The sequence below is a fragment of the Neltuma alba genome, unplaced genomic scaffold (assembly GCF_004799145.2).
Source record: "Neltuma alba isolate B1F8T4 unplaced genomic scaffold, ASM479914v2 tig00000458_pilon, whole genome shotgun sequence".
NCBI classification, from domain to species: domain Eukaryota; kingdom Viridiplantae; phylum Streptophyta; class Magnoliopsida; order Fabales; family Fabaceae; genus Neltuma; species Neltuma alba.
The window spans coordinates 1-54,104 of record NW_021632060.1 but is presented as its reverse complement, the minus strand read 5'-3'; the positions used below and the strand labels follow the sequence as shown (position 1 = coordinate 54,104).

Genomic DNA, 54,104 nt, shown 5'->3' with positions numbered 1-54,104 from the left:
ACACAAATGAAGAGAAGCATATCCACCAACCGCTACTGCAACTTGATTAACCCGTTGTTTCGTCATTTACGATACTTTTCGAAAATTTAATTTCATCAGCATCAGCCTTTTTTGTCTTGTCCTGTGTACATAGACATAAAATTTAGAAACCCGTGATATGAAATACTTAACATTTAACAAGAAATATAAGTTGTTTAATTCCTACGAGAAATTCAGTAGTCACATAATACAATAGTCTGGTTACATCATTCCTAAAAAATAGATACAAATTATCACAGTCATCTTCTAAGCAACACAATGAAGTCTCAATCCTTAGTTGCATGCTTCAAGAAGATCAGTAGTTTTTTCTCTTGTTCTTCAGAGCCACATACATCTCCCTTGCAGCTGGCTTGTCCATAAGGAGTGTTGTGCACTGGCCAAACAGATCAGGATCATCAACAATTTCATCAACTTCATTAAGGTGCTCCATGACTCCCGCAATTGACGTCTTATAAGCATGTGCTTCTTCTTCTAGCTTCCTAGCATGTGCTTCTGAAATCTCTTCATGTTCACGCTGAGAATCATTTTCATTTGCCTGAGCTATCCTGCTTAGTACATCCGCTATTTTCATAGTGGTAGTAGATTTCTTCTTCATGGATTCACCCTTTTTTCTAACCCCTAATGAGCTACTAGGTCGACTGCCACCTGTGCTTCTACCCCCACGAATGGTTTCCTGTCTCATTCCAGTGTTGCCTCCACTTCCTCTACTATTGTCATTGAATGTGACTGAATTAAACTCCCCACTTATGCCAGTTAGTGCCCTTAAAATTTCATCACTATCTCCAGATCCTTCTTCCATATCATTTTCAGGAACTCCTTTCGCTTGGAAGTGTCATGGAAGAAGGTGCTCATGACTGTGGTCCAGCCGTAGCTACATACCCAAAGAGTTGAGTCAATTCAGCCCGAAATTGAAGCCCTCTTTCTCTAAATTTCTCATAGCCTGGAACTTCCTGCGCATTCAACACCAAAAATATTATACATTATACAAAAAATGTTAACATGGGAGAAAATACAAGCTCAAATAAAGTTAAATGATTACTACTGTTTTCTTCTCCCACCAATCATCAGGGGCACTAACAGTATTCCTTTCGGCATCCCACCCTAAACCTATCTCACGGAGCAGCCTATCCCATAACTGCCACTCCTTTCGCAAGGTATCAAATTTGTTCTTTAATTGGATTCTCATATAAACTCTCCTAGTCTTTGTAGTAAAGTTCTCCTCAATACTTGTCCAAGCAGGCTTTGTCAAGCTAGTTCCTCTTCTTCCCCCTTTTTCAACTTCTTCAATAAACAGGTCAATAAAGACCTTTATGGCTCTTATATCCCACGAAGCTTTGCCATTTTTTTTATTCATTATGCTATAAACCAATTACAATAGTTCAGTCATCACAAGTTCAACCCAAAAAGCATACCATTCAATCCAGGAGATATGATATAACAGGATAGTATTTAACAAGTATAGCCGCGTGTTCTATAATCCAACGGTATACATACACATTAATAATGACTTTTTTTCCCAGCATCCAAGGGAATTCTTTTCAGTTAACTGACCCAATTTGGCTACAACCAACAATCAAAATCCCATACATATTTCGGTTAACCACTATAACACTGCAAAGCAACATCAAGCACAAAAGAGAAAAATTCGAGTGTCCTGTCTCTAAAATAAAATCCACCAAAGGGAAAATAAGATCAAAAAACCCAGATTTGATCAACACACACGAATGCTCTGTCTCTCATACACACATACAAGAAGCACAACCAGTCACAACCGAGATCTTTCCCATCGTATACACACACACACGATTACCATCAAAAAAAATGAAGCCACAACCAGTCACAGTCGGCATTGGCTAAGAAGATCGGGCTTAACTGAAACTCAACATTGTTTTTTGGTTTGTCAATAACATAATTTTCTGTCATATCTGATCGGTGTCAAGAAAGCAACCAACAAAATCAACCACTACAAGTGAACATAGCATAAGCAACCGGTGAAACCAACATCTGTCTCAGAAAAAAAATACAACACTGGACAACCTCTGTTTCAAGGAAAAAAATGACGCTGGACGACCTCTGATTTGGGGAAAAAAGACGATGCTAGACAGAATTTCATAATGCACCAGATCTTCCATCTCCAGCCACAACCAACAAGGAAAAAGACAGCTTACCTGAAACGTTGGATCTGATCGACGGAAGAAGACACGGCAACCAAAGCAGCCGATGACCGGATGAACTCAACACCGAAGATATCAAAATCTGTGAATGGATCTTCTTTTGGCAAGCCCATACCTCACCTCACCAGCACCGAAAGTCACGGGATCAACGACCTCCCTGATGGCAAGAAGACCCGTCGAGCTTCAGAAAGGGCGACGGAGAAAGAATGATATGCGCTTATGTTCTTAGTGAAAATCGTCCAAGCGTGGAGTGTGTTCTTGATTTTTTCTGAATGGGAGGAGGCGATCTCACCGGCGGCAAGGAATTTTTCATATAGCAAGTGGCGATCTCACCGGTGGCGACAAATTTTCAGATTAAAAGGAGGTGACGGCACTGGAAATAAGCAGAATGGGAGAAGAAAGACCATTTCAGCGAGCATATTTCAGAGCCACAGACAAGTTTTCTACCATTGAAAAAGCCTCTCTGATAGGAGTGATAATGATTTCAGTGAGCATTATTTCTTCAAAATCCACAATCTCCTAGCTTATACGAAAACCATGGTTTGGCTGGCCAAAACCATGGTTTTCACCGAAACCCAGGTTTTCCAAAATTTTAGGGTGTTTGGCAATCACCCTTCCTAAACCATGGTTTGGGAGCCAGAAGTGCTTTTAGGGTGATTCCCAAACACCCCTTGAATTTCATTACAGAAGCCCAAGCGGGCAAATGCTTACGAAAAGGCTATCAAGGATTCCTCATTTTCTTCTCGGTACAAGTAGAAGTTGAGGAAGGGATAGGAGAAATCCCAATGGTTAGGGAATTTTCGAAAGTGTTTCCGATAGAGATCACAGGATTACCCCCAGACAGAGAAGTAGAATTCATAATTGACATAGTACCTAGAGCAGGACCAATTTCTAAGGCCCCTTATAGAATGGCTCCTAATAAAATGACAGAACTTAAGAAGCAGATAGAGGAGTTACTTTAAAAAGGTTTTATTAGACCAAGTATGTGTCATGGGGTGCTCTAGTGTTGTTCGTCAAGAAAAAGGATGGTAGTCTAAGGCTATGCATAGACTACAGGGAGTTGAACAAAGTCACAGTTAAGAACAAGTATCCGCTCCCTAGGATAGATGATCTGTTAGACCAGTTGGTTGAAGCCAATGTATTCTCTAAGATTGATCTAAGATCTGGCTACCACTAACTCAAGATTAAGTCTGAAGATGTCCCTAAAACTGCGTTTAGAACCCGATATGGGAACTATGAATTCTTAGTGATGTCGTTTGGATTGACGAACGCACCTGTGATATTCATGGACTACATGAATAGGATTTTTCATCCTTACTTAGATCAATTTGTGGTCGTATTCATTGATGACATCTTAGTGTACTCCAAGTCTCCAGAAGAGCATAAGGAGCATTTGAGGATTGTCCTAAATACCCTGAAAGAGAAACAACTAGTGGCTAAACTTAGTAAGTGTGAGTTTTGGCTTCAGGAAGTCCGATTTCTCAGCCATGTGATTTCTTGAAAGGGAGTGACTGTCGACCCCAGTAAGATTGAGGCAGTACTCAACTGAGAGAGACCCAAGACGGTGACTGAGATCAGAAGTTTCCTCGGACTAGCAGGGTATTACAGAAGATTCATCCAGGACTTTTCTCGAATTGCTCTCCCGCTGACCAAGTTAACCAGGAAGAACCAACCGTTCTTGTGGGATGAGAAGAGTGAGGTTAGTTTTCAGAAGCTGAAGAGGAAGCTCACTTCTACTCCCGTACTTATACTTCCCGATCATTCACAACCGTATGTGGTTTATACAGATGCTAGCAAGCAAGGACTAGGATGTGTACTTATGCAGCAAGGACGAGTAGTAGCCTACGCCTCACGCCAGTTGAAATCTCACGAGGAGAATTACCCGACCCACCTGGAATTGGCAGCGATAGTTTATGCACTGAAGATATGGAGACACTATCTGTATGGAGCAACCGTAGAATTGTTTTGTGACCACAAAAGCCTCAAGTACCTTCATGACCAGAAAGAGCTGAATATGAGACAACGAAGGTGGATAGACTTACTCAAAGATTATGATTTTCAAATTAAGTACCATCCAGGCAAAGCGAATGTAGTCGCGGATGCCTTAAGCAGAAAGACAGTACAGGTAGCATCGCTGATGATCAGAGAGCAGAAGCTGGTAGAGGATTTCAAAGATTGGGGTTCTCTATATCAGATGCAGTTAGTAGAAGGAAATAGAGGTAAAACCCAGTTTACGGCCCTGCTCAAAGATCAAATTAGAGAAGCACAGTCACAGGACTAGCTAGCGAAAATTCTCAAGGAGAAGCTGTCTAGAGGTGAGAGTAAGAATTTTGAAATTTCTGAGGGGATACTGAAGTTTAAAGGAAGAACCTACATTCTCCAAGTATCGAAACTCAGAAAAGAGATACTGGCAGAAGCCCATAAGAGCAAATATACTCTTCATCCAGGAATGACCAAGATGTACCATGATGTTAAAGAACTCTTCTGGTGGCCTGGAATGAAGAAGGATATCACGGAATATGTAACAAAGTGTCTTACTTGCCAGAAGGTGAAGGTAGAACACCAGAAACCTGCAGGAGAGTTGCAACCCCTGGATATCCCTGAGTGGAAATGGGACAGTATATCCATGGACTTTATAGTGGGGTTACCGATGACAGGGTCGAAACATGATGCAATATGGGTAATAATAGACCATCTGACTAAGTCCGCACATTTTCTCAGTATGAATGTAAAGGATTCTCCAGAGAGGTTAGCGAGACTTTACATCAAGGAGATTGTTAGGCTGCATGGTGTTCCAAGCAGTATTGTTTCAGACCGAGATCCAAGATTTACTTCGAAGTTTTGGAGGTCCTTACAGAAAGAGATGGACACCACTCTCAGATTTAGTACAGCCTACCACCCTCAGACAGATGGACAGACAGAAAGAACCATTCAGACATTATAGGATATGTTACATGCCTGTGTATTAGATTTTGGCAGCAATTGGGATACGTCTCTACTATTAATTGAATTTGCCTACAATAACAGTTTCCATTCAAGTATTCGAATGGCACCTTATGAGGCATTGTATGGGAGGAAGTGCAGATCTCCTTATGCTGGACAGAGCTTAGTGAGAGGAGTTCTCTTGGTCCTGACATTGTGGATCAGACTTCCCGACAGATAAAGGCTATTCAGCAAAGGCTTCTAACAGCTCAGAGTAGACAAAAGAGTTATGCAGATACGAGAAGGAGACCGTTAGAATTTGATGTTGGTGATCACGTTTTCCTCAAAGTGTCACCAACAACGGGAGTCGGTCGATCTTTAAAGACTAAGAAGCTCAGTCCAAAGTATGTTGGACCATTTCAGATCCTATCTAAAGCTGGACCAGTGGCCTACAAGTTGGCTCTTGCCCCCTAAGTTAAGTCTGATTCATGATGTTTTCCATATCTCCCAACTAAAGAAGTACCATCCAGATCCCACGCATGTCATAAGCTATGATGACATTGCGCTTCGGGATAATCTATCTTTTGGGGTTAGACCAAAACGAATCGTTGATCAGAAGACCAAGCAACTGAGGAACAAGCAGATTCCCCTAGTCAAAGTGGTCTGGAAGGGTCTTTCCTCTGAAGAAGCCACATGGGAGATGGAAGCTGAGATGAAGGAAAAGTACCCTGAGCTTTTCCACTAAGGTATGTTTTAAATTTCGAGGACGAAATTTATTTAGGGGGGAGAAATGTCACATCCAGCATTATGGTAATTAGAGATAAGAAATATTCTCAAATTATTGAGGATTAAAAATGATAAGGAAAAGTCAAAGGATTTTGGTGGAAAATAATTACAGTAATTTTCCAAGCCAATTATAGGAAATTGACTAATTAAGGAAAATTGGTCAAATGTAAATAAGGAAAAATATTTCTGAGCCTTGGAAAATTAAGGAAAAATAGGGATAATATCCTTTGAGGGTTATATGAAATTATAAAGTTGGTTTTATGGCCAAATTACCCTTAGAGAAATTATAAGAGAATTTAAGGGTGATTTAGGCTAATTAAGGGATTTTATTTGGAAAATTCCAAATAAATATTTTAAGAGGAATAAAATTCCAAGAAAATTCTTATGAGATACCAATGAATTATAAGGAATTATAGAATTAAATGAAGACCCTCAAGTGCCCAAGATTTTTCCAAATAAATGTGAAAAGTGAAAAAATCCCTAAAGAGAAGGAAACTAATTTTCCTTTATATTTAAATATTAGGAAATTAATTTTGAGACAAAGAGGGCAATTTGGAAGATAATAATGAGGAGAATAAATTAAGGATCTGAAAAAAAATAATTACAGAGACTAAGTTACTGTAATTATAGAAAAGAAGTAAAACTCAGAGTCTAAAGTATACCGATAAAGCAAGATTGGTGTCTTGCAAATCCAAGGGATCCTATTGAGCCATGTGTCAAGCTCTTGAAGGAGAAGATTTGAATTAGCCAAGTGTCATTCCATAAATGGAGAGGATTTTGACTTTAGTAAATAATTTCATTTGGAATTATGTTAATTAGGAAAGAGGAATCAAGACTTAGTAAGGTAATGACACTTGGATTATCATTAAAAAGGGTGGTTGAAATATTTTGAGCCATTAATCAACTCTTCTCTCCCCATTTTTAGACCTACATTTCGTCCAAGGGAGAAAAATAGAGAAAAAGAGAGAGTTTGAGAGGAAACAAGAAGAAAGCAAGCACCTTTGATCATCCAAGCAAGGTTTCAAGGTTAGATCTTGGTTCTAGAGGTGCTCTTACTTTGTTTTCTTTCATTTTTATGGTTTAAAATCTGACTCTTCCCTCTCTTAATGTGGACCAAACTGGTTGTTAAAAAAGGGGAAAGGAGTTTTGGTTTTTACACTTGCTAAGACACAACTATACAAGCTAGGTTCTAGTGTTTGCAAGTGAGTTTAAGTGGTTTTAAAGCATTTTTCGTGGTTGTTGTTGTGAGAGTTCTTTTTGGCCAAGAGGTGAAATGGACCCTAGGATGAGTTTTTCATTGTTTTAAGGCTTCCATGAAGCTTAAAATGAGAAATGGTGTAGGGTAGACTAGAAGAAACAAGTGTTGGAAGCTTAAAAGCAAAGCTGAAAATTTTGGGTCAAAACCTCTAGTGGTTCGGTCAGTTTGTTGCTGGAAGAAACAGTTTTATTTTCATAAATCTAAGCCCATTTTTGGAATCTACATGAAAAACCATTTAGGGTTAGGTCAAGGTGTGATTTTTAGGGTTAAAGAGAAGCAAGTCTAAAAGTAGTGAACAAAGGAGGGAGCTTTATGGTTCAAAAATCATTTTGATGTATGTTCTTGCTTTTTCATGGTTGGATAATGATTATGGTTGCCTTTGTTGATGGATTATATGGTTAGGGTTTGATATTTGTCAAGGGAAAGAGGAGAAGGAAGGAAAGCTAAGACTTTTGGAGCAAGGTAGTAAGTTAAACCTAACTACTACCACTAACTAGCATTGTTGATTATTGTATGGTTAATTACTATTATTGTGGTTGAGCTTTCTTGATTGTTATGTGGCTGCTCTTTATAGTATCTTGCTTTGGCCTTTGCATGTTTGAGTTTGCCAAATGATAAGCATGTTAGTTCACCAATAGTAGCTAATATGATCATGCATAATAATGATGCTTGCTTGGTGTTATAGTTGGTTAATTTGCTACTGGGATTTTCAAAAATCTCATCCCCCAAAAATAATGTAACATTTTAGGGCCTAAATCCTCCAAGGGAAAGCTACAGATTGAAGGCTAATTTGTGGGGTTTAGCCACAAAATTCGTGAGCTCATTTTGGTTATGTAAATATTAAACTAACAGTGCTGGAAGCACACTGACACTGACTGGTTCACATGACTTTTTGATTATACTCTCGAATACGTTTAATCATGAAATTTGGCATGATGAAAGATAACATCCTGAGCTTCAATTTGATAGATAATACGTTAAAAATGGCCTAGTATACGATTTATAATGATTTTTCAAAGTTAATGGTCAGAATCTAGGAATCAGGGTTTTTGGCAAATGGACAGTGTTGCTTTTCTAAAAAATCTGACGCTTTCTCATAAGGATTTGGGCAATGAGATTATTTTTCCTTGAAAGAGGACTTAAAGAGCTTTAAGTATAATTTTGAATCACCCCAATTGGATTTTGTAGAATAAGTTATGAATTTTTGAAGTTGGACCAGAACGGGTAGCAAGAGGGAGTAATTGAGCAAATCGATTGCTGTACTGCGGCACCTGTCACACCCCAAGTTTTGGGCCTAAGAATACATGGGTTAGCCTAAGATAGGTAGGCTACTAAATCCCTATGAGCAGGAGTTCTAGAAATGTAAAAGGAATGTTGAAGGGTTTTAGGAACTAAACTGTAAATAGAGAAAGTTCTAGGGACTAAAATGTAAAGAAAGTTAGAGGCTCCAGTGAAGTCTCAAGGCCCAGAAATGAGAAAAGAGGTTAGTTCAGACCAAAGGTTATAATAGAGGCCATAATAGGGTGATTTATGAGGTTTACTTGACCAAGGGCAAAACTGTAATTTTGGAAAGTTTCGGGCCAGGAATGGGTAAAAATGGAAGTAATACCCAAAAAAATTCTAGAAAATTCCAGAAAATGGAAAATGACATTTTAAGGCCTGTATATGGGGAGAAAGGACAAAAATGCCCTTGAGTTGACTTAAAAGGAATTTATAAGTTTATGGCTCAGTTTGAAATGTAGAGGTAGATTTAATTGTTTGGGTCATAAGGAAACCTCAGAAAGTTATGACAAAATGGGGATGTATGATCTAAGAAGCTATAAAATTTATAAAACTAGTCTTAACCCTTGAAGGCCAGCAGAATGGCTTTAACATTTTTTAAGGCCAGAACTGCAGTTTATGGGTTTGTTATGGGAAATTTAAAAAGAAATACTTATGGTCTGAGTTATGATATAAGAAAATTCATAAATTTTCTATAGAATTAAACGAATTTTATGGTGTAAATAGATAAATTTTTGGATTTCAGGATGGGATAAAATGCTCCAGTCAAATGTTAAATAATTAATGTCCCTTAATTAGGAGACAAAGTTAGAAAATATCTCAGATATTTTGAGGAAGACAAGTTCAACTTGAATTCTCTTCTTCTTTCCCATGTGCTTCATTTATGAGGGTGATGAGTCATCGTATGAGTCACCAGAAGATATTTTATGGGCAGTAGAAAAATTAGAATGTAATACGGGTAAGTGTTAGACAGTTCCCTATCTACCCGGTAGGGCAAAATTTCTACTATGTGACTCAATAAGGTTGACTAATTTGTCAATAGTGTTAACTATTTTTTCCCCTCTACTCCTCTAAGGTGGTGTCACACCTTACTATAATATTGACTTAGGTTCCTTTTCAAAATCATTTTTGACCACATTGGATGGTCTTGGGCTCACTTTTTACCATAAAAACGCTAATTTTCGGATTTTCACTGTTCATCGGGTAAAAATCCAGTTTTTCTGGCCCAACTTCAAAAATTCATAACTTATTCTACAAAAATCCAATTGGGGTGATTCAAAATTCTACTTAAAGCTCTTTAAGTCCTCTTTCAAGGAAAAATAATCTCATTGTCCAATTCTTTATGAGAAAGCGTCAGGTTTTTAAGAAAACAACACTGTCCATTTGCCAAAAACCCTGATGTCCAGATTCTGACCATTAACTTTGAAAAATCATTATAAATTGTATACTGGGCCATTTTTAACGTATTAGCTATCAATTTGAAGCTCAGGATGTCATCTTTCATCATGCCAAATTTCACGATTTAACGCGTTTGGGAACATAATCAAAAAGTCACGTGAATCGGTCAGGGTCAGTGTGCTTCCAGCACTGTTAGTTTAATATTTACATAACCAAAATAAGCTCACGAATTTTGTGGCTAAACTCCACAAATCAACCTTCAATCTGCAGCTTCCCTTTTGAAGATTCAGGCCCTAAAATGTTACATGATTCTTGGGGGATGAGATTTTTGGAAATCCCAGTAGTAAATTAACCAACTATATCACCAAGCAAGCATCATTATTATGCATGATCACATTAGCTACTATGGATGAACTAACATGCTTATCATTTGGCAAACTCAATCATGCAAAGGCCAAAGCAAGATACTATAAAGAGCAGCCACATAACAATCAAGAGAGCTCAATCACAATAATAGCAATTAACCATACAATAATCAACAATGCTAGTTAGTGGTAGTAGCTAGGTTTAACTTACTACCTTGCTTCAAAAGTCTTAGCCTTTCTTCCTTCTCCTCTTTCCCTTGGCAAATATCAAACCCTAACCATGTGATTCAACAAAAATGGCAGCAAGAATCATTATCCAACCATGAAAAAGCAAGAACATACATCAAAATGATTCTTGAACCATAAAGTTCCCTCCTTTATTCACTAGTTTTAGATTTGGTTCTCTTTAACCCTAAAAATCACTCCTTGACTTGTTCCTACATGGATTTTCATGTAGATTCCAAAAATAGGCTTAGATTTGTGAAAATAAAACTGATTCTTCCAGCCACAAACCGACCAAACCACTAGAGGTTTTGACCCAAAATTTTCAGCTTTGCTTTTAGGCTTCCAACACTTGTTTCTTTTAGTCTACCCTACACCATTCCTCATTTTAAGCATCATGGAAGCCTTAAAACAATGAAAAGCTCATCCTAGGGTCCAGTTCTTCACTTGGCCGAAAATAACTCTCACAACAACAACCATGAAAAATGCTTTAAAATCACTTAAACTCACTTGCCAACACTAGGATCTAGCTTGTGTTGTTGTGTCTTAGCAAGTGTTATGATCAAAACTTCTTTCCCCTTTTTATTAATCAGTTTGGTCCACATTAAGAGAGGGAAGAGACAGATTTTAAACCATAAAAATGAAAGAAACCAAAGCAAGAACACTTCTAGGACCAAGATCTAACCTTGAAACCTTGCTAGGATGATCAAAAGTGCTCCCTTTCTCCTTGTTTCCTCTCAAACTCTCTCTTTTTCTCTATTTTTCTCCCTTGCACGAAATGAACATCTGAAAATGGGGAGAGAAGAGCTTGATTAAGGCTTCAAAATATCCCAACCACCTTCTTTAATGATAGTCCAAGTGTCATTACCCTACTAAGTCTTGATTCCTCTCTCTTAATTAACATAATTCCAAATGAAATTATTTACTAAAGTCAAAATCCTCTCCATTCATGGAATGACACTTGGCTAATTCAAATCTTCTCCTTCAAGAGCTTGACACATGGCTCAATAGGATCCCTTGGATTTGCAAGACACCAATCTTGCTTTATCGGTATACTTTAGGCTCTGAGTTTAACTTCTTTTTTATAATTACAGTAACTTAGTCTCTGTAATTATTTTCTATCAGATCCTTAATTTATTCTCCTCATTATTGTCTTCCCAAATTGTCCTCTTTGTCTCAAAATTAATTTCCTAATATTTAAATAAAAAGGAAAATTAATTTCCTTCTCTTTAGGGATTTTTCCACTTTTCACATTTATTTGGAAAAATCTTGGACACTTGAGGGTTTCCATTTAATTCCATAATTCCTTATAATTCCTTGGGATCTCATAGGAATTTTCTTGGAATTTTATTCCTCTTAAAATATTTATTTGGAATTTTCCAAATAAAATCCCTCAATTAGCCTAAATCACCCTTAAATTCTCTTATAATTTCTCTAAGGGTAATTTGGTCATAAAACCAACTTTATAATTTCATATAACTCTCAAAGGATATTATCCCTATTTTTCCTTAATTTTCCATGGCTCGAAAATATTTTTCCTTATTTACATTTGACCAATTTTCTTTAATTAGTCAATTTCCTATAATTGGCTTGGAAAATTACTGTAATTATTTTCCACCAAAATTCTTTGACTTTTCCTTATTACTTTTAATCCTCAATAATTTGAGAATATTTCTTGTCTCCAATTATCATAATACTGGATGTGACATTTCTCCCCCCTAAATAAATTTCGTCCTCGAAATTTAAAGCATACCTTAATGGAAAAGCTCTGGGTACTTTTCCTTCATCTCAGCTTCCATCTCCCATGTGGCTTCTTCGAGGAAAGACCCTTCCAAACCACTTTAACCAAGGGAATCTGCTTGTTCCTCAGCTGCTTGGTCTTCTGATCAATGATTCGTTCCGGTCTAACCTCAAAAGATAGATTATCCCGAAGCGCAATGTCATCATAACTTATGACATGTGTGGGATCTGGATGGTACTTCTTCAGTTGGGAGACATGGAAAACATCATGAATCTGGCTTAACTTTGGGGGAAGAGCCAACTTGTAGGCCACTGGTCCAGCTTTAGATAAAATCTGGAATGGTCCAACATACTTCGGACTGAGCTTCTTAGTCTTTAGCGATCGACCGACTCCCGTTGTTGGCGACACTTTGAGGAATACGTGATCACCAACGTCAAATTCTAACGGTCTCCTTCTTGTATCGGCATAACTCTTCTGTCTGCTTTGAGCCGTTAGAAGCCTTTGCTGAATAGCCTTTATCTGTCGGGAAGTCTGATCCACCATGTCGGGACCAAGAGAACTTCTTTCACTAAGCTCTGTCCAGCATAAGGGGGATCTGCACTTTCTCCCATAGAGTGCCTCGTAAGGTGCCATTCGAATACTCGAATGGAAACTGTTATTGTAGGCAAATTCAATTAATGGTAGAGACGTATCCCAATTACCGCCAAAATCCAATACACAGGCACGTAACATATCCTCCAAGGTCTGAATGGTTCTTTCCGTCTGCCCATCCGTCTGAGGGTGGTAGGCTGTGCTGAATCTGAGAGTGGTGTCCATTTCTTTCTGTAAGGACCTCCAAAACTTAGAAGTAAATCTTGGGTCTCGGTCCGAAACAATACTACTTGGCACACCATGCAGCCTAACAATCTCCTTGATGTAAAGTCTCGCTAACTTCTCTGGAGAATCCTTTACATTCATGGCGAGAAAATGCGCGGACTTAGTCAGACGGTCTACTATCACCCATATCGCATCATGTTTAGCCACTGTCATCGGTAACCCTACTATAAAGTCCATAGATATACTGTCCCATTTCCACTCAGGGATATCCAGGGGTTGTAACTCTCCTGCAGGTTTCTGGTGTTCTACCTTCACCTTCTGGCAGGTAAGACACTTCGTCACATATTCCGTGATATCCTTCTTCATTCCAGGCCACCAGAAGAGTTCTTTAACATCATGGTACATCTTTGTCATTCCTGGATGAAGAGTATATTTGCTCTTATGGGCTTCGGCTAGTATTTCTTTTCTGAGGTCAGACACTTGGGGAACATAGGTTCTTCCTTTAAACTTCAGTATCCCTTCCTCAGAAATTTCAAAGTTCTTATCTCACCTCTAGACAGCTTCTCCTTGAGAATTTTCGCTAGCCAGTCCTGTGACTGTGCTTCTCTGATTTGATCCTTGAGCAGGGCTGTAAACTGGGTTCTACCTCTATTTCCTTCTACTAATTGCATCTGATATAGAGGACCCCAATCTCTGAAATCCTCTACCAACTTCTGCTCTCTGATCATCAGCGATGCTACCTGTACTGTCTTTCTGCTTAAGGCATCCGCGACTACATTCGCTTTGCCTGGATGGTACTTAATTTGAAAATCATAGTCTTTGAGTAAGTCCATCCACCTTCGTTGTCTCATATTCAACTCTTTCTGATCATGAAGGTACTTAAGGCTTTTGTGGTCACAAAACAATTCTACGGTTGCTCCATATAGATAGTGTCTCCATATCTTCAGTGCATAAACTATCGCCGCCAATTCCAGGTCGTGGGTCGGGTAATTCTCCTCGTGAGATTTCAACTGGCGTGAGGCATAGGCTACTACCCGCCCTTGCTGCATAAGTACACATCCCAGTCCCTGCTTGCTAGCATCTGTATAAACCACATACGGTTGTGAAGGATCGGGAAGTGTAAGTACGGGAGTAGAAGTGAGCTTCCTCTTCAGCTCCTGAAAACTAGCCTCACTCTTCTCGTCCCACAAGAACGGCTGGTTCTTCCTGGTTAACTTGGTCAGCGGGAGAGCAATTCGAGAAAAGTCCTGGATGAATCTTCTGTAATACCCTGCTAGTCCGAGGAAACTTCTGATCTCGGTCACCGTCTTGGGTCTCTCCCAGTTGAGTACTGCCTCAATCTTACTGGGGTCGACAGCCACTCCCTCTCGGGAAATCACATGGCCGAGAAATCGGACTTCCTGGAGCCAAAACTCACACTTACTAAGTTTAGCCACCAGCTGTTTCTCTTTCAGGGTATTTAGGACAATCCTCAAATGCTCCTCATGCTCTTCTGGAGATTTGGAGTACACTAAGATGTCATCAATAAATACGACCACAAATTGATCCAAGTAAGGACGAAAAATCCTATTCATGTAGTCCATGAATATCGCAGGTGCATTCGTCAATCCAAACGGCATCACTAAAAATTCATAGTGTCCATATCGGGTTCTAAACGCAGTTTTTGGGACATCTTCAGACTTAATCTTGAGTTGGTGGTAGCCAGATCTTAGGTCAATCTTAGAGAATACACTGGCTCCAACTAGCTGGTCTAACAGATCATCTATCCTGGGAAGCGGATACTTGTTCTTAACTGTGACTTTGTTCAACTCCCTGTAGTCTATACACAGCCTTAGACTACCATCTTTTTCTTGACAAACAACACTGGAGCACCCCATGGCGACACACTTGGCCTAATAAAACCTTTTTCAAGTAGCTCCTCTATCTGTTTTTTAAGTTCTGTCATTTCATTAGGAGCCATTCTATAAGGGGCCTTAGAAATTGGTCCTGCTCCAGGTACTATGTCAATTGTGAATTCTACCTCTCTGTCTGGGGGTAATCCTGTGATCTCTATCGGAAACACTTCCGGAAATTCCCTAACCACTGGGATTCCTCTTATCCCTTCCTCAACTTCTACTTGCACCGAGAAGAAAACGAGGAATCCTTGACAGCCTTTTCGTAAGCATTTGCCCGCTTGGGCCTCCGTAATGAAGTTTAATCTAACTTCTGGATTCAACTCTAAATCCCTCGTGGGTAAGATTAGGGTTTTGTTCTTACAATCCATTAGGATATTGTGGGATGACAACCAATTGAGTCCAATCACCACATCCATCTCATGGAAAGGCATGCATATCAAATCTATAGCAGTGCAACAGTGCTCATAACAAACTATACAGTTCAGGCATACATCAGATGTAATTACCCTACTCTGCGTTGGGGTAGACACATATATATCATATGGCAATGTATTTATACTCAAGCCAAGTCTTTCCGCACAGGCATATGAAATAAAAGAATGACTAGCACCCGAATCAAACATTGCAATCACCGGAGAATTGTTAATCATGATCGTACCTTGGATCATCTCCGGAGACTTCCGGGCTTCTTCTCTTGTGATGGCAAACACTCGGCCCTGGGTGCGTGGTCTTGCCTGCTCAGTGTTCTGTGGGCACTCTCTTGAGAAATGTCCAGGTTTGCCACAAGTATAGCAAACATTCTGCCCAGCCATGCACGGCCTGTCACCGTGATTCTTGCCACACTTAGGACACTCCTTGCCCTTCGGTGCTTTACCGCCTTTCTTGTTCTTGCGGTTATTCCAGGGTTGCTTCCTCTTCTTATTCACATTGGATGAGGTAGCACCTTGACCTCCTTGACCTCCCTTCTCTGCTCGTGGAGTTGTCTTGACCATCAGATGATGGTTGAAGCTGCTTTCCGTGATTCGGCAAGCTTCCACTGCTTTATTGAACTGCTCAAATTGTCTGGGAGCAATCATCTCCCTCAATGATGGCCTCAGTCCTCGAACCATCTTCTCCGTCGTCCACCTCTCATCATCTCTATATCGGAGATAGCTTGAATAATGAGAGAGACGGATGAACTTAGCCAAGTACTCATCGAAAGGCTCGTCATCCTTTTGCTTCAAAGTCAGAAACTCTGCTTCTCTTTCGTCGCGGACAGATCTCGGAAAGTACTTCTCATAAAACTGCTCCAGAAACACTTCCCAAGTCACTGTCGTGTTTCGAGCATCGAGAAGAATCTCAGTATTCTTCCACCAGCGATCCGCATCTTTCTCTAGCTTATATATCGCCATCTGGGCTTTTCGCTCTGATGAGCAGTCCATCACCTTGAAGATCTTCTCTAGGCGATTAATCCACTCTTCCGCCGCTTGAACATCGAATGTTCCATCAAATGACGGCGGGTTGTGCTTACAGAATCGGGTCATCCACTGTTGAATGCTATCGGGTTCTGCTGCTGGCATTACCGGTCTTGGCAATTGTTCTGATGCTGGTGCTGCAGAGACCTCTTCCTCTGGTTGCCTCCTCTCGAGGTTTGCTAATGCTGCTGCTACTGCTGCAGCTATCGCTGCATCCCTTTCTTGTTCCTGACGAGCTTGAGCTGCTCTCATGTCCTCGATGGTCTTCTGTTGTTGCTCGAGGCGTTCCAGAATTAATTGTAATGGATCAGGAGGGACCCTTGCATCTTGCACTAGGGGTCTCTCTGGTGAAGGGTTTCGTCGGGTTCTAGCCATTGCTTAACTTAACCGAATAGCATAACAAGGAACAAGAAAAATAAATATCATGCTTGGATTTCATTATCAAAATAGGCATACAGCAATCAGCACTTAAACATCAACCAGCTAGAATACAATCAACATACAGCAGCCAAGCATTAAACAACCTAACCTACTAGGGTTAGTTGTACCAAAATACATCCTACGTTAGTGATAGGAACATCCTAATCATCTACAGAAAGTGAACAATAACAAAGCCCTCAAGGCTTCGAATCCAGTCCTCCACATCATCTCCCAGCAAGTAGTTCAGGCGAGTGATCTCATGGTTCCAGAAAGGGGTATTAGGTAGGACCTCTACCATCTCACTCAGCCAGTCATAAGGATCCAGGTAAGGGTTGCCTGGTCCATGTGCCTGATACAGCTCTCTCACACCTTGGAGGTAATCCAGGTGTACTCTCAGGTCTGCATCAACATCCCTCCTGATGTGACGCCCTATGAACCTCAGCCGGTCACTCAGCTGACCCACACTACGGATCTCATGACTAGGCTGAACTGGTGCAGGTACAATTGGTACTGCAGGTACTACAGGTATTACCGGGGCTGGGGGTACAACTGGTACAGTACTAGGTCCAGGGATATTACATTGGTACATAGCAGGAGGAACAGGCTGCTTAAGAGACTGAACATAAAGATCTAAATCTAATGGCTCTTGGTACATTCCAGTTACAGGGTTGACCAAGTCTCCGGGTCCGGGGAGATACAGCAACTGTTCTGCAGTGATTCCTAGCAGCTCTGGATAGTGCTCAACACAGTCATTGGAGCACACTGATGAATGGCCAGGGCTGGCATCTCCCATTACCCATTCCTCTGGGTCTTCATCTTTGGTGAGATCAATTACTATTGGATCCCAAGTGTTGACTGACGGCTCAGATTTTGTATCCCATTCCATGGTAATCCCCATCTTGGTTCCTGAAAATAGGTGTTAGTTCTCTACATCTAAGGGATACTTAAGCAGAGCGTTCTATCTTATGCCAGAACCTCCGCTCTGATACCAAAAATGTCACACCTTACTATAATATTGACTTAGGTTCCTTTTCAAAATCATTTTTGACCACATTGGATGGTCTTGGGCTCACTTTTTACCATAAAAACGCTAATTTTCGGATTTTCACTGTTCATCGGGTAAAAATCCAGTTTTTCTGGCCCAACTTCAAAAATTCATAACTTATTCTACAAAAATCCAATTGGGGTGATTCAAAATTCTACTTAAAGCTCTTTAAGTCCTCTTTCAAGGAAAAATAATCTCATTGTCCAATTCTTTATGAGAAAGCGTCAGGTTTTTAAGAAAACAACACTGTCCATTTGCCAAAAACCCTGATGTCCAGATTCTGACCATTAACTTTGAAAAATCATTATAAATTGTATACTGGGCCATTTTTAACGTATTAGCTATCAATTTGAAGCTCAGGATGTCATCTTTCATCATGCCAAATTTCACGATTTAACGCGTTTGGGAACATAATCAAAAAGTCACGTGAACCGGTCAGGGTCAGTGTGCTTCCAGCACTGTTAGTTTAATATTTACATAACCAAAATAAGCTCACGAATTTTGTGGCTAAACTCCACAAATCAACCTTCAATCTGCAGCTTCCCTTTTGAAGATTCAGGCCCTAAAATGTTACATGATTCTTGGGGGATGAGATTTTTGGAAATCCCAGTAGTAAATTAACCAACTATATCACCAAGCAAGCATCATTATTATGCATGATCACATTAGCTACTATGGATGAACTAACATGCTTATCATTTGGCAAACTCAATCATGCAAAGGCCAAAGCAAGATACTATAAAGAGCAGCCACATAACAATCAAGAGAGCTCAATCACAATAATAGCAATTAACCATACAATAATCAACAATGCTAGTTAGTGGTAGTAGCTAGGTTTAACTTACTACCTTGCTTCAAAAGTCTTAGCCTTTCTTCCTTCTCCTCTTTCCCTTGGCAAATATCAAACCCTAACCATGTGATTCAACAAAAATGGCAGCAAGAATCATTATCCAACCATGAAAAAGCAAGAACATACATCAAAATGATTCTTGAACCATAAAGTTCCCTCCTTTGTTCACTAGTTTTAGATTTGGTTCTCTTTAACCCTAAAAATCACTCCTTGACTTGTTCCTACATGGATTTTCATGTAGATTCCAAAAATAGGCTTAGATTTGTGAAAATAAAACTGATTCTTCCAGCCACAAACCGACCAAACCACTAGAGGTTTTGACCCAAAATTTTCAGCTTTGCTTTTAGGCTTCCAACACTTGTTTCTTTTAGTCTACCCTACACCATTCCTCATTTTAAGCATCATGGAAGCCTTAAAACAATGAAAAGCTCATCCTAGGGTCCAGTTCTTCACTTGGCCGAAAATAACTCTCACAACAACAACCATGAAAAATGCTTTAAAATCACTTAAACTCACTTGCCAACACTAGGATCTAGCTTGTGTTGTTGTGTCTTAGCAAGTGTTATGATCAAAACTTCTTTCCCCTTTTTATTAATCAGTTTGGTCCACATTAAGAGAGGGAAGAGACAGATTTTAAACCATAAAAATGAAAGAAACCAAAGCAAGAACACTTCTAGGACCAAGATCTAACCTTGAAACCTTGCTAGGATGATCAAAAGTGCTCCCTTTCTCCTTGTTTCCTCTCAAACTCTCTCTTTTTCTCTATTTTTCTCCCTTGCACGAAATGAACATCTGAAAATGGGGAGAGAAGAGCTTGATTAAGGCTTCAAAATATCCCAACCACCTTCTTTAATGATAGTCCAAGTGTCATTACCCTACTAAGTCTTGATTCCTCTCTCTTAATTAACATAATTCCAAATGAAATTATTTACTAAAGTCAAAATCCTCTCCATTCATGGAATGACACTTGGCTAATTCAAATCTTCTCCTTCAAGAGCTTGACACATGGCTCAATAGGATCCCTTGGATTTGCAAGACACCAATCTTGCTTTATCGGTATACTTTAGGCTCTGAGTTTAACTTCTTTTTTATAATTACAGTAACTTAGTCTCTGTAATTATTTTCTATCAGATCCTTAATTTATTCTCCTCATTATTGTCTTCCCAAATTGTCCTCTTTGTCTCAAAATTAATTTCCTAATATTTAAATAAAAAGGAAAATTAATTTCCTTCTCTTTAGGGATTTTTCCACTTTTCACATTTATTTGGAAAAATCTTGGACACTTGAGGGTTTCCATTTAATTCCATAATTCCTTATAATTCCTTGGGATCTCATAGGAATTTTCTTGGAATTTTATTCCTCTTAAAATATTTATTTGGAATTTTCCAAATAAAATCCCTCAATTAGCCTAAATCACCCTTAAATTCTCTTATAATTTCTCTAAGGGTAATTTGGTCATAAAACCAACTTTATAATTTCATATAACTCTCAAAGGATATTATCCCTATTTTTCCTTAATTTTCCATGGCTCGAAAATATTTTTCCTTATTTACATTTGACCAATTTTCTTTAATTAGTCAATTTCCTATAATTGGCTTGGAAAATTACTGTAATTATTTTCCACCCAAATTCTTTGACTTTTCCTTATTACTTTTAATCCTCAATAATTTGAGAATATTTCTTGTCTCCAATTATCATAATACTAGATGTGACAGGTGGCGCCATATATGTGCCTTTTATTGGCCAATATCAATTATTAAAAATACCTAAAGATCTCAGAAAATTATGAAAAATTAAAAGAAATTCATTTAGGAATTATGGAGATTTATAAAATTATTTCCAACCCTAAATGATGAGGAGGTTAGCTTTAATTGAATTTAAAACTAAATTAATATTGGTATATTGTCTGTTTTTATAGAAACGGCAATTTAAAGAGTTATATGGGGAGAAAAATTATCAAATTAATCAAGGAAGTTCCCTTTATTGAGATATAATTAATGGTAATCTAATATAAGAATTCTGAGATACTAGAATTTTTCGGCTATCAGATAAAATAAACCAATATTATATTACGATTCAGTAAACTGTCAGGATAACTGAGGTGGTAAAATTTCTAACTGAATGTCAAGGACACATGTCAGGCCCAAATTGGCCAAGAAAGGAAAAAAGAAAATAAAAAGAAAAAGGAAAAGAAAATACTAAATCAAGTTAGATTAAAATTTAATTAGGGATAAGTAAAATGATTATGGTTAAGTCATCTTCCGTAGGATCATGACACGTGGCAAACATGGTTCATTGGATGGCTAGGATTTAATCATCTATCTTTGAAAAGTCAAAAGTTTTTAGAAGGGTAATTAGCCAAGTTAATTAAAGAATTAAGAGAGTTAACCTTGATTAAAGCCTAATTAATCTTAACGGATAAGAAAGATGACATAAGCCCTAATGACTCACCATCCAAGTGTCAACATATTAAGCCACATAGCCTAAGATTTGTACATGTGGAAAGAGGTAAAAATTGGAGGGCTAAGATTAAGTCTTGTGCAAGAAGGGCAAATGTGGAATTAATGAAAAAGGAAGCCTATAAATACCCCCTCCCACATGTTCATTTTGTGTGAAGCCTTTCAAGTAGGAAACCTCTTGCAAATTTTCGTTTAGAGAGAGAAAGAGAAGATTTCTAGTGAGAGAAAGTCATTTGGAAGCAAGGTAAGCTTCTACAACTCTCCTATTTCAAGTATAATAATGATATGTGGGTTTTGTACTATTTTAATGATGATAGAAAGTCATTTTTCTAAGGGGAAGTGCTGCCCAAATTTTATCAAAATGATAGGGAATGGTTTAGATGAAGTATGGTTAAGATTAAGTATGGTTAAAGGCTAAGGATTAAGTGATTACATGTTAGTTTTGTTGAGAATCCTTTTCCCTATAATTATATATATGGTTTGGCCAAATTGAGAAATGTAGGAGGGAAGATGTTTCAATTCAATTTGATGCTTCCAATGAGTTCAAATGATGATTTAGTATAGGTATATACCAAGAAAGGGATGTTGGAAGCATTAACAATTGAAATGAAAATTTTGAACCTATTTATCCCTATGGTTCGGCCAAGTCAAGTTCAATGGGAAGGGATTGGATTTTCATAAAACTAATATGATAAATGGATTCTACATGGAAAATTATGTAGGAAATGCCCAAGAAAGTTCAAGAATCAAAGCTAGAAAAATGAACCCTAAAAGTCAAGAAAAAAGGGGTTTAAGGGGTGATGTTAAGTTATGGAGTTAGAGTAATGCTTAATGTTGTGTCATTGGTTGCCTAATAGGCTATACACAATAAAGGGGCAAAGATCTAGTCAAGAGAAAAGAGTTCAAGAGGAAGGAAAGCCAACAAGGTAGCTTTTGCATTCCATTGCTTGTTAGAGTTACTATACATTGTATGTTCATTGCTATGTGTTATGATGTTATGCCATGATGCCTCCATGCATGTATACCTTGGTTTATGCAAGGTTGAGATGATATGTTATGTTATGATGTTATGTTTTTCTATGGCAAGTACATAATACTCAAGTATGTATGTATGCATGTAGCTTAAATTACATTGTGATGTGTAACCATAGTAATGTATGCAATGTGCTACTAAGATTTTCCAAGAATCTTACCCCCATACTTAACAAACCCTAGGACCTTCAACCTCCAGGAGCAAAGGAAAAGAAGTAGCTATAGTGGAGAATTAAGTTTGCTTCAAGAAGAAGAAGAAGAATGAAGAAAAATCTTATGTTGGATGAATGTAATTAAGAGTATGCTTTAAGATTTTAAGTTATGGATATATGCTAGCTTATGTGTTAATATGTGAAAGCATGCTAGTGTTGTCCAATATGCATGATTATATGGTAGGAGAATTAGTATGCAAGTACTTGGTCAAGTAAGACAATTTATCCTTCCAAGGGGAATAAAAGTCAACATTATGGACCTAAACTTTGACCAAAGTCAAATTAAGCAATTGAGTGAGTATAGCCATGAGATTTGGTGAGCAAATAGATGGGATTTTTCTCTTTAAGATGAGAGTTGGTTCACCTGAATCTGATAACCACACAAGAAGTTATACCCTTCCAAAGTTGGGCTAAAATAAGTGGAAAATAGAAAAATGACCATATGAACAGTAACTTTTTCAAGAAAAACTGGGCTCAAATTTTAAGGCAATCAGTCTAGAAACTATTTTCTCTCAAAGGCTTATCCAAAGAGCTTTCTATAGAACTTAAGAATCACTCGATTTCGATTTTTTTACAATTAGTTATGAATTTTCGAAGTTTGCCACATTTTTGGGTTTCAATGAATAGTAACCCGCAAAAGAAAATTTTAAACTTGATTTTTCATAACTTATAGTCTTCAAAAGTGATTCCAAATGCTTCCGCAAGGCAAGTTAATTGGTATAAACATAAGATGTTACAGCACCAAGATCCCGATTAATCTCGGAACTTAGTGAAATACTCAGAGGTGTTCTGAGGACTGGACGTAGGTCAAGTGGTTGAAACCAAACCAATATAAATTTTGTGTCTGCTCTCTATAGTGAAATCACTCTAACTTGCGCTTTCTGTTTATGTTTAGCTTACTGTTTTTTAATTCGCAAGATTTTTATAACTCACCTAATTCACCCCCCTCATGGGTGAGACTGCCACTAACAACCTTCCCTAGTGATCTCCTCTTGGCCAAAAGTGTGAGGGTCAGAAGGGTTATTTATAAGCTAAGCATTAACTAGTTGCCATGAAAGTTCAAAGGAATTACAATACATAGGTGTCAAGCTAAGCTTCCTTCTTGAATTTTCTCTTTCCTTTATTTAATTCCAAATAAAATGAATTTTAAAAGCTAAAATCCCCTCCATCCCTATCTTAACAAGTGGCACAATAAGGGCCAAGTAAAAAGGTATATACTTTTTACCTTTTTCAACACCCTTTTTGTACTGAAATAGCTCTGTCTTTTTCTATATTAGTGATCTGAGCTTCCTAATTAATTTTTTCAGATCCTTAACATTTCCTTATCAATTTTCCCTTCCTAAAGAGCCCTACTTTGCTCCCATAATAAATTTATACCATCAAAAGAAAAGAAAACTAATTTTCTTACTATATTAGTTTTCTTAACTGGGAGTTACTTTTTTGGGTCTCTGAGCTCATTAAAACTTTCTTGATTATTTCATAACCCCTTATTAATCCCACAGAAGCTCCATAAATTTTCTTGGGATTTATCTAACCTCATAAGTATTTATTTGGAATTTTTCTGAATAAAACCCCAATTAGTATAATTGAACTTTAAATTCCTTTAAAAATTAACTAGGGGTATTTTGGAAATAAAACCACTTGTATAATATCTTATAATTCTCAAGATACCTTATCCTTATTTTTTCTTAATTTTCTAAGGCTCAAAACTATTTTTCATAATTAATGTTTGACTAATTTTTCTAATTAGTCAATATTCAATAATTACTGAAAATTCAATAATTATTGCTTTTGATCATAATTTCAACCTTTAAGCCTCGAATACTATCCAGCGACCTTTTCTCTATCTTCCATAATTATTTGCTAACTTTTAGAAATTTCTAACATATTTTCCCAATATTTTCATATTTCTTTCTACTATTCTGGCCCTTAAATGCCCTGAGATTTTCTTACTCTCAGGATTAAGATTTTAAGGATGTTACACCAGAACCTTTACTCTGATATAAAAAATATAACACTTTACCTTATAACCCTTTTTCACATCAAATAAAAGCAATTAGAACCACTTAATAAGTCCTCAACTGGAAAAAATTCAAGTTTTAAAATAATTGTTCTCGAGTTCTATTCATGGTAACCCTAAAACTGGCCCAACTTTAGAAAATCATAAATGAATATAAAAAAATTAAAATGAGGTGGTTCTAAATTCTATTTAAAGGTTTCTGAAAAATATTATTTGGTTATTAATCCATCTCATGTGCGCCCAGTTTCATGTAAACATACGCTAGTTATATGGTCAATTTTTCAGTTTTTCAGAATTTATGCGTAGCTTTAGATTGGCATAACTTTTTGTACAAAAATTCAATTTGAATGAATTACCATTGATTTTAAAATTCAAAATGAGATCTATTAATTTGTCAAGTTTCATGGTCAAACTCCTTCATTTTCCTAAAAGCACATAGACTTCAAGTTAAGCCCATTTTAGATTATTTTTATCCTTTTTAAGTGTCTTTCATGTATATTTATACTACAACAACCCATAGCATGCTTCTACTATACTTCACACCATATAAACTAGTCTTCACTTATGTTACACATCGTAGAGTAGGCATCAAGTCATCAAAGATATAGTTATTACATTATTGTAACACATTATTCATAAGTTCATACAAAACACATCATAATCAACCTTCATGCTAAAGCCACTTCCTTGCCTTTCCCTTGAACACTTGTAGCCCCTAAATGGTGTTGATTTAAGCATAAAGGAGGGTGCGATTTCATGAAAATCTCAGTAGTAAAGAACCACAATTACAATGTTAAACAAGCAAAGCATGTCAAGCTATATGTCACGTGTTATCCTCATAATAATAATCAACATCCATGCCATGGAAAAGGAGCAATATACCATATCAGTAATCAACTCAATAATGCATATAGCTAAGGCATAAAATGTAAGGATTTAAGCACATTATCACATCTAGTTCTATCACATCATGACATATAATTAAGGAATAACACATAGCAACAAACCACGCAAGTCATAGGGTTTTAATAGCCTCTTTTTGGTTGATTTTGAGGATAGATTAGTGATTTAATGTTAATCTTGGTGTTTGGGTTGGAATTGAGGTATGTTGGAGGAATAGGGGAACAGACCCCTCTCAGGGTATGTTCACCGCGGCGAACCGGGAGTTCCAGGGGGGATTGTCTTTCCGGAAGATTTGGCCGCAGCGAAGTCATAGGGACGCCGTGGCGAAGTTGTTCAGGTGAGCAAGGTTTCCCTCTCGGGAAGGTCTCACTGCGGCAAAGTTAGGGGTATGCCGCGGCGAAGGTTTTCTGGACGAGCGAGAGTTTCCTCTTGGGAAGCTTTCACCACGGCGAAGATTGGAGTGTGTCACGGCGAAGTCAGGTTTTCAGGCGAGTAATCCCTCTCGGGATTAGTTCGTCGCGGCGAAAGGTATCGAATCTATATAGTTGCGGGAGGGTCTGGTTCTGCGAAAATTAGAAAATCTGAAGGAGGAGAGAGAAGCTCTGCTAGGGTTTTGGTGTTGTGGCTTGGGAAAGGTGTTTCTAAGGATCTATTACCTCAAGTAAATGATTTTAACCTCTAATCTACTTTCTTTCTTGGAATTTCTAAGGATTTATGGTGAAACCCTAGAGTTTTCTAGGTTGTTATGGAATTGGGGTTTTTGACCGATTGTTTTGAGTTTAATTGATTGCTTTGGGTTAGTCTAAGTATTTAATCGATGTAGTTTTCTTGGATTTGAAGAACTTTGAGTTTTTGAAATTAGGGTTTATGGAAATGGGAGGTTTGTGATTGAGGATGATAATGTGGAGATGGATTTTGAGTTTTGTGATTTGGATTATGTTAAGGAGGGTTAAATTGGATGTTTAATCGGTTTAGAATGTTGTTAGGACTTCAATTGTTCTAATGGGATGTTTGGGGTGTTGAATTCCTATAGTGGGTCCTTGAGGTTTGAATCCTAAATTGATATTTGGAGAGGAATTAAGGTTTTAATGGATTTTTATGACCTTGAAGTATTACCTTGGTGGTTAAACCCTTTTGAGTTGGGTAGAGTTTTGATTGGAGATAGGAATTTTATGTCCCCAATTGTTGTTTTGGCCACATTATTAGTTGAAAGCTAATACATGGTGGTTGTGTGTTTGTGTGCTTGTGTAGACCGGTTGTGAGCCTTGTTGGTGCACGGGGCTGTATTATCAATTTGTTATTCCTTGCTCAGGTGAGAGATAACCACTTTCCAATCCTTTGTACATGCTTTTGTGGTACTGTGAGTGGATTTATGCTTTGTGCTTCGAGTATCAACTGTGTTCAAAGTGTATGTTGTATATTGAAAAGGAAAACCGTCTTGTGGGGTTTCAATTGATATTGAATGAATCTAGAACTTGTGAAGGATAGGCCACTGAAAGAAGTTAATTGTGAAATGATTATTTACTCTTTGATTACGGTTTGAGCATGATGCATGAATTGGGAATTGGTGAGAGTTTTGATTGTTACTACCACGTGGTAAGGCCTCCATTAATGCATGATGGTTGGCTCTTTACGTCCCCCATAGGGAGGGATAGGCCTTTTGGGTCCCTACGTCCCCCAGAGTGAGGGATAGGCCTTTTATGGCTCCTTACGTTCCCCCATAGTGAGGGATAGGCCGGGTTCGGCTCTTGAAAATCCCCCAAAGTGAGGGATATGGTTGATGGGATTGCATCATTGCACTTGAATGACTTGTGTGGCTATCATTTATAATATCACTTGTGAGCTGCCCCACTTGACACCTCACGAGCACCTATTTAGTAGTACCATGAATTGGAAAGATTGGTTACTGGGACGTTGTCTCACCCCGTGGTTTACAATGTTTTCAGGTGAAGATTCTAGGCTGTGCCATCAGGAAGAGACGCAGAGGCTTGAGCTTGGTTAGCTTTAGGCCTCTAGTCCTTGTATATGTATGGCTAGTATATATTGCCACATTTAGGATCCCTTTTGAAATATTTTGATTACCCGGCCTTATTGTAAACTAGAGGGAATGTTATCTCCTTATTGTGGTTGGCCGGAGGCCATTTCTGGTGTCTCATGAAACTCTGATTTATTTTGTTGGAAACCATTTGGATGGGCTAATGTTGATGTCTTTTGTTACCCGAGCCGGAGGCTCGGAGGCCCAGTGGATGTTAATGAATAATTTCTAGTTGCATACAACAGAGTTTGGGTTTATTTCGAGTTTGAATGTTAATTTCAAAAATTGCGCAATTTCTTTCTACTATAGTAGTTTGTTGTAACAACTTTCCTTTTCTACCATAGTAGTGATTTTATGACGAGTTTATAATGTTTTGAAGAAAAGGGTTTTACAAGGAGCAATTGGAACCATTACTCAAGTCCTTAAGTTAGAAAAATTTGAGCTTTTAAAACTTTCTCCTCAGGTTACTATTCATAAAAATCCTTAATTTCTTCAATCTTTGAAAAATCATAACTAATTCTAGAAAAATTGAAATGATAAGGTTCTGATTCCTACTTAAAGCTTGTAATGAGATCTTTAAGGGAAAAATATAATCAGAGTATGAATCCACCTCATGTGTGTCCAGTTTTTATGTCAAGATGTACTGTTCATTTGGTCATTTTTCTAATTTTTCAGGATTTATGCCCAACTTTGGAAGGACATAACTCTTTGTACAAAACTTCAAATTTCTTGAGATACCACTCATTTTAAAGATAAAAATTTGAGCTAATGGACTATTAAGTTTTAAATCCAAACTTCATCATTTGCTCAAACTTTTGTATGATCAAACTTTGCCCTTAAAAAGTCAACTTTTATCCTTTTTATGTCAAAACCTAACCAGATAAAGCCATGTCCATTTCTAACACAATCCAGCCACATAATACAACATATAATAAGTTATTTAACATAATTTACAATCCAATTTGATTATCCATATCCATATATATATCCATAAATATTACAAAGCTTGCACATAAAGTTCTATATAAATTCCAACATAATTCCATATAATTCCATAGCATATTTCCTCATGGAAATGCCATCTCTTGTCCTTCGTCACACCACTTGAGAGTCCTGTTGGTTGTTATACATAGAGAGGAATGAGATTTCATAGAAATCTCAGTAGCAAAGGAATTACAATCACAATGTTAAACATGCAAGATATATTACAATCAATTCCATAAAATATTTCTCTACCTCTTGCCATAGAAAGACCATATCAAATAATTTCAAATCACTAAATTAATACATTATGCCAAGGCATATCATGCAAACGAATCAACCACATTATCATCAAAAAATTTCAAATATCATGTGATATATATTCACAGGACCATATTATGTAATAACCGAGCAAGTTAATATTAAAATTGTAAATTCCATGCTACTTTTTTTAAATCCAAAATTTTCAGCCTCTTTAATTCCTTTAGGTTCCTCCTTATTCTCTTGCATAATGCCTATCAATTCATGCATAAACACCTGCCAAATTATCAACCATAGCACATAAAAATACCATTAGGTATTAAGATAACTCTATAACCCTCTTTTCTTTAACTTTTTGACTTTAATTTCCATCTTTGTTTCAATTAATCTCTTAGGTTATTCCTACACAATTTTTCATGTAGAATCCAAATATTAAATTAGATTTAACAAGATCAAACTCCTTCCTCTTCAAATTTATTTGGCCAAATAGTAGAGTATTAAGTTCTAAAATTTTCATTTTTGATTCCAATGATTTTCAGCACTTTTTCTTAGTATTTCCCTACACAAAAGTACTTTTTAAACTCATTGGGATTATCAAATCACATTAAAACAATTTCTAACCTTCAGATTTCGTAGTGGCCAAAATGTTGTATAATTAGGAAAACTTGGAATTTCTTTCAAAAATCAATCCAAATGTCAACCAAACAAGCTATTCCAAGCTCTAAATCATGGTTTCTATCTTCCCTAACCATTTCTCATTATTTCAAAAATCTGGACAGTAATTGCCACAAATTCCACTTGAAACAAAGCTAGAATCATAGCCAAATTAAAGCTTGAACATACCTTGATTGTTCCTTGATTCTTGCTTGATAATTTTTAGCTAAAATCTATGTGAAGTTGGCTTCCCAAAGTTAGATTTTTTGCAGCAAAATCTCCCCCTTCTTAGTGCTAAAGAAAACAAAATTGAAGGTTTGTGGGAGGGGTATTTTTAGACTTCAAAGTGGTCTCCTCTTCCTTCCAAGTGTCCCTTAAAAATCTAGAGTTTTTGGGACATGTAGACACCTTAAAATACTGGAGAAATATGGGAGTTTACAAGTATTCCTTAAGAGATAATGTTTAGGATAATATCAAGGGAAAAAAAACTGGACCAGACCAGCCAGTTCAACGAGAAAACTAGTGCACAGGTGGCTGGTCTGGTCTAGTTTGCTAAAAAAACCACTGAGGAATTGAACCATTTTTAAGCTGGTTCAACCGGTAATAACTGGGCAAAACCGGGTAACCCACCAGTTAGATAGGTTGCCCTGGTTTGTAATATTTTATTTTATTTTTTAACTTCAATCCGTCGAAACGACATCGTTTAATATTGAAGAATTAAACAAAAAAATAGACAGCCAGGTCAAAATCGAAGGCAAGGCTCCCTGCTCATTGCTCAACCCCCAGTTTCTGTTTTGGCTTTTAGCCATTATTCTTCCCTCCCCAAATAGAAAATCCCTGGCTGAATCCACCCTCATTGTGCTGGAGTTTTCTTTATTGTCAGAGGTTCGAGGTCTTCACATCACGTCATCCAGGTTGAAGTAGGAGCTCATCGTGGTTCAATTAGATCTGCACGTCGCAGCCGCAGGTGGTTGCCTCCTGTTATCATTTCTTCTTCACAATAGCAGAATCAATGTCGCAGCCATAGGTGGTGGCTTCTTTCAGTTCTGTGCTCTTAACTCTTGTTGTCTTGATAGTTATTTTCATTCAGTTAGACTTAGATAGTTCAATATGCTCTGCTTTTTCCTTCATTGGTCATGCTCCGTGCAATTGTTCCAGTTTTAAGAGTGAGGCTGAGATATATTCTAATAATCAAAGTTTGTTGATCTTTGCTTTTTTCTTTTCCTCCAATATTAGAGTCTTTTTCTGTTTTTTGCACATATGAGGCTGAACTAAAAACTGAATTTGATTTTTGTAAATAATGAATCTGAACACTGAAATAGGTAGCTGAATTTGTCAATAATTTGCTTTTATTCCAGTCTTGTGAGACTACTATATGAAATTTGAATTTGTCAATTTGAACTTTGAGGTTGAAGAATAGTCAAATAGGCTGCGATTGTTTTATTCTAATAATAGGAATGCATTTAATAAATGTCATGAATCCAATCTAGTACAGAGACGAAGGGGAATCATTACCTTGTTGTCAAATACCTTGTCCGTAGTAGTCAAATAAACTACAAGGCAGATTTTCAGATTTGATTCATGACATTTATCCAAAGAAACCTCATGCCCACAATAGTCAAATAGCCATTTATATATCTTGAATTTTATTTTTTATTAGTGATGTTATGTTATCCGAGCTAACGACATAGCAATGACCCCCTAATCGTGATATTTGATCTTTGATTTTTTTTGATTTGTCATTTAGTAACAGTGATGGATATTTCAAGTAATCCAAGTTCAAGAAATGACAATATGACTCTTAATACGGGATCTTCCACTCCTAATACTGAAACTTCCACTCCCACACCCACTTCTTCATTACGTACCAAAACAAATCCTGCATGGGCACATGTTGCATACAAAAAAAGAGGGGACACAAAATATATATACTTGTCTTTTTTGTACTAATAGTTATAGAGGAGGTGAGATAAATAGGATGAAGCAATATCTTGCTAGCATCACTGGTCAAATAGCTTCTTGTAAGAAAGTTCCACATGATGTGTGTCATAGAATGTCTGAATCTTTGAAAGAATGTCCAAAGAAAAAAGCTGTTGAAGACTTAGAAGAGGATGTTGAAAAAACTCATGTTGATTCACAAATTATCATGAGTACTTCAAAGAAGAGGAAAGCTACTGAGAGTATGGACAATTATTTTGCTCCTAGAACAACTCTTGATTCCCAACCAGGTATTAAAAGTGCATTACTAACTAAAGAAGCAAAATATAATGTGAAGATGCTGATTGCTGAATGGGCCATTGTGAACTGCATTCCATTTAAGGCATTTGATTGTTCTTTATTTTGAAAAGCTGTGGATGGAATTGCTTCAATTAGGCCTGGGTTTAAAGCCCCTAATGCTTATGATTTCAAACCAATTTATTGAGTGATTGGTGAAAAGAATGTCAATTACTTATTGATTGCCATCGAGCTAAATGGAAAAACAATGGCTGCACACTCATGGCTGATGATAGCATACCAGAAGGTGTTCAATATAGAGGTCATGAAGCCCAAATAACAATCATTCAGTTAGAGGCCCAACAAGCCCTCCAAAGTATTCAAGTAATTTATGACTCAAGAATGCTTATATAGAGGAGGACATGGATCATTGCTTGGATAATGATATGGATAATTACAAATACAAAGCTTGAAGTGACATGTGATAGGCCACCCTGAAAGCCACCATGGCATGTAGGTCATTGGAGTATGGACACTTGGACCTTGAAGAAGACAAGAGCACATTCCTATGTTATTAAAGGCCCAACATAATTATATGTGCCTGAAGGAATCCATTGGAGCTATAATATTTTAAAGTGGGGCCCAAATGTATTGTATTATGGACCATGAGAGTTTCAGAACATGATTAAACCATATTCAAGCCGAAATGGATGTCTAAAAGGCCTATGCATGCTTATGGACGTGAATAGCATTTATGAAGATCCTTTGGAACGTCCAAGAACATTCAAGAAGGTCAAGCAGGCATCATTATGAATTGATTATGAATTAAGTTTGTTTTTTTGGTCAAGGATTGTTCTAGAAGATCATGTTTTGATCTAGTTTCCTATTTTCAAATAGCAGACTTGTTCTTGAATTTTGAGTTATTTTCTTTTATTTCTATATAATAAATGGTGCCTCCCATAGTCAAATAATCATTAATGAGGCATCATCCCTAGCATTTATGTCTTAAGATGCCGATTTTAGAGTGTTCTATGGTTGCTTATATATAGGCTACATTTTTTTGTAATTGAATGTAGACTTAGATGAATAAGAATTGAGTTCATTTCTCTCTGTGTGAGCTTTAATTAGATCCTTGTATTCTCGTGAGAATACTCGACAGTATCAAGGGATTGATCAACCTTGTGGTGCATTCATGGCTAGGGTTGTAAGAGACAGGTTCTCTTAAGGTCTTACCTAGATCAACCATCCATTTGTTACTTGATTCTAGCCTGTTCGTATGTCCCCTCATATCAGCTGATGGATAGACTGATGTTAGACAACGCACTTTGATAAATTTCTTAGTGTATTCTACACACGGTATGGTATTTGTGAAATTTGTTGATGAATCAGATCTAGTCAAAGATTCTACATTGAAGAAGAAGAAAGTTATGATCTAATTGACTATGAAAACATTGACATGGTGGACTTTTGGGTGACTGAAGAAGATCCTACCCAAGAGTTTGATGATAGAGATGTGGCTGCACTTGAAAGTGTCCTTAACAATGAAGGCACTACAAATTCAACAACTTTTGATAGGGATAATTGAGGTTTATATATATAATTAAGACTCTATTAGTATTCTTAGATGAATATATAATTATTTGCATAATCATTAATATTGATTATTGTCTTATATAGGTGATGAAGATATGGATATTGCTAATCCTCCACCTTTGCACGATGATATTGTTACTCCTACTTTTCCTCATCCAATTGTTGACATTTCAGTCCATGCTCTTACTGATGATCTTAATGATGATTTTAATTTTGCATAGTCATAAAGATATGTATTTTTATTAATATTTGCTTGGTACAATCAAACATTTAAACTACTTTTGGAACTATCTTTTTTTGAGTGATTATTATTTATGAACTCTGTTCTATTTTAATATTGTGAATTAAATTGTATTATTTTAATATGGCTCATCTCACCTCCTGTCCGACCAGTGACCCTTGACCCATTTGTTTCGACTGGTTTAGTTCCCGGTCCGATTTTTTGTTCCTTAGATATATCATATGATATTTTGCATTATTTTGCAACACTTAGGCCACAAAATTACTATTCATTCCTGGCCCAAAATAATGTCCAATGGGCAGGAGAAAGAAGAAAGAAGCGTCACTTTGCATTTCCAAACATTTTTCTACCCGATTTCGTCGTATTGGCTAAAATTTCTTTCTAATTTTCAAAAATATTTATGGACCTTCACAAATTCATTTCTTCTCATCAAAAATCATATTTTAATATAGGAAAGACCTCTAAAAATTTTCAGAATTTATCTCAACATCTAACTATTTATTTTGAATTTTCTCTGAAATCAGGCTTTACCAATAAGATTTCAGAAATAAATATTTTAAAATTAATTCTTTCACTTTCAGGGCCTGGAAACAATTTTATAAACTCAATAAATCCTTAAATAATTTTTTCAAAATTTTTCATGAATTATTGAGGCCTTTATATATTTAAAAGAATTGTTTCGGACTAATTTTTTTATTGTTTTTCCTGATAAACCTTTGTTTACAAAATTTTTTGTAATAAATTATTTTTATGCCATTTTGACCTCTAGGGCCTCAAATATGGTTCCAAAATCTCTAATTTACCTTTTTACCATTTTCTAAAAATTTTCTCAAATTTTCTATTTTACCCTTCCTGGATTGAGGATTTCAAAAACATCAGTCCGGACAAGAGTCGGATCTTAATTCAAAGTTTTTTTGTCTCTGAGTTTACTTCACTACTTGACCCTCTATTTAATTTATTATTCATATTTTTAAGGTTAAAATTGGCAGGATGTGATATACCTCATGTCCGTTTGGTCATTTTATTTATTTATTTTTGACCAAGAGTCATTTTACTTATTTGGATAACCTTTTTATCTATTTGAATTTCAATGAATATTTTCTAATCATTTTCCCTTTTGCTATCATTTTTCTTCAAAAAATTTTAATTGCTTTTTCTTTTGTTTTCCCCCTCTCTTATCCTTGCATCTTATATTTATTAAAATTTTATAACATTATTTATTTTTTAAAATTTAGTTTATTAAAATCTGCGTAAAATCTAGTATTGGTTTGATGGATGGCCAGCACTGTTCGCCTTTTTTAACATAATACTACCTCCGGTCCTTAATATAAGACCCTGTTTGACTTTTATTTTGGTCCTAAATATAATACCCCAATCCACTTTGTCTCTCATATTTATGCATTTTTTCCAAAATAGTCTTTCTAATAATTGTAGTTCTAGCCAATATAGTTGATTAGTAGAGATATTTTAAGAAAAACAACACCTATTTATTACAAATAACTAACTTAACTTCTTTCCTTAATTTCCTCAAAATAGTCAAATGGGTTTTATAATTAGGACCGGAGGAGGTAGTAATAATAATTGCTCTATTACCCGAAAATTGGGACCAAAATATCCAAACTCTGAAGAGGAGAATGAATCTTGTATTTTTGACCGGAAAAAAAAAGAAAGAAGAAGAATCTCGTTTTATCCAATATCTTGCTCCCCGGATCTTCCCACTTCAAATTCATTCCAAATTTTCGTTTGCTCCCAACGCCGAAACGTAAAAGCATGTCCACCATTTCTTCTTTCACATTCATAAACTCCAATTCCAATATCTTGTTCCCTTTTCCACTCTCTCCAGCCCCTCCTCCATCTTCTCGTACTTCCTCTGAGTTGCAGTTACTCCATCCTTCTTCACATTACCCTAAATTGCCTTCCACTTCTGTGATTCGCTCAATTTCTTCAAGAAAATCTCTAATCCACCTTTGTTGTAAATCCCCTGAAGCGGAAGAGCTGTACTCGCCGGAAGACGAGTGGCTCCAGAAGCTTCCCGAAAAGAAGAAGCCCCTTTATTCGCACAGCTTACCTTGCATTGAGGCTTGGTTGCAGAATCTAGGTTTTTGTCAAAGCAACGACGATAGGGCTCTTTGGTTTATTCAGAAGCCAGATTGGCACGCTCAACTCTCTCTCGACATCACTGACCTCTATATAAGGTGTGTTTTTGGTTCGTAAAAATACAATTGAATTACTTTAGTCCTTGGACTTATGCACTCGCGGATTATATTATTCACTGGTGACTAAATATCATATGGCAAGTTGCAAATTGTAAAATTCTGAATGATTAATTTGTACATAAGTATGAGGCATATTTTCCAGGTGTCATACTCGTGTGCCTTTTGTGGAGTTTTAAATGATTGAATTGATAGTGAAAGTCGGGTGTCTTACCTTAAACCTTGTGCATAAACTGACTGCGTTTTGGTTTTTCAAAGCACAAATTCTGATTCAATTGAAGTTATGATGGATGTTTTCCATCGTTAAGTATTACCGTAGAATGCTTTGTATTTAGTACTTTGTTTACCTGCTTATTGTTGGAGGAGCATCCTGCTAGTGCATGTCAATAATTTGTATATGATGCCCAAGATCAAATAATAAATCGGTGAACTAATCTCACAATGAGGGAGTTTTATACGGATGTGCTTAATCAAATTAGCAGAATACTGCTGAACTGTGACTGGGCATGATTATGCAATAAAGAATATAGACTAGTATAGTACTTATCTGATGGCATTGAAACTTGAAGAAACATTTGTTCCTTGGTTTTGGCTCTTGTGCTTATCTGATGACTTCTATCTACCATTATTTTATTGCTTTATCAGTCACTCTGCTGAAACTAATGAATTTTTATTTGTTTCATCTGCTAACTTCAACTCTCTCTGACTCTCATTTTGTTTTTTGTTTTTTTGTTTTGTTTTTTTTTGTTTTTGTTTTTTTTTTTTTTTTTTTTTGGTTTTTGCCTGGACTGGGAAGCTAGCTTCCTTTTACAGTGTTAAAGCCTATATATGAATATTCATAAGCTGGAACAAGTAATATATGTGAACTACAGAACGCAAGATTTGGGTTAAACTCCAATATTGATATTCATGTGCATGATTCGCTGAAAGTTGTTATTATTGAAGAAGAAAAATTTGACGCTTAATTTTTGCATTGAGAATGGCGAATTTTACAATGCTGCATTGTTTATCGACTGTTACCTGCTTTCTGATGAAAGATTCCTGGTTATATTTACTAGAAGGTTGAATGGAACTACTGACCTATTCGTCCTTTTGAAATTTTCTTGTACGAGTAAATGTAGGGAAAACAAAAAAGTTCTCAGAATGATATGAATAGTTGCTGTCTTATGCAGAAACAAACTATGCCTAGCCCTTTTTATGGTCTAATGTTACTAAGAAGCCTTTGAGTTAAATTGAAGATGGAGGAATTAAGCTTTTTTCTCTCTAATCGTTATCGTCACTTTTGTTATTATACTGTGAGTTATTGCAATACTAGGAAATCTGCCTGAAGTAGTTTATTATCAGGCACATGGTATGACATCATCATTTTCCAAATTCCAACCTTTACTATAACAAGTACTATAACACTTTTTGGCTTGGTGTTAGATTCTGTGCACTCTGTTTCGGGATGGATATATCAATACTTCCATGCAGCACTTCCCAAATTTTCAGGAAATTTCCTTTGGCATTTGTTATGTGATTGAAGAGGAGAAGAATTAGAACAATATGTTGCTACCTCTGGTTCTTAATATAAGAGCTAACTAGAGATTAGATTTGGCCCTAAATATAAGATCTCGATCTATTTTGTCTCTTAAATTTATAATTCATTCTCTAAAATGTCACTGTTAATTAAGTATCAAGAGAGTTTACATCCAAGGGTAGTCATGCTGTATTTGTCTACGACTTCTGATACGAGTGGTTTGACTGTTTATATTATTGCATGCATGCTCTACTTTTTGTACTTTAAATTTTTCTTTGAAGCTGAAAGAGATGGATACCGAAGAGCATATAGGAAGAGGGACAAACTCTACTGCGATTGGCAGACAAATACGTACATTTGACTTTGTCTGGCGGTGGTTAACTTGCTTCCATAATTTGATTTTCTGTGTGGAAGCTGTGCCTCCCTGATTACATCCTTTATGCTACTGATCATGTTGTGAGCTTTGCATTTGATAAAACTTTTTGGTACTCTCATAGGAACTACGGAGATAGAGTATCGAGTAACTTAATTATGATTTCAATATGAAAATTAGAAAGCTGTTAAATACTAACTGATAGGGGAAAAATCCATCAAAACAGGAGCTAGAAAGGATTTCATCGACTTTTTTTGATGGAATAGGATTTCCTGTTGCAGAATGAAGATTCGATTATTGTGCAGGTATTTGAAGAGTGGACCAGGAAACCTTGAAAAGGATGTGGAAAGGAGGTTCAGCTACGCTCTGAGCAGAGAAGACATAGAGAATGCTGTCCTTGGAGGACCATAGCCATTTTATTTTCCATATTTTCCACCATTTTATTTTCCAGCTACCAAATATATGTATATTTGACTAAGGCTCCCGAAGTTAAAGTACCCATCATGAATGGAAAAAGATGGTGTTTTACAATTTGACTGGGAAAGTGGGATTCAAAAGTAGATTTCAAGAATTATTTAGGCTGTTTGGATTGGTAATAGAAAAAGTAGTTTATTTTTAATTTAACTTATGAAAAAATTAGATTGGATAATGTGATTTATGTTTAAAGGAGTTTTTATAAGTAAGTTAGTTTGAATGAGTAAGTTGTTTGGATTATGATTAAATAAGCAAATTTAGTTTGTAAAGTTACCAAAATCAGTATAACTTTTAATAAATAATAAAAAATTAAAAAATTATTAATTTACATAATATAATAATTTTAAATTATTTATAAGCTCATGTTTGTTTTATTTATAGGACCTAAATTTGAGGGGGTGTGATTTACTTTATAAGTTTTAATTTGGATTTGTATTAATATTTAATGTGTCTTTTTTTTTGGTTGCCAAATTTTGTCCTAAATTATTTATTATCTTCTTTGCCATATTCTTTCTTATTACATTTTTTTCATATATATCTGTTTAAATTTTCTTCTCATTCATTATAAGGGAATATTTGGAAATAAAACTATATTTCTAACATTTATTACTTTTAGTTAATTTTAATTGATTTTTTTGTTATGGAGAATCCTTATATCTATTATGTCAAGTTCCTCAATTGTGTATGGCTATGTATTCATTTTTGTTTAATATGGATTTATAATTAAATGTTATTAAACATTAATATTTTAAAAATAGAACACATATTAATGTTTAATTAAAGAATTTGACATGATGGATATAAGAAATTTGATGTAAGTATTGTCTTTGTTATTCGCAAATTAGTTATTTGAGACTTATAATAAGAACAAGAAGAAGTAGTAAACTTCTTAAAGATGGGACCTATTTTTTTAAAAAAATTTTGTCCTAAATTATTTACTATTTTTTTTTGCCATACTCTCTCTCATTACATATTTTCATACATTTTTTAATCTTTTTTTTTCATTCATTATAAGTGTATATTTGAAAATAAAAATATATTTCTAATCTATTTATTACTTTTAGCTAATTTTAATTGATTTTTGTTATTTACAAATTAGTTATTTAAGGTTTATAATAAGGACCAGAAGGAGTAGTAAATTTTTTAAAAGTAGCACTCAACTCTTTTTTTAACTTTTGCTCTATGTAAGCTTCAAAGAGCAAAAGCTAAAAGTTAAAAGTCGTAAGCACCAAATTTTTGCTTATAACTTATTGTGACTTTTTATATAAAAATCAAATTATCCCATCACTAACCCAAACATTGCAATTTTATGGGTTGCACGTTTTCTCATTCAATCGCACGTTTAGATGCCTAAACATCCTCACACGGACTCTTGGGCGCTCAGCGGTGCTATGCAAGTTCGGAAGTTGTAGTTTTATTATTATCTAGGTCACAATGTTATTTTGGTCCCTTGACACGTTATTTTGATTTCTTTTGATCCTTGACTTTTTCAACATCACCATAAAATCATTTTCCCTCGTTTGGAGTAATTTCAAAAATGATCTGTCGATGGTTAGCAATAATATCTTTTGTGATAATCATTTTTTTCCTCATATTAAAAGATTATCATAGTTTAAAGTTGTAATGAATATTGTTGGAATAAAACTTAATCTACCTTTGGTGGATTAGGCCCAAGCCCAAGAAGCCTGGGGTCTAGTTGGGATTTATTGAAAGATCAGGGGTAGATATTGGTAGAATATCTAATCTTCATTTTGAATTTTTGGTAGGAACAGTTATTAGGAGTGGGAGTACGTGCATATGAATATATGTATGATGAAAGATAAGTGCACTGGCTTTCTGCTATTTCTCTTCCTCGATAGATTTTCTGTCCAAATTCTTTCTCTTGGTGTATTCACTGTAAAACCATAAGTCTGTCTCTATACCTATGAACAGACTTTGTATAGGTAGAAGCATATAGAATATCACTTTTAGGTATACCCTAAAATTCCTCATTGGTATCAAAGCTAAGAATGATCCTGAGATTTTGTTTTTAGCTTTTACTTTGTCCTCCTCTACATGATGTGTTTAGATCCTGTGCCTGCGTTTTTTTTTTTTTTCATTTTCTATTATTATTCTACATTCCAATTGCCTTCTTCTATTAAGATACATATTGAGATGAGAGTTGCTTTCCTTAATTCCAGCAAATCCTTATATATCCTTTTAGTTTTTTAATTTCCAGCTCTTTAATATATGTTCCTTTGTTTTTGTTTTCGTTTTTTTTTCATTCTTCTCACTTGTATATAAGTTATTTGATGTTAATAAGATACTTTTAAATTTATTGAAGCGAAAAGAAAGAGGCGTAGAGGAACTAAAATAGTGAATCGAAACTGAATAGTTTAGTTTTTGAAAGTGGGTCTTTCAAGAATCAACTTTTTTGTTGTCCAAATTAGTTCTATTGTGTAGAACTCCAAACAAAAAAAACAAAGACAATGACACACACAAAAGACGGGCATCAAATAGTGAAGATATGGAGGAGAGAAGCTATCAGACCCGACCCTGTTCATAGCCGGGTCGCCCACAACCCGGTTGGAGGTTGAAGACAACCTCAATGGTGAAACAATGTCGTTTTATTGAAGTTCCTTCAACCCCACTTAGCAAAATGATACGCGTTACTAAGTGGAAATTAAAAAAAAAAAATCTTTAAACAGCCCAATTTGCTACAAGGCTGAGAAGGTTTTTAGGCCGAAAAAAAATAAATTGACCTATTGCTTTCACGAAGCCCAGGGTAGATTTTTTTTAAAAAAATGAGGCCCAACAACAGATTCTGGCCCATGAGAATAAAATAATAGTTATTAAAATATATTTTAAAAATAAAATAAAATGAAATAATAAGAAAAGGGCCAAAACTATCACATGGCACGTAACACCACATGGCAGGCCTATTAACCATATGGCCACTGTCATTGAAGTGGCGACAATGCATGGAAACCGTATGACTCTTAGGTGTTGCGGTTAGCAGCCTCCATGGCTATGCGTGAAAAGCACGTGTTGGGTTTGAAAGTTGGCTTCACCAGACTTTTTTTCATTTTCTTAAGGATTTAATCTTCTCGAGGTACTTGTAGGTGCGTGAGACCTTTATTTGAGGTGCGATTTGTCTCTTAAAAATTTCTAAATTTATGATCTTGACTATGACATATGATTTTCCTATTTTAGATGAATTTTACGTTTTTTTAAAAAAATTCTTAAAATTAATTTTTAATTCAATTTTTTTTAGGTAAAAATGGAACAAGAGGCTTCATTTGACATTGAAACTGATTTTTATGGTTCATTTAGTATAAAATACATGGATGATGTGTCTGCAATATGAACTATTAAGTGATGACTTTGAGGAGGCTCTAAAGATGAAACCGGAGGAGGACCTAGAGATGGACCCTAAGTTGGACCCAGAGATGGACCCTGAGGAAGATCTAGAAATGGACATTGAGGAGGACCAAGAAATGGACCATGGGGAAGACTTGGAGATGGACATTGAGGAGGACCCTGAGATGGATCTAGAGGAGGATACCGAGGAAGAGGATCTTCTTGAGTATCGTCCTGTGGAACACATGCAAGAACTTCAAGAAATTTATATAGATTTCGACCTAGCATTAACAACTTCCTATCCTTATGGACCTCTTGAATAGGACAAAGAAGTAAATCAACTTGTCACTCCTGCTTTGGGAAGAAAGATAGCGAAGTATGATGCAAGAAGAATTAAAATTGTCAGGGAAATAAATAGAGTTCTTAAAAGATATGTTATAAGCATGTATAACACTAAAAGCATTAACTTTTACACTAACATCATGATGATGTTTTGTGAAGAAGTTAGAGCTAAAAAGAAATGGAAGCTGAATGATACTTGGGTGTGTGTAAAATGTAGTAATTGAGAATCACGTCAAATCACCCAAGCTTAGAAAGGCTCTTGTCGATTTTTACACAGACATTTGAATTTTTGTGTGTGTAATGTTTCTTATTTTATGGTTTCTATACAAAGAGACATAGTTCTTTGTAATGCTTTTAGTATTATGACTTGACTTACATGCAAATTTGTTTAATGTTTTGGCATTTATTGAAATATCTATCTTGAGTAGGAGCTTTTAGGAAATAAACCTTTTAAAAGTTATATGTTTATTATAGAGCACTTATATTTAAAATTTTTGATAGAATCCAATGATAATGCTAGACTATATGAAATGGGAGGTATAAACGTATGCTTCTGATTGTAGACCAAGTATTGTCATTATTTGCTAGTTAGGAATACTATAAGTACAAAACATTATATACCGCATTAATGCTATATAATTATTTAAATGTCTTTTAATTTTTTTTTGGGGTTCTTGTATAGGGAATAATCTTTTCATATGGAATAGCTTTGTCACAGAATTGAAAATGGAAACCAAAAACATCATAGCTGAACTGAATAAGGGTGAAAAACTTAATGAGGACAACTAGGATATCTAGCACAAAAAGGTGTAATACAATTTAGAGGAACAAGAGGCTTTAGAGCCCTTAGCCATCCTAATGAAGGAACCTGAAGCTGGGAATACGGCTCAACATTGAAAGATCAAGAGCTCTTCCAAGCATGGAAGAAGAAAAACCACATTGCTAAAATCACTCTACTGAGCGTCATGGCTGACTACCTCATGTGTGAGTTTGAAAAGCATGATACTGTTCAAGCTATGTGGATAGCCCTTAAAGACAAGTTTAGAGGTATGTCTACAAGCAAGCTTAGGAGATTTACAATTAAGTTCGATACTTATAAGGTTAAGGTGAGCACTTTCATAAAGCAGCATCTGAGGGCGATGTTTAATATGATAAGGGAACTCAAAGAGGTTGGGTATGCCTTGATTGATGAGCAATAGGTTCAAGCCGTGATAAGGCTGCTTCCTTCTAGTTGGGAACACATGAAGGTTAACCTTACCCAAAGTATTGTTACTTTTAATGATGTAGCCAAACATCTTAAATTGGAAGATAAGCTTTGGAGGCATACAAATCCTCTAGTTAGGCCTATTATACTGAGGGTATAGGAACTTCTAACTCAGAAGTTCTATAAGAAGGGAAAGAAAGGTGTCTCCAAATTTGAAAAGAACAAGAAGCAGTTCAAGAAGAAAGGCACAAAGGAGGCAAGAAGAAGAAATTTGACCTCAAGAAGGTTAAATGTTATGCTTGCCTTAAGATAAACCATTTTGCATGGGATTTCACCAAGCAAAATGAATAGGCAAAGTTATTAGTGGATTATGTGAATTCACATGTTTCTTATGTTTGAAGCATTTCTTTTCTAACTGAATCTTCTTGCTCGTCTTGGATTTTGGACTCAAGATCAATTGACCATGTGAAAAGGGATTGTGGATCCTTTGTGGAAGATCGTTGGTTGCCACATCTAAGCAAGTGGCTATATGTAAGAAACAATACAAGGATTAAAGTGAAAGGTATTGGCACTTGCAAATTAGCCTTGCATGTTGGAAAAACCTTAGTCCTACATGATGCTTTTCATGCTCCTAACATCCAATGAAATTTAGTTTCTATTTTATGTCTTTTAGAACATGATTTTAATGTAAACTTTCATGGCAAGCTTGCAGACATATTTTTCAATTTGACTCTTTATGGTTCATCTTTTCTTTCAAATAAGTTCTTTATCATGGTTATTATTTGTAATTTTAATGCACACGATTGTTCTACTACTTCTTCTAGTACTATTGATATAAATACCGGGCATACTAGACTATGACATATTAATCAAAATAGAATGACTAAACTAGTTAAAGAAGGTTTGCTAGGCAAAATCACTAATATGGAAATATCCTTGTGTGAAAATTGTCTACCTAGAAAAGCAACTAGAAAACCTTTTAGTAAGGGAACTAGAGTTGAGAGTATACTGTAATTAATTCACTGTGATACATGTGGTCTCATGAGTACGAGGAGGAGGCATGGAGCATGGTACTTTATTACCTCTATTGATGACTATTCATAGTATGGTCATGTCTATTTGATCTCACATAAGTTGAGGCTCTTGAGTACTTTAGATGATACATAAATAACATAGAGAATCAGAGAGACAATAAAATTAAAACGTTGTGAACTGATTGAGGTTGTGAATACTTATACGATCAATTCAAAGAGCTCTATAAAGAAAAAGGAATAATAAGACAATTGACAATTCCAGTACTCCCTAAAAAAATAGAGTTGCTGAAAGGAGAAATAGAATACTCTTAGATGTGGTTAGATCGATGGTGGCTTAAGCAAACCTCCTAATTTCATTATGGGGTGACGCTTTATTGATAACCGCTTTTATACTTAACCATGTACCCTCAAAGTCAATGAGATCCACACCCTATGAATTGTGGATGAAACATAAGTATCCTGAGACTATGAGGGTTAGCTACATATATCCATAACGATTCTCATAGGTATAGGAAGTTGGGTCCTAGATGAAAGAAATGTATCTTCACAAGATATCAGAACAATCAAAATAATATGTTTTCATTAGAGAAAATGAAGATGGAGCTATTTTTGATGTTGAATTAAGAGACATAACATTTCTTAAAAATGAGTTTCCCAGTAGGTAAAAGTAGATCATACTATATCTCTTTATGAGACACAAGAACAAAGTAGTATAGAACAAACTCGTGATCCTTAATCATTTTAATACATTAGTGTTAGATTTAAGGTTTGATGGTAACAAATTAAGAAGTTTCTGGTTTAGTAAGTTGATCGATCACCTGATCGATTAAAGGATAATCATCACATGACAGATAAAATGTTTCTGTATATAAAGGTAACTTAACAGTAAAGTTAATCGATAACTTGCTAGATAAATCTGATTTAATGTGTTGATCGATCAAGGTTAACACTGCTTAGTATACAAGTATGCAAAAAATTATCGATCAATTGATCGATAATTTAATGATTGAACAACTGACAGATAAAGGGACACAATTCTGGTTAGCTTTTATCGATCACCTGATTAATCAATAAGCTATCGATGAGAAGACAGATAAATGGTAAAGCTCTTCTACTTAAGTTGTATTCTGTTTCATTTACCATTTATTGATCACCTTTTCGATAAGATATTTATCGATAACTTACTCTATCACTGCATAATAACTTAATAGATTAACGATATTTTGTTCAAGAGTGTTGACAGGTTCTTTAATCGATCAATTGATCGATCAATGGTTTATCGATCAAGTGATCAATCATCACCATATCACTGCACTTACTTGTTTTAAGCCTTTTTCAGATCACCTAATCAATCATTGAGTTATTGATAAAATGATTGATCATCCAATCTTCTGACACTTCTGTTTTCACATAGCGTGATCAATCAAGCCTTTTTCCTGACCTGTTTAAACTAAGTTCTTCTACAATATTTTATCAATAACTTAATTGATTAAGCTTTAATCGATCATTTACTTGATCATCAAATATCCTGTGACTTATCTGAGAAAATCTGTTTTAAACCTTTTATCGATTAGTTTTCCTATTATTCATTTATTGATAAAGTGTTCGATTAATGATGTTCAAAATCTATTTTCCTCATACTTAGCTTTATCGATAACATGATCGATCAAATAGTTTTCGATCACTTGTTCGATCATTGTACAAGTTCATTTCATAACAAGCTTTTCACGATGATTTAAAATCTCTTATATTTTTATCTTTAAGCTTTTCTCAGCCTTCCTTTTACGCATAATTCTCTTTGAAAGGATTCAAAGGCATAGATGAATTTAAAAGCTTTATTCTTGAAAATTTTCTTTTGAAGTCACTGTATTCATTTCTCATTGTTTATCGATCACTTATTCAATCATTTGTTGATCCATAAGCTTGTCGATAAATGCACATATATGTGACTAAAGTTCTCTCTATAATTAATCAAAAACTTGTGATTGAGCTCAAATTGTTTATACTATTTGATGAAATTTTCTATGTTTTTGTTACACTTTTTGGCTCATTTTAATGATATTTGTGCTTAATTGAGATTGAGGGTCTTTGTTTTGAGTTAGTGTTATTTGAGGGTAAAATTATCATATTTATTTATTAATTGCATTTAATTGATTTTTGGGACAATCGATACCTCAAACCATTTCTTTTTATTTCAGGACACTCAAGAAAAAGAGCCAAGAGTGAAAGATCAAGGAAGTGTAGCACACAAGACGCAATGACGCCTCTACTAGGTTTCACCACGGTGAAGAAAGGATCCTCCACTTGAAGATCCCTCTCGGCCAAGTTTCGCCGCAGTATACCCATACCTTCGTCGCGGTAAACCCCTCGAATCAGCAACCCAGACCCAAACCATTTTCAAAAATTTTACCTACCCACTCTCATATACCAATGATTGAGCTCAAGTTATTATTACCTTTTCATTACATTATCCATGATTTTGTGGTATTTTCTTGCCCTTTTTAATGATAATTGTGCTTAATTTAGATTAAGAGTCCTTACTTTAAGTTAGTGTCTTTTTGAGGATAAAATTGTCATAATTGGTTATTAATTGTATTCAATTGATTTCTAGGACAATTGATACTTCAATTTGTTGCTTTTTATTGTAGGACACTAGAGATTGGGGCCAGAATTGAAGAACTCAAGGCACAAGAAGCAAGAGAGGAGCCTCTGCCTCAGTTCGCCGTGGCACACTTTTGCTTTCGCCGCGGTGAACATCGTCCGTCAAGAAGGAAAGCTCTCGGCCATGGTTCGTCGCGGCGAACCCCTCGTATCAGCAAATTTCAGACCCGACCATTTCGGGAAAATCTGACCTACCCACCTCCAGGAACCGACCCATACACGTAATTTTCGGGTTAGAAACCCTATTTTGGGTATGGGTGAGGTCAGACATAAGGGGAGAGCCACCACCTACATTTCTATCATCATCTCTTCTCATCTTTCCCACAGAACCCTAATCCTCCATCTCCATCTCCTTTACCTTCCATCTTCCTGCACTTCTTCTTCATCCACCTTCACTTCCTTTATCTCCTGACCATTATGGCTGAAGATTTAACTCTGGTTGGAGCTGATTCCAAGGCTATGATGAGCTAAGCTTTTCCAACTCTTGAAGATGGTGGAGTAGCATGAGTTTCCAAGCTTCAAAGGGGAGTTTTAGTTTTGATCTTTAGTTTCTAGCTATGTGTTTATAATTTCCTAGGTATAGGAGTTGTAAAGTCTTAGTTAGACACTTTGATTAATTCTATAATCATTGGTTAGTGATTAACTTTTGTAATTTGGATTGATTGATGTGGAACTTTGTGCTTAAATATATGTGGTTGCATATATGCTTATTGTAACTCTCATGATTCTCTCCTATCTTGCATGGTTATGTTTCGGTACTGAGTTGATTGTGTGTTACATTGAGCCAATTGCATGATCACTCTAAAATTACACATTAGGGAAGTTAAACAAAGTTTTCATTAATGAGTTCATTAATGTAAGCTTTGGACTCATTGAGTTAATGAGGTTCTTATTAAGAAAACCTAATGGATTTGTGAACTCCCAATATTTAAGTGAACTATGATTGCTATCAAAACCATTTTCAAGAGATTTCCTATCAATTATTTCCATTACATCATTATTATCTTAAAACACTAAAAACATAGTATCTTAGGTTTGTTTTCATTGCATTCAGTTTAGGCACCATTCATTTAATGTTAAAAACCCAAAAACCCCTTTTCATTACATTGCATGGCATTTAGTCTAACTTAGGTAATTAATTAAGGCTCCCAAGCGTGAATGACCCGAGTTTGCATTGTACTGCATAGCTTGGATTTATTTTTGAGTGAGAACCCCACAGCGAACGACGAAAGGCTCTCTTCAACCGACCCAGTACAACCTAATGCTGGTTTAGAAACCCTATTTTCGTGTAAGTGACATCATTCACTCACACCACAGCCTCCATCTCTATTCTCTCTCATCTTTCTCTCGTCTAACCCTAATTTCTTCCATTTTTCACTGTTAAACCTCCACCATGGGAAGCTCAGATTCATTCTTAGTTGAGATGCCTCAGACTTCTATGTGTGGCTAGGCGTTTTCCTTCCTCTTGAAGGTGTAGCAATGGCTGGAGTTCAATGAGCTAAGAAGGGGAGTAGTTTAATCATAGTTCAGTTATGAATTTATGAGTTTCTAGGTTTAGAATTTGTATTTTATAGTTGAACTACTTGATTATAGTTGTAATCAGCTTTGGATTTTCGTTTATGTAGTGGATTGGTTATTATAGAACCTTGAGCTTAAATATATAAAGTTTCATATATGTCAGTTGTAATCTTTTGATTCTCTCTACTCTTACACGGTTGTGTTTTGATATTGAGTTGATTTTTATTACATTTGACCTGTTGCATTAATCAATCTTTCTACACACACTAAGAGCACTTAATAGAATCTTGAGAAATGGAGTTCATTTATTAAGATTCTGGACTTAAAGAGTACTTTAAGGTTTATCATTTCAAAACTTAGTGATTTCTACTCCCATATCAATTGATTTTGAACTATGACAGCCTGAGCACACTTTCAAGAAGAATTTCATTATTAGTTGAATATTGTCTACTTGCATTCATTACTCATTTCCCTAAAATCCAAAAATATTTTGTTTATCATTCATTCAACTTACTTAATGATTTCGAAAAACCCAAAACTCCCTGTTTATGTTCAAGTTTGCATTGCATGACATTTAAGTTAACTTAGGTCCATTTCACTAAGGCTCTGTTTAAGTGAGACGACCCGAGGGTGCACCCTATAGTGCAATCCTTGGATAAAAATTTTGATTTAACCTCCAAGGTCTGGAACAGGTTTGGAAAATCAAATGGCGCCATTGGCGGGGAGCCAAGAAATTGGTTCGTTAGGTTAGCTTGTGTCATTTATTTGTCAATTGAGGTTTTAAGACTTTTTAGATTGCATTTTAGGTAGCTTAGGTGCATATTTGTTCATAGTAGAGGTCTTTATTTTGCATAGAATCAACTTTTTAGAAATACAAACAGATATACTTATTTTCTATACCTTTAGCATTTTTACTCTGCATTTGCATCATCCAGAAGTCTGTCTTGCTCTCTGTGACCTTTCGTCATGGCATACTTCTACTTTCACCATGGCCAACTAGTAAAAATACTTGAGGATCTCTCTCGGGATACCTTCACAGCGGCATACTTCTGCTTTCGCCGCGGCAAACCTGCTACATTCAGCTCACAGACTGTCTCGGCCTACCTTCGCCTCGGCATACTTTTGCATTGACCACGGTGAACCCTTCTGGAAAAAGTTTTGAAACTTGAACTTTTTGCCTTTCTTTCTGTGCATTCACACTCATACTCATACATACACTTGCATCTATCACAATTCATCCTTTTATCTGACTTTGTGTACTGCAAGTCAATTTTGTTTGCTCTTTCTCTGTGAATTTGTTCTTGTATGCCATAAAAAACCAAGCTTATACCTTTTAACCCTGAGATTGAGAGAAGACTTAGAGAGATAAGAAGAGAGAAGAGAGTTGAGGGGACAAGTGAATTAGTGGTTGAACAAGAAAACATCTTTGTGGAATCTAGCCTATCTAGTAGCAAGAGTGAACCTATTGAAGAAGAGATCATGGCTAATTTACCACCTAACCCACCTAATCCTAACCCTAATGCTAACCAAGTGAAGAATAGAGGCAATAGAGGGAATGGAGAACAAGAAAGAGTGGGAGAAAATAATAGGCACCCTTGAAGAAGAACAATTAGGGAAGCCACCACATCTGATGTCAATTTTGACCCCTTTACTGCTGTATCTCCAAATTTTGAAGTTAACTTTGAGATTAAAGGTTTATTGGTTAACTCACTTCCAAAATTTCATGGCTTGACAGGAGAAGATCCTTATCTTTATTTGCAATCCCTTTCTATGGTTTGTAAGAGCATGAAGCTTGTGGGAGCATCGTTGGATCAAGTGCTGTGGAAGGTTTTTCATTTATGATTAGAGGGTAAAGCTCGAGAGTGGTACATGAGCCTTCCAAGGCATGTGGCTTATGCATATCACAGTTGGGGGACTTAAGGAAAGCATTCTTGGAGAAATACTTTCTAGCTTCTTGGACTTCATCAATGAGAAAGGAGATCTATTCAGCTAAGCAATATTATGACGAGTCTCTTTATGACTACTGGAATAGATTTCAAGACTTGCTCTTAAGATGCCCACACCATCAAATTCCAGATGAACAATTAGTGCAGTATTTTTATGATGGGGTGAAGAACCAAGAGAAGGGTATGTTAGATGCTGCATTAGGAGGATCTTTGATAGACTCCAATGCTGATGTGTCTGCCTTGTTTAAATCCCAAATCCCAGTAATGTGTCAAGACCCTGGATCTTTCACTATCCCTTGCACTATAGGAAAAGTCACTATAGGGGGAGCCCTGCTAGATCTAGGAGCAGCCATTAATGTCATGCCTAAGTCCGTTTACACTTTACTAGGAATCAAGACTCTTAAGTCTACTACTGTTGTACTCCAACTAGATGATAGGACTATTAGGTATCATGAGGGCATTATTGAGGATATTTTGGTCCAAGTTAAGGATTTGGTTTTTCCTACTGATTTCTATATGCTTGACATGTCTTCTGAGCTTGTAAATGACACCACACTAATCCTTGGTCGACCTTTCTTAAGGACTGCTAACACCATGATTAGCATGAAAGAGGGGACCATTACAATGGAAGTGGGTGATAATAAGGTTTCTTTTAACATCTATGAAGCAATGAAACATCCTTGTAAGGACTATTCACTTTTGGGTGTTAACATGATAGACATTGTTGTTGAGGATGCTTGCTCTGAAATTGAATTGCAACATGATTCTTTTTATTCTGACCTTTACTCTACTGACTCTAATGAAGAAGAGGAATATGTTTCTTCTTTTTCATCTCTTTATTCATCTCTTTCTACTTGTTCATGTGGTGGTGACATGACATGCCTTAACTGTACTATAGTTAATTGCATGCTTTCCATCCCGTATACATTCTCTGTGTCATCTATCGATGTGGATTCAAATTGTGATTCCTCTATTATCAGTGATGATTCCCTTGGGAAAAGGTTTTTTGTTGATATTTCATATTACCCTAACATTTCAGAAGCTGATGCTGAAACAGAGAATGATAGTTGGGGAAGAAACCCTCCAAGGCGGTTGCTACTATAGATCAACTTGAAGTTGGTTCAATGCTTAGAGATGAGGGAAAAGCTTATCATATTCAACTAGAGCTGACCTTGGTTGAAGGAAAGGGGAGTAATCTATTCTCTCTTGAACTTCATAAACTGATCCCTTCTGTTGTGCAACCACCTATACTTGATTTGAAACCCCTACCCCCTACTTTGAAATATGCTTTCCTTGAGTTTAATGAACAATTACCTGTTATTATTGCTAACTCGCTGTCTGAGGGTGAGAAAGAGAGACTCTTAACTGTTTTAAGGGAGCATAAGAGGGTAATAGGGTAGACCTTAGCGGATATCCCTGGAATTAGTCCAGCTATTTGCACACACAGGATTCTCCTTAGTGAGGGATCAAAACTAGTGAGGCAGCCCCAAAGACAACTAAACCCTCTTATACTTGATGTAGTTAAGAAGGAAAATACTAAGCTTTTGAGTGCAAGGATTATCTATCCTATTTCTGATAGCGAATGGGTTAGTTCGGCACACGTATTACCCAAAAAAGAATGGGGTGACAGTGGTTAAGAATGAACGGGATGAACTTATCCCTACAAGGGTGCAAAATTCATGGCGTGTGTGCATAGACTATAGAAAACTCAATGATGCCACATGAAAAGATCACTTCCCTATCCCTTTCATAGATCAAATATTAGAGAGGCTTGTTGGTAAGTCACATGATTGTTTTCTAGATGGCTTTTCAGGTTATTTTCAGATTCCTATAGCCCCCGAGGATCAGGACAAAACCACTTTTACATGCCCCTTCGACACCTACTTATCGTAGGATGCCATTTGGGTTATGTAACGCTCCAGGCACCTTTCAAAGGTGCATGATGGCAATTTTTAGTAACCTTGAGAAAGACATGGAAGTCTTCATGGATAACTTTACAGTCTATGGGAGAGCTTTGATCAGTGCCTGAATAGCCTAAAACAGGCCCTTGAGAGGTGCATAGATAAGAAGTTGGTCTTAAATTTTGAGAAATGTTATTTTATGGTGAGTAGTGGGATAGTCTTAGGCCACCTAATCTCCCAAAAGAGGATTAAGGTTGATAAGGCTAAAATTGAAGTTATTTCCTCACTTTCTTACCCCACCTGTCTTAAAGATTTAAGATCCTTCTTAAGGCATGTAGGGTTTACTGGTGATTTATGAAAGATTTTAGTAAAGTTGCCCTACCCCTTTCTATTTTGTTGAAAAAAGATATGGAATTTAACTTTGATGACAGTTGTAGACATGCCTTTGATACTCTTAAATCTATGCTTGTTTCACCTCTAATTTTAACTGCACCTAACTGGGATTTACACTTTGAACTATCATGTGATGCTTCTAATTTTGAAGTGGGTGCCATGCTTGGTCAAAAGGAGGAGAAGCAATCCAGAGTCATAGCTTATGCCTCTAAAACACTTGATCTAGCTCAAGTCAACTATACCACCACCGAGAAGGAGATGTTTCCTATTGTGTTTGCCTTAGATAAGTTTAGGCAATATCTAATCCATTCTCAAGTGGTTGTGTTTACAGATCATGCGGTTGTCCGCTATCTACTCAAGAAGCCACAATCTAAGCCAAGACTGATAAGGTGGGCTTTGCTTCTGCAAGAGTTCGATATTGAGATAAAAGATCGAGCCAGGGCAGTGAATCAAGTAGTCGATCACCTAAGTAGGCTACTAGAGGACACAAGGGGAGTAGACTCTTCTGAACTCACTTGTGACTCTTTTCCTGATTTCGCTTTATGTGCTTTGGTTGTTAAAGAGCCTTGGTATGCTGATATTATCAATTATCTCATGAATAGTGTCACATCCAGTAATATGACATTTACGGAATAGGAATATTCCTAAATAATTAAGTGTCAAAAATGACAAGGAGAAATAGAAGAAGTTTGGTGGAAAATAATTATTATAATTTTCCAAGCCAATTATAAAAAGTTTGACTAATTAAGGGAAATTGGTCAAGAATAATTATGGAGAAATATTCCAAGCCTCGAAAAATTAAGGAAAAATAAGGAAAATGTTTCTTGACAATTGTATCAGATTATAAAATTAGTTTTATGACCAAATTGCCCTTAGAGAAATTACTAGGGAATTTAAGGGCGATTTAAGCTAGTTTAAGGTCCTTTATTTGGAAAATTCCAAATAAATATTTTTAAGGAGAATAAAATCCCAAGAAAAGTCCTATGATATCCCAAGGAATTGTAAGAGATTATGAAATTAAAAGGAGGCCCTCAAGTATCCAAGATTTTTCCCAATTCCTTTGAAAAGAGGAAAAATCACTAAAGAAAAGGAAAATAGTTTCCCTTTTTATTTAATTATTGGGAAATTAAAATTGAGACAAAGAGGACAATTTGGGAAGATAAAAATAAGGAGAATAATTTATGGATTTGACAGAAAATAATTACAGAGGCCAGAGTACTGTAATTATAGAAAAGAAGTTAAACCCGGAATAGACGTGCACCGATAAAGTTTTAATCGGAGTCTTGCACTTTGCTTGGCCTATAAGTTGCCACTTGTCAAGCCTTCAATAGATGGTAATTAAAGCTTTCCAAATGCCAATCTACCAATAGAGAGGATCTTGACTTTGGAATTTAATTACATTATGATTTAAGTTAATTAAGAGAGAGGATTAAGACTAAGTAGGCTTATGACACTTGGCATGACATTAATGATGGTTGGTGGGATATTTTTGGTTCATTAATGAGCTCTTCTTTCCCCCTAAATCTGATTATGGTTCGGCCAAGGTGAGAGCAAGAGAGAAAAGAGAGAGTTTCAAGTAGAAATCAAGGGAAAGCCATCAACTTTGATCAACCAACCAAGCTTCAAGGTTAGTTTTTGTTCTTAAGTTGTTCTCCACATTGTTTGCTTGAGTTGTATGGTTGAAAATCCTAGTTTCTCTTCTCCTTTGATGCTGGCCGAAACATATATATGGTAGAGGAGGAGGTTTTATGGTTCAATCTTACTAGAACACTTCAAACTATGGTGGATCCTAGTTGTGGTTGTAGGTTGATTTTGAAGTGTTTTCCTTGCCATGTTGCTTGAGTTTCATTTCGGCCAAGGCTAGATCTGGACCCTAGGATGAGTTTTTTTCAAAGTTTTGAGGCTTCCATTGTGTT

General features: G+C 36.1%; 2 protein-coding genes across 5 annotated transcripts; one reads left to right on the top strand and one right to left on the bottom strand.

Annotated features, from left to right (window-relative positions):
* Positions 1–887: 887 nt before the first annotated feature.
* LOC114739228 (L10-interacting MYB domain-containing protein-like) lies at positions 888–2,326 on the bottom strand. Its single transcript, XM_028927306.1, has 4 exons — positions 2,208–2,326; positions 1,591–1,650; positions 1,082–1,397; positions 888–989 (listed from the first exon to the last, which is right to left on the bottom strand). Exons 1-4 carry the CDS (start codon positions 2,324–2,326, stop codon positions 888–890), a joined length of 597 nt encoding a protein of 198 aa, XP_028783139.1.
* A 13,088-nt stretch (positions 2,327–15,414) lies between these two features.
* Positions 15,415–37,808, top strand: LOC114739408 (uncharacterized). 4 transcript variants are annotated; one of them, XM_028927500.1, is made up of 4 exons: positions 15,415–15,419; positions 27,277–27,280; positions 35,030–35,466; positions 37,643–37,808. In XM_028927500.1, exons 3-4 carry the CDS (start codon positions 35,042–35,044, stop codon positions 37,785–37,787), a joined length of 570 nt encoding a protein of 189 aa, XP_028783333.1. In that variant the 5' UTR covers positions 15,415–15,419; positions 27,277–27,280; positions 35,030–35,041; the 3' UTR covers positions 37,788–37,808. The 4 variants fall into 4 exon arrangements, with proteins under 4 accessions (XP_028783333.1, XP_028783357.1, XP_028783342.1 ...); XM_028927524.1 differs by lacking the exons at positions 15,415–15,419; positions 27,277–27,280 and having other exon boundaries at positions 34,954–35,466; positions 37,603–37,768; XM_028927509.1 differs by lacking the exons at positions 15,415–15,419; positions 27,277–27,280 and having other exon boundaries at positions 34,955–35,466; positions 37,658–37,808.
* The last annotated feature ends 16,296 nt before the right edge of the window (positions 37,809–54,104 follow it).

Bases quoted from the DNA above. Each gene is read 5' to 3' on its own strand.
- LOC114739408 (XM_028927500.1), top strand. From the start codon at position 35,042: ATGTCCACCATTTCTTCTTTCACATTCATAAACTCCAATTCCAATATC. The intron at 35,467-37,642 runs GTGTGTTTTTGG...TTGATGGAATAG, and splicing joins ATCACTGACCTCTATATAAG to GATTTCCTGTTGCAGAATGA.
- LOC114739228 (XM_028927306.1), bottom strand. From the start codon at position 2,326: ATGGGCTTGCCAAAAGAAGATCCATTCACAGATTTTGATATCTTCGGT. The intron at 1,651-2,207 runs GTAAGCTGTCTT...GTTGCTTTGCAG, and splicing joins GATCAGATCCAACGTTTCAG to TGTTATAGTGGTTAACCGAA. The intron at 1,398-1,590 runs GTCAGTTAACTG...ATTGGTTTATAG, and splicing joins GTTGGTTGTAGCCAAATTGG to CATAATGAATAAAAAAAATG.